General features: G+C 36.3%; 2 protein-coding genes and 1 long non-coding RNA gene across 3 annotated transcripts in view; 2 read left to right on the top strand and 1 right to left on the bottom strand.

The window, feature by feature from the left end:
* Window positions 1-34,713: 34,713 nt before the first annotated feature.
* LOC111915024 (protein kinase G11A) lies at window positions 34,714-37,188 on the bottom strand. The gene is made up of 2 exons (XM_023910728.3): window positions 36,450-37,188; window positions 34,714-35,755 (listed from the first exon to the last, which is right to left on the bottom strand). Exons 1-2 carry the CDS (start codon window positions 36,980-36,982, stop codon window positions 34,960-34,962), a joined length of 1,329 nt encoding a protein of 442 aa, XP_023766496.1. The 5' UTR covers window positions 36,983-37,188; the 3' UTR covers window positions 34,714-34,959.
* A 24,507-nt stretch (window positions 37,189-61,695) lies between these two features.
* Window positions 61,696-64,954, top strand: LOC111915023 (uncharacterized). Its single transcript, XM_023910727.3, has 4 exons — window positions 61,696-62,929; window positions 63,140-63,874; window positions 64,341-64,458; window positions 64,567-64,954. The coding sequence occupies exons 1-4, from the start codon at window positions 62,186-62,188 to the stop codon at window positions 64,788-64,790; spliced, it is 1,821 nt and encodes a 606-aa protein (XP_023766495.1). The 5' UTR covers window positions 61,696-62,185; the 3' UTR covers window positions 64,791-64,954.
* A 2,506-nt stretch (window positions 64,955-67,460) lies between these two features.
* LOC111915016 (uncharacterized) overlaps window positions 67,461-72,089 on the top strand; it is a 13,571-nt gene continuing 8,942 nt past the window's right edge. Inside the window, exons 1-3 of the long non-coding RNA XR_002858007.3 lie at window positions 67,461-67,630; window positions 67,712-68,138; window positions 69,267-69,325. This is a non-coding gene — a long non-coding RNA (uncharacterized LOC111915016). The remainder of the gene's footprint in view (window positions 67,631-67,711; window positions 68,139-69,266; window positions 69,326-72,089) is intronic.

Here is a 72,089-nt window from a genome sequence, read left to right as displayed (position 1 = left end):
CATAGTTTTTTCTATATAAAGATGAACGTATCATCATTTAAGTTTATGATTTCAACTGCTAATTTATGTAGTCAGATCACATGCCTATATTGCTGATGTTAATTGTTCTTTCCTGCAGACCACTTAGAAAAATTGGAGCGACTTTTGAATGGAATCTTTGTGCTAAAATAGTTCACACCACGTGCAATGGACTACCTACTCTTATGCGGGGAGTTCATCTCCACCAAGTACGTGGTTGGTTGATCAATTGTAATTTCCAAGTATTTCATGTATTTTGTAGTCATTTGGTGCCTAACATCACTATAGGGACAAACTAAGAGATTTTTAATATTATGATGAGATATTCATGTATTTTCCATGCTAATGATTTGACTTTGTTTTTGTTATTTATGGCTGACGTGCATCACGTGAGATTCGAGACCACCGAGTGGTTTAATCGACTTGAGGGCTCTACTCGGAGGATGGAGTAGCGGATCGTGTCCATCAAATTTGGAGGAGGCGGTGAAGGATGGTGGTTGGAGGAGGCGATGAATAAGATGGAAGAAGAGAATCAATATGAGGGTGGTTTGGAAAAGGTTAGAATGGAGCTGGGGAAGAGGAAAGTTACATGTATGCTTCGCTCCTAACTTCCTTTTCCTTTTTTTTGCTACCTATAAAGTGTTCAACGAAATGCTTCTGTGGTGTTTCTATTTCGGGATACTTTAATAATGAGATCTTGTTCCTGACTTTATCCCAGTCTCCGGATGTACAACTAAGGCATGATATTTGGGGGTTTCTTTCAAGAAGCAAATTCAATGGGAGTTCTGAGACTCGGATTGATTATGGTCTCAATGAAATTCCAAAGGATGTGGCGATTGCTTATTGTTTCAATGAAATTCCAAAGAGGAAACCTTCATCCATAAAGCTTCGCCTTTGAATCAGTTCTCCGACCTTGTCAGAATGGAGGTACATATGTATACTGTGTATGGTTGTAAGAAAATTGATGATATATTTAATAATTAAAATGTTTTTTGGAATTTAGATTGCACTGAGTGGTTATTCTGAGGTGCTAACATGGATTCTATGCTCATACAATGAAAATTTTGCTATGTTAAACCGTAAAGTTGACAAATCAACCGCAGTTATTTTTGGTAATCTTCACTCTGCAGATTTTGAGGTTTCTTTGCCTTGTATCATTATGTCTCAAACTTGTATTGTTGTTCTATTAAATAATAATAATAATAAACTTGTCAATTGTGGGTTCAAGCGCAGCTAAAGATCCTAAATCACCATGGATGCCATTTTCTATGTTGTTTGAAGTAGTTTCTGCTAAAGTTGAACCTAATCATGTGAGATTGGTGCATATTTTGTATGAATCTTTTAGGGTATGTTTTGTATTTCTGTGTTTTTTAAACTTTGTATACAAACGAAAGTGTTTAAAATCTTTTTTGGTGATATATTTAGGAGAAAAAAATGAGTCGAGAAGAGTTTATTAAGAAGTTGAGATCGGTTGTTGGGGATCAAATATTGAGGTCAACAATATCCAACCTCCAATGCAAGGTTTGATTGAGTATAGTCCTTTTGGTTTCTAATATTATCTTTATGTCATTCTTGGTGACTTTGCCTAAATAGAACTGATCAGTGATGCCTATATTCCCTTCTCCCCACTTTTGTTTTCTTCAAATTCTAAATGTGTTCTTAATCCTAATTTTAAGAGGTTATTTGCAGTTGTGAACCATTCATAACGATTTCCAACATTACAACAATATTGCCTTACAAAAATTGTTTCTTACAGCAATATTGCCTTACAACAATTGTCTTATACAAATTTTTCCTTACAGCAATATTGTGTTACTGTGTTATAGCAAATTTGCATATCCACTTTTCTCTTTGCGCTGCATTTCTTACAAGGGACATGACTGTGGACTGGACAAGCTTTCATGACTGACAGAATTAATTTCATGTGATATTGCGTTATTGTGTTATAGCAAAAGTTACCTTCCTTCTTGTATGCGAATCTTGAAAAACTTCTATGCAACAATCCCTATAATGTAATCATTCACCAAAAACAGGGTTAAAACCAACATATCTACATGTAGATCTTGAAAATATTCTAAAATTAGCAAAACAAATATATGCTATCTAGGGATAATTACAAAACTGACCAATATGGGTAATAGGTGGGATGCATTTTTAGCAAAATGACCACCATTTTGCAAATTGTGAAATTGTTTTTTGACCATAAAAAAATTCGAAGAAAAATAATGCAGTATTTCACAATATATCTTTTTTTTTGTGGTGTAGACCATTAAAAAAACAATTTTTGTAATTTCTAAGGAGGCTCATTGTGAAATGGGTGGTCACTTTGTGATAAGCCCCATTTGTTTAATAACTCCTACCCATTTTGGTCATGATTTTCTTATTTATATAATTAGACATACACATAACACATGACCCTATTACTTTGGAGAGCCTTTCTTTATGATAATTCACCAAGATGAAACTTTAGGTCATGTCAAACTTCGCATTCAAAAGAAATTGCAGGTTCCTGATGATGACTTTTCCAATGTACTTACTTACTTATATTAATTAATTCAAAATTCGAATTAATAAAGTTTGTGCCATTCTATCCTACTTATTATTTTCCTATTCTGGAAAACCTCAATGCTTCTTCTGCTTTAGCATTGTGCATTATTCAGGATGAATCATTACTGAAAGCAATGGAGGTAGGTATTTTTACATTATCCTACTAAAAGTTCAAAAATTTTGCACACTTGTCACCATTAATAATAATAATTGGTTTCAGGTTTATGTAGTGGTGGCACCATTTTTGGGACACGTGTCACCATCAATAATTGGTTCAGGTTTATGTAGTGGTGGCACCATTTTTAGTTGGCAGTGTAAATTTCAGATTTCACTTACGATAGGTTTCCATTCTTTTGATAGATGAAAAGGTATGTAAAACTGTTTTCTCATTTTCAAAACCATTAACTCATGTTTATTTAATCTGTGATTTTAGTTATCTAGTGGAGCTCCAATGGTCCTCTACTAGAGATTCTTATGTGAATCTTGTTGTTTCATGGTATCATAACTGCAAATGTGATGGAAAGATCGGTTGATAGTGAGCTTCAAGTGAACTACAATAACAAAGTGAACTACAATAACATTCATAAGGTGAAGTAATTTTTCTAGCAATTTATGCAATGATGAATTGATGATAACTTATTTTGATTATACTCTCCAGGTATTATGGGAGCCTTTCCTTGAACCTTGGAAGTTCCAAGTAAGCTTAAGAAGAGAGCAAGGAAAAAGTGCCTTTCAAAACAGCCCAGTCATGACAGATGTTCATCTCGAGTCAAAAATGAATCTCAATATCAATGTTACAGAATCCTTGATTGAGGTTGTTTTCAGAACACTTGTAATGGTTTCTAGCTATTTCCTCTAAAAAGATTCTATTTTGATGCCAGGTCATACTCACAAATGCAACAGCAATGCCATTTGAAGTCAGATTCGATATCCCATTTGGTGTATCTCCCAAGATTTTGGACCCTGTACATCCAGGACACGAGTTTCCTCTTCCTCTAAATTTAGCAGAATTAGGTCAGATAAGATGGCGTCCATTAGGGAACACTTACCTATGGGCTGAAGCTTATAGCATTTCCAATATTCTTTCTAATGAAATTAAGATTGGACATTTGTGGTCATTTGTCGGCTACCCTAATCTAATCATATAAAATCTTGTCCTTTGATCTTACTGGAATATTATTTCCTATAGGGTCTAGAAATGGGATTATTACTAATAACAATAGATAATTACTTTGCTCTTCATGGGATTTTCAGGTATTATGTTACTTGGCTTCACTATTTCCAAAAAACATAAACTTGTTTTGGCAAGATGAGGCACCAAGTTATGTAGTCAATAATCTTTATTTATTTTTATTTTTTTATGTGTTTGGAATTGGATTAGTTATGATGCTTTGACCTAACTCTAACTTATATATTGTTTTGGTAAGCTCTAGATTCCAAAAATTAAAGCTGTCAGTGACACTAAAGACCTTAAAGAAGACCTTAATTATCAAGAAATGTAGGATGATATGACAATCAATGTATGTGTTATAATTCATATGGATAGTGATTTTACTTTTCATGTCATTATTATTTATTTCTTTTTTTGTTTGTAGTTTCTTGCAGAAACTTTGGATGTTGTTCAAGACATTGATTGGGTCATTTCTCTTGGAAATGCTTTTGCAAAGCAGTATGAACTTTATACATATGATGATGAGCATTCTGCACTACTTCACAGGTATGAACACATTATCATTATCATTACATTTTTTTAATTAAATTATCTTATTGAGAGTATTCTTCTCCTACAAATGTGTTGGTATACTTCTTCAGAAAGTTGATAACATGACTTATGTTCGTGATAAAATCGTCTGGATGTACAAACAAGCAAATAATCAAGATTTCAAGTATTCCAGCACCTTGATAATTATTACATTGCTATGTTTCACATTTAACCCTGTTTTCTAATATTGTTTTGGTTGAACATGTTATTCCTCAAATTTTAACAGATTCTTGAATTGTGACTCACCCATGCAGCTTTCTAAATGCAGGCTTATTTTGGTGTTGGATTAAGTGGGAGTTCTGGCTTGGTGTGTGCGAGTGGGAAGGAACCAACCCAATGCCCCCGGAGTTCTGGCACCATCCATCTTTACTTCCTATGTATCCAGGTTAATCTACTCGTATTAATTCATGTCTCAAAGTGTGTATTCCAATATCAGGTATCATGATTTGTGTATGTATAAAATTTTGAAATAGGGTCTTGTTCAATGCTTTAGCTGTGTTTGCTCTAAGGGAGATCAACTTATCAAAAGTAAGTTACTTTTTCACCCTTTTATTTAATATTTTTGTGATTGAATGAAAGTCTTAATGAAAGTAATTGACAACCCTTTTCTGTAAATGATGTTGTGATTGTGGGAGAGGTGTTGTGTTTTTCTCTGTTGCTAGGTAACCTTTTCAACAACAACATTCTACTTAAGCAGGTGAGTAATCAAGATTAAGGGAGACTTGTAATCATGTTTGGCATTGCTTTCCAGTAAGAAACAGAGTTGTATGATTATTTGTTAGTTTTATAGGAATGTATAACCCATGTTAGCAATGTATTATTTTTGTTTAACATTTGAATGATTCTTTGTATGACATTATAATTTGTGCAATTTATTTTATTTTTTGAGTATGAAATTTTATTTTATATTATGCAATGAATTGTATTTTTTGTATATGGTATTTTATTTCTATTATGAGAAATTAAATGCAAATTTAATTTAAAAATTAATAAATATATAAATTTATTTTTTTTAAACATTTAAATTTATGATACGCAAAAATGTGTGTCATCTTCATTTATGACATGACCTTTCTTGACAGGGGCTTTCTTGATACACATTGCGTGTCATTAACACGCGCGTCGTAAGGTTACGACACACAAATGCGTGTCCTCTTCCTTTATGACAGGGCCTTCCTTGATACGCATTGCGTGTCGTAAACGCGCGTCGTAAATGAGCGTCGTAAATGCGCATCGTCTCTGTTTATGACAGGGCCTTCCTTGACGCGCATTTGCGCGTCGTCTGAGCCTTTTACGACACGCAATGAGCGTCGTAAAATGCTGTTTTTCTAGTAGTGATTTGTCCATGTCTTGTAAAAATCAAAGAAACATCATTGGACATCAATTTAGGTTGAGACCAATGCCTAGAGTTTTGTATTGGAGTCTACTATTTTTCATCCTTTTTAAATAAAAATAAGAAATGCCTAACTAGGTTAAAATCGACCATTTACCCAGATTGGTCCGAAATGAGCTATTTTGCAAGGTAGTTTTGTAAAATTCACCATAAAATGTATTAAATTTGTATGGAAGCGTATAAGTACTAATTTTAAAGCCAAGGAGCTAATCTACCTACACAATAAATAGTTTTGAAAAATAAAGAGTTTAAGGAGGTAAAAACAGGTCTCGAACATACCATAACGTTCATGTAAATCTAGAAATTTGACCCATGAGCCATTTGTATTTTGGGTTATCAAATAACCATAAATTAACTATAATTGCCTATTATTAGGAAGCATGAAGGTTGAACTGGTGTAACAGGGTGTTTTTGGCTACTTTGATGGGTGCTTGGCTATTAGAGGTGAGTTCCTCACTTAATAACCTTAGGGTATTATATGTCTCCTGTTAGGTTGATTGAGACTAGTAACTATATGATTGATAGTTAATGTGATACTTATGGTATGAATTATGTTTGATGTTCTTATTTGTTATGTGGACGGTATATACATGATATGTTTGGGGTCAAAGGTTGAAAGGCCGATCCGATTGATTGGAGGCCTTGTGTCGATTCAGACTGGCTGAAGGCCATCGTGCTGAGTCAAGAGGACCGAAGACGAAAATGCTGAGTCTGTGGACCAAAGGTAGTAAGGTCTGGTCCTTATTTAGGTGTTATTCAAGATGTGTTTGGTAGATGACAATTTATGCATCTTTTAGGGAAATTTTTATTAGCATTTAGCATCATATTTTACACATTTGCATGTCATTAGTTCAAATAATGTTCAGATCATGCCTTTTGTCAAGAGTAATTTGAGTGGAGCAATACTTTGGGAGCAACTGGATGCATATTTGGAGCCTAAATGGAGTTGGAACCGAAGAAGGATGTTGAGAAATGACTTGGAATGCCTAAGCTGAAGCATCGCGTCCAAAATGTACCAAAAAGTCAAATCTACAATCGCATTTTTGGACATCTACGTTCACATTTGTTGATTGAGGATTTGCAAGGTCGAAAAAGTCATTAGGAAGAAAATTCACAAAATCTACATGTAACGTACCGAAAATTGTAAGGTAAAAATTTCATTTTTAATTCAAACATAAACACCATTTAACATATTCAATCATTCAAACGTATAACAAAGTAAAAACAGTTATCATAGTACAATCCCAAAATCATAAATTTGCGGAAACATGGGTGGATGTACTGTAGTCACATCGACCCCTTCCCTTTTGTACCGAAAGTACCTACAACCATAAACAAAAAACTGTAAGTATAAAGCTTAGTAAGTTCCCTAAAGTAACACATACCATACATAAAATAGAGAATGTTATGTGCCAACCATAGTCTTGCCATTACGCCATGAGCCGCATCATGGTCTTTCCTCGCCAGGTTGGGGGCCAAAACCCTAGGTCTTATAGACAAGTGCCACGAGCCACTTCCTGGTCTTCCATGCAAGTATCATAAAGACAACTAGCATACTATATATATATATATATATATATATATATATATATATATATATATATATATATATATAACTATCTACTTATATGTCAGGTTTCGATCCCTAATCTTGCATACAATTTTCCACGAGCCACCTTCGGGTCTTTCATATAAATGGACAGGGCCACCCCTGGTCTTCCTATATAATATAAGCCAATGGGCCGACATTGGTGCCCTCTACCCATAATATAGTAAGGAAACTCACCTGAATCACAAATCCGACTTCAGCTAACTGCTCTCATGCCAAAAGACGGGTGCTCAGAACCGCCTATCAATCCACACAAGGTAAAGCCTAAGTCTACCTACCAAAAATATAATCTTGACCCAAAATTCAAACCAAATAAAAAGTCAAAGACCAAAGTCAACAGTCAACATACCAACAGTTGACCCTCACGTCGTGACCAGTCCTTGGTCACGTCATGAGAATACACTCAGACATATTCCAGATCGAACTCACACCACTCAGCAACTCGGCCAAAACGACTCAAAAGTAGTCCTCATGACGTGAGCCTTACTTGGTCACATCGTGAGCTTCAAATGATTATGTTTCTACGGGGAAAAACCATTATCACGTCGTGAGACTCCATGTGTCACGTCGTAAGCATAGTCTGATGTTATATCCTAATCTTATGAGTCCTTAATCCATTGAGTCTTCGACCCCAACTCTTTCAAAAGCTAAAGAGGGCTCCAAAGGTCAATAAAAATAATTACTTGATGGACATGCATGTCGTATGCATGTCGTAAACCCACCTTAGATCAAAATGACAATAGATGCCCCCAAACTCATGCAGGATTCATAAATCACAACTAAACTTCAGATCCATAACATATGATGCTCAAGATACCCTTAGAGGCCATACCCTTAGGGATCTCCTACATACCCTTAGGGATCTCCTACATGCAAACTTCCACAATCATGAAGGAAAAGGGACAAGAACCTAGATCTAGTAACTTACACTCATAAAGGTTGAATCTTAGACACTTACAAAGGTCCAAAATGTGTACAAGATGATGATGATGATGAAGCCTCCTTGTTGGACCAACACTCTAGAACGTCTTCTTCTTCTTCTAGCCAATAAAACACCAAGATTGATGCAAAACCACCAAAAGGGATTAGGGTTAGGGTTTTCTGAGTTGGAGGGAGGTGGAGGATGAGAAATGAACCCTAAAACCGAGTTAAGGGAGCTTAAATACGTGGGAAACCCTAAAAGTTTGTGGGCTTGGGCTATAGCGATCCTCATGTTCTGAGTTCTTATTGCTCACGTTATGAGCTCAGTGTACATACAATTTCTTCATTAATTTCTCCTCATGACATAACCCTTCTATGGCTTACGTTGTGAGCCTTGGTTTTACCCAAAAACCATGCCTTTGACTCCTTGAAACCCTGATTCAACTCTTCAAGGAAAACGGGTGTTACGACTCTCCCCCACTTAAATTAGATTTCATCCTCGAAATCACTCCTTACTACCTTCCAGAAACGCCAGACAGTCTGGACACTTCTTCAAAAATCTCGATACGAACAAATGAACTAACTCAAGCATACAAGAGCATTCCAAAACTGTAACCAAACCCAGCCTTAGTAGGGCTCTCAAATCTTAACGATAAACGGATCCTTACTCCACTAGTGTTCACCCCTGAAGAATAACGATTACTACTCTGTCCGAAATCTGAAATCCTAAAACCATGTCTGCCTCCCTGACAGACAGACCACTCTGAATCACTAACAATATAACTCCACTTCGTATTCCAAACTGATCATAACTCTTCCAACCCTTGATTTTCCTGTAGTTTCCATCGGGAAATAGAATCATTGTCCATTCATTGCTTCCGAAAACCTTTCACTTGATAAAAGGCTTTGATAATCCTTCGAGTAAAAGACTCTTCCCTACAACGGTTAGACTCAGATGAGAGCTACGTAGTAGGGTCAAATCAATTACTTTGAGATTATTTAGCCCATGCAACAAGTGACTTAACATATCCATTTAATCACAAGGCGACTCCTAACATGAGTCCCAAACACTAGCACCACCTCAGGCTCATCTTGATGTCCCATAATTACATTTCTTTTGCAGTTGAGGCCTCACTGGTCTCATACTTACCTACCAAATGACCGATATATCGAATTTCCAACCGGTTGCTGAGGTTAATACCCTCACACAATCGCACCATGCAACCTCTGAACCAGGGTCTTACATGGCAAGCGTTATCCTAGCTTACTTGCCATCATGGCCCCAACAGCCCTCTAGATCCAACCGAACATAACTAACCATAAAACCTGATGCAACCAAATCCACTTGCTAATACTGAATTTTACATGCCCAACTGTAGTCTTATATTTCAACCGGCCTCATATGGCTCACAGCCTTCCTTAATTCCACGAATGATGTGGATTTCCCACATTCTCATGACCTGACCTACCATGGTCAAATCCCACCTAGAGTAACTATGGGTCAATCGTAGACATACCAAGCCCTCATAGCTGCTCAAGAACCAAGTGAATGTTGCGGGCCGCCACACAGTTTTACAACACTACCACACTACCTGCCAACCTAGTGAATGTTATGGCCACCCGTGTAGTCTTACAACACTGCTATACTATCTGCTAATCTAGTGAATGCTACGGTCACCTGCAATCTTACAACACTTCCATAATGCCTGCCAATCTAGTGAATGCTACAGTCACCCTGTAGTCTTACAGCACTCCTATATTGTCATGGTCACCACCCATGGTCTTGCCGCTCATCTACCATAATCATCCTAAGTCGAACCTGCACTTGACTATATCCCAACCAACTATTCGGGTTATGCTTCGAACCCCAAATCCTTAATCAGACAAGAACATGCGGAGAGGCTCTAACACAACCCTCAACCCGGATCCATCCACATACCCACCATGTGTCACTATAGATGCGAAATGAAACCTTAACATCCATTATTGTGCAATCCCTTAGACCAAAGAATTATCCCCCACTTGGATTTGAATGCGCTCTTCCAATCCACAAGGTTTGATGGATTTCCAATCCATCTCGGATCCTTATAATTCACATTGTCGGCAACCTGAATGTGACATCCCCATTTTCACGGCCAAAAGAAAGACCGATTTTGTTTATGCTTTATAAAAATCAGAGTAACTCTTTTAATAAAAATGTTGCCGAATTTGTTCCCAGTAAAACATGATAAATATGTTATCAAATCATTTCCGAAGAAAAGTATTTTTATTCTTTCTAAAACATTTGGGATGTCATCGTCAATACAGAAACATAAGCATAAAAAGAACTTACATTCATTATCACTAGTGATTTATATCTCTTTAATCTCTCAGTGTAATGTGACTTCATATCAACACTTGTGATATAAATAAAGTGAGTCGTCAGGTTGGGAAACCTGGTGAGTACATAGGGTTTTCAACCCACAATAATATAATTATTATGTTTAATCATTAAACAGTTAACCCAATTACCCATCCTCATTATCTTCCTTACTCTTAAGGATCTATCCTAAGAATCAGCTATTTCTCATTCATTCATTCCTAAGGATTATCCTAAGGAATAGGTATGAAGTCCATCGTTGTCAATGACATAGCTGTCAAGCACAACTACTAGCTCTATCACTTAGGCGCAGCTGCCAGAATTAGAACATTCTATGTGAGGCGCAGCTGCCAGTATTGTCCTTCGAGCACAGCTGCTAGGGTTATCTCGTTTATTGACAGTATCGTTTTCGAGAGTCCACTCACAATACATGTCAATGGGTTTTTAGAGTACACCAGTGAACACATCGTTCACAACACCTACAGGTTCCGAGCCTGCTAGTGTTCCACTGGACTGTCTAGAATTGTCTGTGGTTGTCATCCATACCCTGCTAAATGATGGGGCCAACATTTGGGAACAAGACTTCTCACATCGTCCACCTCTCACCCTTACCTCATGGTCTATATCACCTCTCAACTCATCATCCAACTCATATTTCATCTACCCATTTTTTACCCAACATATTACATAGATATAAATACATATACAGTTTAAATCATATAAAACTTGTATGAAATCATTCATCCAGCATAGATAGCAAATATACAGATAATATGCAGACATAACACGTAGTTTATATAGAATACTTCATATCTATGTGTAAGATGAAAGGGACCATGCACTCACTTGAAAAGGTGGTGTCTGAACTCAGACAGCGCTTCGCTTCTTAAAAATAATTTCCTTCGACGAAACCTAGTATTATTACCACTAGAGTTTTATCTATTATTCGCCGAGACTAATTAATAGTCTAGCTATTATTATTATTATATAAGCGTTAAACAATACTTATATAACCCATAATAATAGCCCAAGTACTTATTATAAGTTCCTAATAACGTTACTATAATTAAATAAAAGTTATATTAAAAATAGCATAGGCGTAGCTCACTTACAACGGGTTTCATAGAAAACCGGGCTTTGCTTGGAGCAGTGTTCCCGAGCCGAAAAGCTCTTCTTCTCGGAACCGTCGAGCACTCTGGGGCTTCCGCCTCGTGCTAGGGAGGTTCCCTAGGCTTTTCGGGAGGTTTCGGGCCTAGAGAGTGGTTCTAGAGAGAGTAAAGAGAAGAAAGAATGGGAAAGGTGTGAAAAAAATGAGGGTGGGAGAGGTTTTATTTATAGGGTGAAATATGGTTGAACATGGTGCCACATGTCACCATCTGGTGGCAAGACTTGGGGAGAAAGCAATGGCCAAGATATTGTCATATCACCTATTTTCGCACAACACACTTCCGACTTCTAAAATCCATAACTTTCACATACGAGCTCCATTTTTTACGTTATTTATATCCACGCGTAGGTAAAAACAAGATATACAACTTTCATTTTGACTCCGTCAGCTAATTCTCGACGGATCCTAAATTTAACAATACGAGAAGATTATACTGTTAAATGTCCGCATAAAATTCATAACTTCTACATATGGACTCTGTTTTCGTTTATCTTTTAACCGTTGAGTTCCTATTAATGAGATCTTCAATTCTCATTTAGGTCGCGTAGGCCAAAAACCGCTCGATCTAAAATTCGAGTGTCGGGCTATGCACTGCTAAGCCAAATATTAGAAAATTCATAACTTCCTCATACGAAGTCAGATTTGGGAGTTCTTTTTTTGTACGTTCTCGGTTTAACGTATACTAAAAATTTTGTTTAGATTTCTAAGGATAAAAAGTCCTCCATCGTAGATTCACTATTTACGTCTCCCGGTGTCGTGCCGGTTTTGCCGTAAAACTTCGACGGACCACAACTTTTTCGTTATAACTCGGATTTCGGTGTTCTTTATATGTACGAAACCCTTGAGACGTATTCTACAACTTGGTTAAGATTATTTATTCTACATAATCTTTTGTCGAAAAGTCACTTTCGACCCCTGTTATCTCTAAATTGACTAGCCCGGATCTACGGGCGTTACACTGAACTTACAAGAACTAGCATTTCATTACTAGCCAATCTTAGCGAGCACACACATTCCAAAGTTATATGAATACTTCCCGAAAGCTCAACGAGCTCAATAACTCCAAGTACTTTCCACTGAGTCCACTACAAGTCCTTGACGACTTATCGGATGACGAAGAACAACATCACAAATATCGAAGCGGGTACCCAATTGATTCCACGGCCCATTTGCACTTAGAGCAATTCCCGAAAAACCTGCAACTGACCACAATACGAACGCATGAACTTGACAACTATCGCTCTCACACCCACGATCAGATCCATTCCTTATTGCCTTGCAACCACAGAGAACCCCTACAAACCATGCATTCAAACCCAACATGTCCACCTCGCGAATTTCTTGAATCCTTACTAAAACTACCGAAGATTAAATCGACTGCATATATTTTCTCACTTCATGCTTGTTCCGATGATAACTGATGCCTCCCACATCACAATACAAATATGGCTCACCCAAACATCCCCTAAACATGAATCTTGGCATGCAAAATGGAATATGAAGATTCTTAGGATAAAACATCTAGACCATCATGAAGAAAAACTATAATCCCGGACGGATACATGGATAAACCACACATAGCATCTCATACATAAACATAAAATCATGAATATAATTAATAAGAACATGAAGGAAAGAATGCAATGCACACCTGTGATATCAACGGATAGAACTCGGATCCCCTTGACCTGTGACTATAATGCTCGACTCCTCACCACAGGAACCTCCACCATGCTCTCACGTCCATCAGTAACCCTCAAAGTGGATGGAACATGTTCCCTCACCAATCCTCTCATTAACTCTGGATAGTCGGCTTCTTGTGGCCCACTTGGTTGCAGTGAAAACATAATGAGCTCGTCTCTTAGGGAGAATCTCTTCTGACATGAGCAATCCTGCCACACTTGTAGTAACCCATAACCCTAGATCGACAAACCACATTGTGTTGCTTCCCGCACGTGTTGCACTGACCCCGACCCTACTGGACCCTCAACCGCTGGTATGAAGTCTTAGGTCTCTTCAAAGGATCCCCATCTGCCAGCACTTGCTCTGGCTTCCTCTTCCACAGGTTCTCCAAACCAATCTCCCATTCCTGGGCTCTAGCAATCATATCATTCAGGGTTATTCACCCTGACATACTTACAAAATCCCTGATGTCATCTCAACATATCATGATACCTTACATTTTTCATCTCCTCGTCAGCTAAATACTACGGAACCAACAAAGCTCTCTCCCGGAACTTGGCAGTGATCTCTGCCACAGTCCCAGTAGTCTGACAAAGGTCCTGAAACTCCCTCACCAACTATTGTACCTCAATATATGGTGTAAACTCGACCCTAAATCGGGTCACAAACTCATCCCAAGTCATCGTCTCGAAGGCCTCGCCTCCCAAAGCAACGTCTACCTCCTCCTACCAATCTCGAGCTCTGTGACAACCCGAAATTTTTTTGCTTCAAAAGCCAGTCCAATCAACCTTAAGTCAGACTCACTCCTGCTAACATTTGGCATTGGTTAGAGCCTGTTTGAGTGTTCTGAGCCCAATACACTCAATGAATGAGTGCTAGGAAGTACCAACTAGAACCACTGAACAATGGTCAAGCCTAAATCACCAACACCATGAGTTCACGACCACCACATTGGATTTTATGGCCGTTAACTCCATGTGGGCCATAAAATCACCCTATATATTCAAAGTGTTGGCCGTTTCTCTCATTTCTTTCTTTCATTGGCCGATTTTCCTCCATTCTCTCTCAAGTATCATCAATTTTCCATCCTTAGATCATCAAAAGTGTAAGTATTCTATCCCTTGATTAGTTGATACACCTTATTAACTAGCTCCATTCATTGATTTCATCCATGAAAATCATGTTTGTTTAGATCTTCAAGAAACACCAAGAACACACACTAGTGTTCTTGACCAAAATCAACCCTTTCAAGCTTCTATATCACAAGTAAACTATCCTTAGCTTGTTGTCTTCATGATTCAATTAGTTTAGACCTTGAAAACACCAAGAACACAAGAAGAACTTGAGTTTACGGCCCAAGATCTCCCTTGGCTGTAAACTGAATGTTAATGTCTATTTTAGGCATTTAACCCTTCTTATGATCAAGCTTAGGACCCTGGACCTTCATAGGATGTTGTAGGATCTTGAAAACATACATTTGTACATTTGACCATGATTTTACGGCCGTAAACTCCCTTGGCCGTAAACCCTTGGTCGTAAACACTTTTCATGGTGATTTCTCTTGCCTTTGTTGAATCACATGTGATTCAACACTTCATGTCAATACCCTTTGGCCCAATAGATTGTTTTCCATATTCTAGGGTGTTTTACTTGCTTAATTAGTTGTTTAAATACTAATTATATGCATACATATATCAATATATGTTAAATAGGATTCGTGTGTTGTGTTCAAGTCTTCACTTGGCACTTAGCATCCTACCGATCACTTTCCTCCAAACCACTCACTACAGGTGAGTTCATACCCCCTTAATCAACCTTTTAAATGCTTTTATGGGGGGGAGGGGATACAAGTTGAATCATTATAGTTATTATATCAATCAAATGTGATTAATAACTATCAAATTGTGGATTTACTACACTTTTAGCCGTTTTACCAAGCAAACTACTTCAAGATGTTTTCTCAAACGTTTCTACATGTTAAACTCTTTATGAAACTTGTTTTATATACTAAACCTTTCCTTTTAAATTCTGTTAGAACTATGTTTCAAACAAAGGATTTCATGTCTTCAAACTATGTTTCAGACAAGGGATTTCTTATACTTTAAATTGTTTATATCAAACAAACTGCTTTTAAATCGTTTTATAAATTGACATCAAGTCATCAATATTTATTATTAAACTCTTCAAATGCTTTACAAAAATTCTCTTAGACTTTTATATATATTGTGAAATGCATGCCTATATATGTATAGTTATGTAAGTAATGTTTAAAGGACTTAGGACTGCTAACTCGCTTTAATTCCTTTTCCTTGTTTGGATGTGGCCTTAGGGTATCGGTTATTTTTCCGAATGTCGTCTAAATATTAGTTATATATTATGTATACATATGTAGACATAAAATCTCTATCAGTCAGTTTAGTACCTTTGGGTAGCAGAGGCATACTTTAATTCATTTGTATACATACATTACTAGTAAGCTATAATAGGTATAGTTTAGGAGATACTATTTACTATTCCTAGTACAAGGAATCACATAAGAGTCAGTTCATTCATGAGTCTATACAAATATACTACATACTATATGAAGAGATGCTATTACATATTATATGAAGAGATACTACTACATACTATACAAAGGGAATTACTACATACTATACTGTATACTATACAAGGAGAATTACTACATACTCTACAGGACTGACCCTCCTACACCTGGCTGCTAGCTACAGCGGGACCTGTTCATCGACGGATGTTCTTGGTTGTACTGTTTCGGCGAGTTACCACGTCGTGTTTATCCTAAGACGAAAGGATACGATTTCAATGATTATATAATTTTCCCTATTACTTTTATCTTGTGACACATTCACATAAACGATGAGGTAGACTATATTAATAATAGCTATACATGGGAAAAACCTTCATTCATAAAGAGAAGCAAACCTTTAAAGCAGTCGGGTCTTGGTTGAAGACTACATTTTATACTAGTAGGAAATATGGGATTTTCTAGGGTTTTCATACTTATACAAACTTTTTCATCAAACATTTACAACTCTTTTCTTTACAGTTTTAATAATCAATGACACTAAAATACTTATGAATTCACCAGCTTAAATGTTGATCTACGCTTTCAAAATAACTTGTATTCTTAGGTCACAAGTAGACAAGTACGATGACCAGGTTTTCAGAAGACGGAGCAGTCAAGACTCGTCTTTTATTTTAATTACTTATTTTCATGTCTTATTCTATAAAAGAACACACATGTATTAAAATTTTTACTATTAATGCAATGGATGATGTTGTTGCTTGTTTACTACTTTGCACTGTTATGATACTTTACATGACGTCCTCCGCCCCAGAATGTTTCCGTCGTTCTTAGTTTTGGGGTGTGACAAGCTCTGTCTTTTAAAAAACAGGAAGAAAATTTGACCTTCAATCCCTCAGGGTAGAAACTCGTCTGAAAAGTGCTCACCATGTCCGCTAACCACCTCCTACTAGCAATGGTTTCCTTCTCCCCAATAAACTTAGAAGCTCCACAAGCACGGAACTCGCGGAAGGAAAGAGTCCAAGCTCCCACAATCGCCATAACCTCAGTGTGGAACGTGCCTAGACGCTCGTCTAAAATCTCCAAAATCCCCTCAATAACCATACCGAAGATCACATAAGTCAGCTCCAAAATACCACAGGTGATCTCCGACGAGATAAACTCCCGCATCCGTTCATCGATAGGCGCACCTGATTCTGAACCAGAACCTAAACCTCCTCTTGGTGTGCTAATCACCATTCTAAAAAACAATCATACAACTGATCAGAACATACCCAAGAATCCTCATCCAACAGGCTTCCTAGACTCTCAGTGACTCTCCTCGATTCGAGTATGGATCTTGACATCTTGTGCTTTCAGTAGTATGCGCCTAATACTACCATCCACACCTATCCATAATATCCTAAAGAATCATCCTGAATCCTCTAAGTCAACTTCTCAAACTGGTACTCCAAGTACCTGCTAAAGAACGCATCTGAACCTGCTAAAACACTTCCTAGGCTCTCCTAGGTTCCTCATCCTCACCAAGCCATCAGCTGCTGAAGAACTCCTACCAACTTCAGCTAACTACTTCATGAGTAGAATCACATGCAACAAATTTTAGATAATCCTTCGAGTTAAATACTCATCCCTACAATGGTTAGACTCAGACAAGAGCTATGCAATATGGTCATATCCATCACTCTGAGATTATTTAACATTTGCAACATGCAACTTAGCATATTCATGAAATACTCAACTCACATCAATATGATTCCACAAGGCACAAAGCAAGCATCATTTGGGCATTGAAAAGTCTAACCAACATACTAACTAATCAAGCCATTATGTCCAATTGTCTAAAATCCATACTAGCATGCAATTCTAAAGCTCAAACAATAGGCATACGGAATCATCACTCCTAACATAAAATCCGGAGCAGATCCTTAGCCCTAATCTAGTATGCAAATCTCATAACACATAATATAACAAACATGTATAGGTAGATTGGGAATCATTTACTCGAGCTCGGTTGATTGCATGCACCACCTGTAACGCCCGCATTTTTAGGATAAACATTATTGTTGATGTAATAGTCTAGGTTAACCCTTGTAACTCTTTTTCAAGTATTAATGATGAAATATTTGAGTATTATGTGAATTATGTGTTTATTTTCTTAATTATTATAATTTAATGAATTAAGAATAATATAAGCATCAAAATTAAAGTGTGAGATAAGCCTGATATCTTTGCATTAAGATGTAGTGGTTGAAACAAGGATTCCGAAGATATAAAGAATGCCGAAATCCGAGTTACAACGAAGAAGTTATGACCTGTCGAAGTTTCGCGAAAGAACCGACAACATTGAATGACGTAAAAAGTGAAATTTACATTAGAGAGATATTTAGCCTTAGTGATCTAAACGAAAGGTGTAGAGTTCGTTAAACCGAGAGCGTACATAAAAAGATCGTCCAAATCTGACTTCGTATGAGGACGTTATGATTTTCTGAAGTTTCGACTTAGTAGTATGCAGCCCGAATACTCGATTTGAGATCGAACGCTTTTTAGCCGAAACAATCTAAACGAGAATCGAAGATCTCGTTAATAGTAGTGAAACAATAAAAAGACAGGCGAAAACGGACGTCAGATGAAGAAGTTATGAATTTATAACGGAGTTTTCTTGTTCTTGCCTACTAAAAATAAATAATAAAAATAAAATCAAAATTAGCCGACGGAGTCTAAATGAAAGTTGTAGAGTATAGTCTCACCTACGCGGAGATATAAAGAACGTTGAAAACGGAGTTCGTATGAGAAAGATATGAATTTCTGAAGTTTATTAAATAATTAAAATATTAAATTTAATTATAAATTCCGATATTATCCAAAGGGGGAGTCAGCGATCTTATCCGAGTTACGTCCAGCGTAACTAGGATTTACGCCCAATGTAAATCGAGGATCCAACCCCCTATAAAAGGGAGTCGAGGCTGCCGAGTTTCTTTGCTCAATTCCTCTTCTCTCTCTCTCTCTCTCTCTCTCTCTCTCTCCTGTTTTACCTCGTTTTTCGTGCAAGAATTATCCCGAAGCCCCAGTATCATTCCCGAGTCCCGAAGCAAGTCCCGAAGCCCTGAAGATCCCGAGAAGTAAAATTTTCGAGCCGAAGCTCTGCCCCCGAGGAGCCCGGTTTTTGTGAAGATCTTCTAGATCTACCAAAGAATACTACTTCTACAAGCCGTAGTGCTGTCCGCTCATCTTCTAATCAAGTGAGTGTGTAGTCACTTTCTTCTAACGCATAATTATGAAGTATTTTATACGAAATACGTGTTATGTGTATATTTTGTGGTTATATGTGTGAATGTATATTCACTTTCTTCTATCTCATAGGTATGATTTATTCTCTATGAAATACGTGTTATGTGTATGTGTCTCATCTGTTGTTTGGAATATGTATTGAATGAGAATGCTATATAGGTTTTAAACTATGTATAAAAATATATATTTTTATCTACTAATATGTTGGGTAGAACATGGGTAGATAGTTGATGTGTGATAAACAGATGAAAGGCCTCGATGTTGTTTTTGATTCAGTCATCTAGCGGAGTTTAGATGACGACCACAAACTTTTCTAGACAGTCCTGTGGAACTCTAGCTGGCTCGCCACCTGTAGGTGTTAATAAACTTGGGTGTTCATTCGCTGTACTCCATCCCCCTCATGGTTGCCTTATTTGACATATATTGTTGGGAAACCCCCGAATGCATGTGTTGTCGCCCCGATGAAATATTCTTAGACTAGGTCCCTTATGTTAGTTGTCTTAGGGACGTAATGTGAGAATAACGGGAATGGGTAATTGGGTTATTGTTGGTTGGTGGAATTAAATATAATTATTTATTGTGGGTTGAAAACCCTATATGCTCACCAGGCACCCAAGCCTGACCCACTCAGTTTTCTTTGTATTATAGGTAGTGGCGCCATAGCATAAGTTGGATGACTTGTCAATTTATTTTTGGATTATAGACCTGTTGTTGTAAGGTCTGTATTGAAATGTTTATGCTTTTGGTCTGTTTATCGGAACATGACATCACGAGTATTGTAATATAATGAAAAATACATTTCTTTAAGAAATGCTTTAGTAAATCTTATTTTTATCATATTTGGTTTTGGGAACAAATTCCAAAACTCTTTTAATCAAAGGATTACTCTGAAATCATTTTAAAAGCATAAATTAAACCGGTCTTTTCTGGCCGTGATTTTGGGGATGTCACACCACCCTTTTCCTTTATCAGAAAATCCTTTATTAAGACATTTATTTTATGAAAAATCTACCAAACCCTCAGTTTGAGTTCAGACACACCCGAGAGTATATATGAATCCCTCTAACCAAGGCTTGGATACCAGCTTGTAACATCCCAAAAATTGTAAGGTTAAAATTTCTTTTTCAATTCAACCATAAACACTGTTTAACATATCCAATCATTCAAAAGTGTAACAAGTTAAATACAATTATCAGAGTACAATCCCAAAATCATAAAGTTGCAGAAACGTGGGTGGATGCACTGCAGTCACACCAGGTCCTTCCCTTTTGTACTAGAAATACTTGAAACTATATATAATAAATCGTAAGCAGAAAGCTTAGCGAGTTCCTAAAAATATGACATACCATACATACAATAGATAATGTTATGTGTCAACCACAATCTTTCCATTATGCCATGAGTCGCATCATGGTCTTTCCTTTCCAGGTCAGGGGCAAAACCCATGGGTCTTATAGACAAGTTCCAAGCCACCTCCTGGTCTTCCATGCAAGTATCACAAAGACAACTAGTATACTATCTATATATATATATATATATACAACTATCTACTTATCTTCTAGGTTCTGATCCCTGGTCTTTCATACAATTTGCCAAGAGCCACCTTTGGGTATTTCATATAAATGCCAAGGGCCACCCCTGGTCTTCCTATATAACATAAACCAATGGGTCGGCATTGGTGCCTTTGATCCATAATATAGTGAGGAGACTCACCTGAATCACAAAGCCGACTTCAGCTAACTACTATCCTGCCAAAAGACGGGTGCTCGACACCTTTTATCAATCCACAAAAGGTAAACCCTAAGTCTACCTTATAAAAATAGAGTCTTGACCCAAAAGTCAAACCAAGTCAAAATTCAACGGCCAAAGTCAACGTCGACGGTCAACATACCAACAGTTGACCCTCACGTTGTGACCAGTCCTTGGTCACATCGTGAGACTACACTCAGACATATTCCATCTCGAACTTACACCACTCAGCAACTCGGCCAAAACGACTCAAAAGTTGTCCTCGCGACGTGAGCCTTTCTTGGTCACGTCATGAGCTTCAAATGATTATGTTTCTGAGGGGAAAAACCATTCTCACGTCGTGACACTCCCTGTGTTACGTCGTGAGCACAGTCTGATGCCATATCCTAATGTTTTGAGTCCATAATCCACTAAGTCTTCAACCCCAACTCTTTTAGGAGCTAAAGAGGGCTCCAAAGGTCAATAAAAATAATTACTTGATATTCATTCATGCCCCATGCATATCCTAAACCCACCTTAGATCAAAGTGACAAGAAATGGCCCCAAACTCATGCAAGATTCATTAATCACAACTAAACTTTAGATCCATAAGATATGATGATCAAGGGACACTTAGAGGCCATAAATTTGCCAACTTTATGGATCTCCTCCATGAAAACTTACACAATCATGAAGGAAAAGGGACACGACCCTATATCTAGTAACTTAAACTCATAAAGGTTGAATCTTGGACACTTACAAAGGTCCACAATGTGCATAAGATGATGATGATGATGAAGCCTCCTTGTTGGACCAACACTCTAGAACCTCTTCTTCTTTTTATCCTTCTAGCCACTAAAACACCTAGATGGATCCAAAACCACCAAAAGGGATGAGGGTTAGGGTTTTCTGAGATGGAGGGAGGTGGAGGCTGATAAATGAACCCTAAAACTGAGTTAAGGGGGCTTAAATACATGGGCATCATTTCCAGCCTCCATCACCCCCAAGAAACTTAAAGCAAACCTTAATACCCTTTCCTCCATATTTGAGCTTACTTTTGGTGATTTGGTGTATTGGAAGGAAGAAGAAGACCTTTGTGGTATAGAGAACCTCTTGGCAAGCTTAGAGATTTCTTGTGATCAACTTCTGGGCCTTTGTGAGTTTCCTTTTTCTGATCTTGTTGGTTAGCCTCTTCTAGATCTAGGTTTAAATGCTTATGGTACATGTTCATGATGTTTTTAGTGGATAAATTCAATAAAATTCGCAATTTTATTGGTCATTAAGGTCTCTATATGGTTAGATATTCCATATCTGAAGAGTTGTGTAGTCCTGAGTTCATGTATGGGGTTTTTGACCCTATTTCTACCATTTTTGGCCTAGATGAGAGAGAGAGAGAGAGACATGCATGTCCATAAATTTTGGATTTTTATGAACCTTTGGAGTCCCTAAAAGCTTTCTAGAAAGTTAGAGTTGAAGGCTTAATGGATTAAGGAGTCAATCTATTAAGTTGTTCTAAGCTAGTAGTCACGATGTGGCATGAAGGGTGCCACGATGTGGGGATCGAATTTTTAGCGTTTGAGTTGTTGGATCGGTATTGAGTTTGTTAGCCACGACGTGACCATGGACTGGCCATGATGTGGAGGTCAACTGATGATGATTTTGGCTTTTTGACTTTGATTTTGATCGTTGACTTTTGTCTTGGTTGACTTTTGAGTCAACTAGCTAGTTTTGGAAGGTAAACTAAGAGTGTACCCTATGTGGTTTATTAGGAGGTGCATGTCACCCATTCATTTGGATGTGAGAGTTGTTAGTTGTTGACAGCGTCTGCCAGATGAGTCTTCTCACTATATTATGTAGGATGTCAGTTTCCTTTGGGATACTTACATGGAAGACCAGGATATGGCCCCTCGCATATGTATGAAAGACCAGGATCTGGCTCATGCAAATTGTATGTAAGACAAGGGTATGGCCCCGACATTTATATGTGGTTTTCTTTGTGATGCTTGAATGGAAGACCTGGATGTGGCTCTAGAAATTTGTATGTAAGACCAGGTTTTGGCTCCCAGTGTTGCAAGGAAACACCTTGATTTGGCTTATGGCTGATAGTGACAGTGAAACGACCCAAAAATATGACCCAAAAATTTCAATTTTTATTATAACAAAACCATGAAACCAAGTATCACATAATAAAACCATGCGTTGTGTGTTTTAAAAACCATGATAAAATACTGTGAGAAAAACTATATCACAACTATATCCAAACATATCAAGAAACTGAATCAACTCCCAGGACAAAAACTGAAGTTGTGGTGTGTGCGATGTCATCATCCCGAGCTCTTCCCTTTACTTGCGGAAGTACTTGAAACCAAAACTAAAACTGTAAGCACGAAGCTTAGTGAGCTCCCCCAAGCTACCACATACCAAACAATACATATAAAGCACATACTGGGTCTTGCCCACTGCATCGGACCGAAGTCCGGAACTGAATGCATCGGACCGAAGTCCGGAACTAACTGCATCGGACCGAAGTCCGGAACTGACTGCATCGGACCGAAGTCCGGAACTGACTGCATCAGACCAAAGTCCGGAACTAACTGCATCGGACCGAAGTCCGGAACTGACTGCATCGGACCGAAGTCCGGAACTAACTGCATCGGACCGAAGTCCGGAACTGTCTAGGACCTTGTCCCCTGCATCGGACCGAAGTCTGGAACTGACTGATCATAGCATAGCATAACACATATCAACTAATATAGACACATATACTGCATACTGCATCGGACAAAAGTCCGGAACATATAACACATAAACATGCTTGAATCACATAGACATCAAGCATACTGAACTATTGCTTCGGACTGAAGTCCGGAACTACTGCTAACTAAACGGGCCGGCATGTGGCCGTAGACCCGTTCCTACTGGAAGGAAACTCACCTCGTGAACTGGCCGCTGAGTGTATGGCTCTGGAAGCTAACTGCTGCTGCTCCGGTATCTCCCCGGCTACAATTCCATAAACACACTCAATCAAATGCTAATCACTGCATTGGGGTAAAATGACTCTTTTACCCCTGGTCAAAGTCAACTCTCCCGGTCAAAGTCAACCTACAGTTGACCTGACTCGCCGAGTTGGGCCGTCAACTTGCCGAGTCCCTATTCTCACTTCTTAACCCTACTCGTGGCTACTCGTCGAGTATGGCATCGACTCGACGAGTACCCTCTCGATTCAAGAACTTAGGCAATCTGCATCCGACTTGCCGAGTCATATGAACAACTCGACGAGTTGTTCTTGAGCTAAGAAGATTTTCTTGGACTCGCCGAGTTGTATGAACAACTCTTCGAGTCCCTCCATCACTGAGTATGCCCTCCAACTCACTGAGTCCACTCTACTACTCACAGGCTCCCACTCGACATCACTCAAAAAGGGGGAAAAATCGGGACTCGCGACTTGACTCGCCGAGTCGTTCTTCCGACTCGCTGAGTCACATCCATGCAGCTACTCTAAACTCGATTCTGCTTGAATCCAGCGTCTAAAACTTATAGATCTGGGCTTCCTTAGTTCGATTAACACGTAAAGATTCTATCTTTACGTGTCCAAAAGCATCCAAGAAGATTATAAGGCTCAAAAAGCATGATAAAGCTAGATCTAGGGTTCTCATGCAAAGCAACTTCAAAAAGGCAATAGATACGGGCTCTACAACTCCTAAATGAACAAATCTAGGGATATCTCGACCTATTTAGGCATCCATACAACTATAAGGTTGGAAAAATACATCAAACTAGCCCTAGAAATGATCTAATGGGGGTTTTAAGCATAAAACAGGAGGATTCCGAGAAATACCTCAATGAACTCTGATTTTGACCTTGGATCTTTGCTCTACACCTCTTCTCTTTGTTCCTTTCTTCTTCTTCTTCTTCAAGCCTTCAAGAATCCACACAAAAACACTTAAATCAATCAAGGGATGGGTTTAGGGTTTCTCACAGCTCTCTGAGGGTGAAGGAGGCGAGTTTGGGGCACATAATAGTGCTTAAATAGGGAGCAACCCGGGGATTTAGGGTTTCTTCCTGGCAGGTAGACTCGCCGAGTCCCGAATATGGACTCGCCGAGTCGCCGACTAGCACGTGCTCGAAATCCCACCCCTACTCGACGAGTCGGGCTATAGACTTGCCGAGTCCCTCTTGAAAACTTCTAAATAAATGCCACGGAAGCAACATACCAGAGACGGGGAGTTACAATTCTCCCCCACTTGTCTCAGACTTCGTCCTCGAAGTCTGCTACGGCTGAATCTGCAAATAACTCCGGGTAGTGCTCTCTCATTTCCTCCTCAGCCTCCCACGTCCACTCGGACCCCTTCCGGTGCTACCACTGCACCTTCACTAACTGAATTGCCTTGTTCTTCAAGGTCTTTGTCTTCCGGTCCAGAATCGCGACCGGCCTCTCAATATAATTCAGGCTGCTATCAACCTGAATATCCTCTAGGGGAACAACTGCTGACTCATCCACCAAACACTTCCTCAACTGAGACACATGGAAAGTGTTGTGGATCTGGCTAAGCTCTACTGGAAGATCCAACCGATAAGCAACCCGACCCACTCGGGCCAAAACCCTGAAAGGACCAATGAACCTAGGGCCCAGCTTGCCCCTCTTCCGAAACCTGATGACACCCTTCCAGGGTGGGACCTTCAGAAGGAGCATATCGCCTACCTGGAACTCCAAGTCTGAACGCCTCCTGTCGGCGTAGCTCTTCTGCCGACTCTGCGCAGTCTGCAGTCTACTACGAGCCTGCTGAATCAACTTGGTCGTCTTGAGCACCACCTCTGTGCTCCCAACGACTCGCTGACTGACCTCGCCCCAACAAATCGGGGTCCTACACTTCCTCCCATAAAGCATCTCAAAGGGAGGTCGATCAATGCTTGCATGATAACTGTTGTTATACGAAAATTCCGTTAACGGAAGATACGTATCCCAACTGCCACCGAAGTCTAGAACACATGCCCTGAGCATGTCCTCGAGAGTCTGAATCGTCCTCTCGCTCTGCCCGTCCGTCTGAGGGTGGAAAGCGGTGTTGAAATGAAGATGAGTACCCATCTCGTCGTGAAACCGCTTCCAGAATCTGGATGTAAAACGAACATCTCGGTCTGACACCACCGATATCGGCACTCCATGACGTGCCACGATCTCACACACATAGATATCGGCTAACTTTTCTGCCGATATACTCTCCTGGATCGGGATAAAATGAGCACTCTTCGTCAACCGATCCACTACTACCCATATCGAATCTACCCCTCGTGCAGTCCTGGGAAGCTTGGTGATAAAATCCATGGTGATGTCCTCCCATTTCCACACGGGAATGTCTAACGGCTGCATCTTGCCGTGAGGCCTCTGGTGCTCCACCTTGACCTTCCTGTAGGTCAGGCATCTCTCAACATACCAAGCGACATCCTGCTTCATGCAGGGCCACCAATAATCGGGTCGAAGATCACTATACATCTTCGTCGCCCCTGGGTGGATAGAAAATCGAGACTTATGAGCCTCGTCCATCAACACCTGCCGTACCCCACCCCAGTATGGTACCCACACTCTCCCATGAAGTGTCAGCAATACCCGACGGTCATAGTCAAATGAAGCTAAAGCTACTCGGCCCACTATCCTCTCACACTTTTGCCTCTCCTCCTTGAGGCCCTCAACCTGAGCCTCCCTGATCCGTTCCAACAACGGAGTAATCACTGTCATCCTCAAACACAAATCTCTAATAGGGGCTGACGATACCTTGCGGCTTAGGGCGTCGGCCACCACGTTGGCCTTCCCTGGATGGTAAAGGATCTCACAATCATAATCCTTCAGCACATCCAACCACCTCCTCTGCCTCATGTTCAGACTCGGCTGATCCATAAGGTACCTCAAACTCTTGTGGTCCGTGTAGATAGTACAACAGACCCCATAAAGATAATGTCTCCAAATCTTGAGGGCAAACACAACCGCCCCTAGCTCTAAATCATGGGTAGGATAATTGGCCTCGTGAGGCTTCAGCTGCCTCGAGGCGTAAGCTATCACATGGCCTCGCTGCATCAACACTGCTCCCATACCTGTGATTGAGGCATCACAGTAGACTACAAAGTCCTCTACTCCCTCTGGCAAGGTAAGGATCGGAGCCTTGCACAATCTCTGTCTGAGGGTCTCGAACGCTGCCTGTTGCTCAGACCCCCAACGAAATACCACCGACTTCTTGGTCAGTCGGGTGAGCGGCACTGCTATCTTGGAGAAATCCTGAATGAACCTCCGGTAATACCCTGCCAACCCTAGGAAGCTCCGAATCTCAGATGGAGACTTCGGGACCTCCCACTGCATCACGGCCTCTATCTTGGCCGGATCCACCAAAATACCCTTCTAGCTGACGAGATGACCAAGGAACTGCACCTCGCGCAACCAGAACTCGCACTTGGAGAACTTTGTGAAAAGTCTCTCCCTCCTCAAAACTTCCAGCACCTCCCTCAGGTGCTCCTCGTGCTGCTCCTACGTCTTGGAATACACCAAGATATCATCTATGAATACTATCACTGACCGATCCAGCATCGGCCTGCACACGCGATTCATGAGATCCATGAACGCAGCTGGAGCATTGGTGAGCCCAAATGGCATCACCACAAACTCATAATGACCATACCTAGTCCTGAAAGCAGTCTTCTGTACATCCTCATCCCTAACCCGCATCTGATGATACCCGGAGCGTAGATCGATCTTGGAGAACCAAGACGCTCCCTGAAGCTGATCAAACAAATCATCTATCCTTGGAAGTGGGTAACGGTTCTTCACCGTTACCTTATTCAACTCCCGGTAATCTATACACATACGATGCGACCCATCCTTCTTCCTCACAAACAGGATCGGCGCTCCCCAAGGCGAACTGCTCGGCCGAATGAAACCCTTGTCTAGCAGCTCCTGCAGCTGCGTAGACAACTCCTGCATCTCAGGGGGAGCTAGACGGTACGGTGCCTTGGCTATCGGAACCGCACCAGGAATCAGTTCGATCCTAAACTCAACCTGCCTCTCTGGAGGTATTCCCGGTAAATCCTTGGGAAATACATCCGGGAAGTCTCGCACTGTCGGAACATCATCAACTGTCGTCTTGCCCTTCTCACGGGCATCCAAGACATAAGCTACATAACCCGCGCAACCCTGCTGAAAATAGCGTCTCGCTCTCGCGGCGGAACAAAAGGTTGGTCCGCGCTGTGGTCTCTCGCCCTGAATCACTAACTCTCCCCCACTGGGAGTGCGAACCCTCACTAGCTGCAGCTCACAATCAATCACCGCCCCATTGGGGCTCAGCCAATCCATGCCTACTATAACCTTATTCCCTCGCAGGGGAATAGGAACCAGGTCCACCGAAAACTGCTCGTCGAACAACTGAAGAGAACACCCTCTATGCACTATGGCGACCCTCACGGTCCTTTCATCTGCTATCTCAACCTCTAGTGGACAATCCAGCTCCCCTGGAGCTCTACTAAATCTCTTGCTAAGCGCAAGCGATACAAATGATCGGGTAGCCCCCAAATCGAATAATACCATAGCAGAAATGTCGTTCACAGAGAACGACCCTATATAAAACATATAATCATAAGCAATAATCAATCAATAATAATATAGAGATGAAGGGAAGATACATATTCATCACCACATCAGGAGTCGCTCGCGCCTCCTCTGCTGTCATCTGAAACGCCCTACTCTTTGCCACTGGCGCCTCGGCTCGTCCCTGCCGGCCATCTGTAATCCTCAAAATAGCAGGGGCAGGTGCAGCCACCTTCCCTACTGCAGCTAAACTCGGACACTGGGACTTTTTATGTCCCCTCTGATTGCACTGAAAGCAAATCAGATCTGATGCTGCAATGGCAGTAGCAGGGGCCGTACAATCCCTGCTCAAATGCCCAGTCCGACCGCACTTGTAGCAGCTGGAACTCCCTGCCTTGCACACCCCATCGTGTAATCTCCCACACTTGCCACATCAACCGTGGCTCTGTTGACTCCTGGATCTGTGATCAGAAACCTTGGGCTTTTTGCCCGAACTGCCTGTACCCGAAACCGCCTCCGGTTTCCTCTTCTTCTCCATCTCGAGATCAATCTCCCTCTCCCGAGCCCTAGCAATCATGTCATCCAGCGTTTTACAGTTGGACCGGCTCACAAACTGGCGGATATCGCTCCGCAACATCTCATGATAACGGGCCTTCTTCATCTCCTCATCGGCTGCATATTGAGGAACAAGAAGAGCCCTCTCCCTGAACTTGGCGGTGATCTTCGCCACGGTCTCTGTAGTCTGGGTGAGGTCCTGAAACTCTTTGGCTAACTTCTGCACCTCAATAACTGGTGCAAACTCCGCCCTAAACCTGGTAGAGAAATCAGCCCAGGTCATGGCATCCAACGCTGCATCATCTCCAATGGTATGTCCGACCTCCTCCCACCAATCCCGTGCCCTGTCCTTCAGAAGACAGGACGCCAATCTAACCTTGTCCCCCTCGGGACACCTGCTTGTTCGGAACGTGTTGGCCACATCCACCAACCATCTAGTACTCGCTATGGGGTCCCGTGCCCCGTGATAGTCTGGAGCTCCGCATGCCCTGAACTCCCTGAACGTAAGTGTGTGCGACCCCATCATGGCCGCCACCTTGGCACGGAAGGTGCCCAACCTCTCATCCATCAGCTCTAGGATACCCTCCTTGATCGAATCGAAGATCACACGAGTCTGCTCTAAAATGATACGAGTAATCTCTGAAGAAAGAAACTCTTTGGTCTGCTCATCCATGCGCTCGTCCCCCGAGCCTGATCCTGATCCCTCCCCGGCACCTCCACTGTCGGCTGCTGGCCTCGAACGCAAAACCACCATTCTGAAACACATCATAGCAACATCAGAAAACTGAAATATCTCAAGGGATCATTGATACTACTACCAGCTTCCTGGTCTTGTCTCGGCCTTCCTTGATTCGAGTACGGATCCTCTGCTTTCAGTAGTACGGGCCCATACTACCTTCCACATCTATCCGTACTTTCCTCAAGAACTGCCTTGACTCCACCAAGTCACTTCTACTACTACTGATCTCTAATACTCTCATCCTAGGCTTGCCCTAGGGAAATCTCTGACTGCACTCAAACCAGTCCTCAGCTGCTGAAGGCCTCCTTGTAATGCTAATTAGCCATCATCTGAATACCATCGCATGTGATGAGGCTCGAATAATCCTTCGAGTAAAAGGCTCGTCCCTACAACAGTTAGACTCAAACAAGAGCTGCGCAATAGGGCCAAATCCAATACTCTAAGATTATTCAACCCTGATCACATGTGACGTGGCGTATTCATCTAACGGCTAACTCTCATCACCAAGAGTTCTACAAAGCACGAAGCAAGCAGCATTCGGACACCGGAAACTACTCAAACAAATCTACTCTCATAACGAGAAACTGCACTAGCATACAATGCTAAGCTCGCGCTACCAGGCATAACCTAAACAGGCTATCCTACTGCTGTCTACTCAATACTAGCATGCAATTCTCATAAAGTTGAAACACATATAGCAGACACATAAGGCATCCTCCTAGATCCTTAGTCCTATACTAGCATGCTGCTCTACTGAAACTAGAACAATTAATCATAATAAAACTTGTATGAGTAATTTGGGAGTACTTACTTGAGCTCGGCTGATCGCATGCACCACACCCTTATCTTGTTTAAAAATTCTTTTCTTTCTAAGTGCTTTTCAAAATTTCATTCGAAAACATTTTTCCTTTTTGAAAATCTTTTTATCTTTCCCTTAGTTTGAGTTCAGATACACCCGGAGGTGTATCCGAATCCCTCAAACCAAAGCTCTGATACCAACTTGAAACAACCCAAAAATACGACCTAAAAATTTCAATTTTTATTATAACAAAACCATGAAACCAAGTATCACATAATAAAACCATACGTTGTGTGTTTCAAAAACCATGATAAAATACTGTGAGAAAAACTGTATCATAACTGTATCCAAACATATCAAGAAACTGAATCAACTCCCAGGACAAAAACTGAAGTTGTGGTGTGTGCGATGTCATCATCCCGAGCTCTTCCCTTTGCTTGCGGAAGTACTTGAAACCAAAACTGAAACTGTAAGCACGAAGCTTAGTGAGCTCCCCCAAGCTACCACATACCAAACAATACATATAAAGCACATACTGGGCCTTGCCCACTGCATCGGACCGAAGTCCGGAACTAGCTGCATCGGACCGAAGTCCGGAACTGACTGCATCGGACCGAAGTCCGGAACTGTCTGGGACCTTGTCCCCTGCATCGGACCGAAGTCCGGAACTGACTGATCATAGTATAGCATAACACATATAAACTAATATAGACACATATACTGCATACTGCATCGGACTAAAGTCCGGAACATATAACACATAAACATGCTTGAATCACATAGACATCAAGCATACTGAACTATTGCTTCGGACTGAAGTCCGGAACTACTGCTAACTAAACGGGCCGGCATTGTGGCCGTAGACCCGTTCCTACTGGAAGGAAACTCACCTCGTGAACTGGCTGCTGAGTGTATGGCTCTGGAAGCTAACTGCTGCTGCTCCGGTATCTCCCCGGCTATAATTCCATAAACACACTCAATCAAATGTTAATCACTGCATTGGGGTAAAATGACTCTTTTACCCCTGGTCAAAGTCAACTCTCCCGATCAAAGTCAACCTACAGTTGACCTGACTCGCCGAGTTGGGCCGTCAACTCGCCGAGTCCTTATTCTCACTTCTCAACCCTACTCGTGGCTACTCGTCGAGTATGGCATCGACTCGACGAGTACCCTCTCGATTCAAGAACTTAGGCAATCTGCATCCGACTCGCCGAGTCATATGAACAACTCGACGAGTTGTTCTTGAGCTAAGAAGATTGTCTTGGACTCGCCGAGTTGTATGAACAACTCTTCGAGTCCCTCCATCACTAAGTCTGCCCTCCAACTCACTGAGTCCACTCTACTACTCACAGACTCCCACTCGACATCACTCAAAAAGGGGGAAAAATCGGGACTCGCGACTTGACTCGCCGAGTCGTTCTTCCGACTCGCCGAGTCACATCCATGCAGCTACTCTAAACTCGATTCTGCTTGAATCCAGCGTCTAAAACTTATAGATCTGGGCTTCCTTAGTTCGATTAACACGTAAAGATTCTATCTTTACGTGTCCAAAAGCATCCAAGAAGATTATAAGGCTCAAAAAGCATGATAAAGCTAGATCTAGGGTTCTCATGCAAAGCAACTTCAAAAAGGCAATAGATCCGGGCTCTACAACTCCTAAATGAACAGATTTAGGGATATCTCGACCTATTAAGGCATCCATACAACTATAAGGTTGGAAAAATACATCAAACTAGCCCTATAAATGATCTAATGGGGGTTTTAAGCATAAAACAGGAGGATTCCGAGAAATACCTCAATGAACTCTGATTTTGACCTTGGATCTTTGCTCTACACCTCTTCTCTTTGTTCCTTTCTTCTTCTTCTTCTTCAAGCCTTCAAGAATCCACACAAAAACACTTAAATCAATCAAGGGATGGGTTTAGGGTTTCTCACAGCTCTCTGAGGGTGAAGGAGGCGAGTTTGGGGCACATAACAGTGCTTAAATAGGGAGCAACCCGGGGATTTAGGGTTTCTTCCTGGCAGGCAGACTCGCCGAGTCCCAAATATGGACTCGCCGAGTCGCCGGCTAACACGTGCTCGAAATCCCGCCCCTACTCGACGAGTCGGGCTATAGACTCGCCGAGTCCCTCTTGAAAACTTCTAAATAAATGTCACGGAAGCAACATACCAGAGACGGGGCGTTACAGACAGAAGACTATGGAAAGGCCCATAGCATTCCTTATCCTATGTAGGGTATGTGGTATTTTAGGGAACTCACTAAGCTTTATGCTTATGGCTTTGTGGTTTAAATATTTTTAGGTACTTCCAGTCCAAAGGGAAGGGCCCGGCTTAACTGCACAACATCCTTTGATGACTTTTTCCACATTAATTATTATTGTTTTACTCTGATGTTTGAGGGATACATTTTACTATGATTAGTTTTGAAATGTTTGTATGGATTTGATGGTTTAGAAATGAAATATTTTGTTGGTATTTTAGGACATTACAGACTATGGACGCGACTTCATGAAATGATGTGATTTAGCACTTCACATAGTTGATGGGAGCTGAGAAGCTTTTATTTTATCGATTCATTGGAAGGATATGGAAACTTCTACACTTAGCACTGCACACGGTCACTCAAGTCGGTTGGACCGACATGGAAACTTCTAAACTTCACACGGCCGTTGGGAGAAGAGATACTTTTAATTTTTTATCGATTCGATTGGACCAAAATGGAAGATTGCTTAGAGTAGGAGTTCTAGACTCCCAATGGATCGAGTTGTGCTTTGTGATTTGAAATTATGTGTTTTCAGAGGTGCCTGACCGATTTGTGTGGGATTTAGATGTGCATGGCATTTTCTCAATGTCTTCTACTAGGAGGCTTCTTGATTCTTTCTTTTTGGATAGTTCTAGTATTGGCACTAGATGGAATACTTTAATTCCCATAAATGTTAATGATGATCTAATTTGGAGAATCATGAGGGACAGAATTCCTACCCGTTTAAACCTAAGGGCCGGATAAAGGAATTGATCTAGACTCTTCGCAATGTGGTATTTGTTTTCAAATAGGTGAATCCACAAAGCACATTTTTTTCATCTTGTAGCCTTTTGTTGCCGATTTGGAGTAAGATTTCTATATGGTGGAATGTAAATATCCCTCTTGATCTATCTATTTCTTCCTTTTTGAGTTAGGTTGATTCTCTAGCTCTAGACAAGAAGAACAAGATGAGATTTGATGTGGTTGTTGCTACTACGTTTTGGCTAGATATGGGGTTTTCGCAATAAACTCTTATTTGGAACGGTCAAGCCTAGAAAAGATGAGATTTTTGTTGATATATGCTATTTTTCCTATTTTTGGATTTCTAATAGATGTAGGAAAAATATTTTTTTGGGATAGTTGATTTTCACTGGTACGACTTGAACTTTTTGTATTTTTTGTTCTAGTTTCTTGTTAGATAGTTTTTAATTCCATTGTCGTTCCAAAAAAAAGTTGTTGCAAATAGATATCGACTTGATATGATAAGGTCGTCCTCGTTACAAATTCGGATTTTTTAGAGTATCTAAGGTTTTTGCGACTATAAATACAACTCTCCTAGGAGTTGTATACCACACCAAAATTTGCAGCCTTCATTTGCTATCCTCTCTTCCTCTATGATTTTGTAAATGCAAATTCCGGTTTTCTTTCGCTTTCCGATTAATCGCTTTGCATTTATCGTTTCTTCATAGCAATTGGAATGAAAGATATTTTGCATCAAATTATGAGTTTTATATTGAAGCTTACAACCTTAGGTAATGTAAAAATCTTTAGGATAAGAGCTTCTTTTGTGCAATATTTACCTATCAAGATCAGAAAACTCAAGGTTAGTTTTAATTTATGTTCTGTTTTTAATTCATTCTATAACAACACAATCTTCGTCTACTTTTCTTAATGAGATCTTATCATGAAGGATCAATATAGTTTTATGGACTAAACTTGATAATTAATAATAATTAATTCAACATTATAATTCCCCCTACAGACATATTATGTCTATTTGAAGTTGAAACTCGTCGTAACAATTTTTTCTCTCATTTATCCATAAAACACTTTGCTTTCTCCTTACTATGCTCTCCGTCATATAAGAACCTGAATACACTTACCCGTGATTACCGGTGATTTACCAATTTGAAAATATCTATCTACACCATCACAATGCGATTTTCATGAATTCGTACACTTAAGAGTAAAATAACTAATTAACTATAAAGCCAAAAAAATTAAAAAGAACAGCCACAAATCATGGTAATGTTTCATGACTAATAATAGTCTATATGATCATCACAATGATCATTTTGTGCAACAAAATCTCGGAAAGAGACAGGTCGAGGAACGTAGGGAGGTGAAGCGCCGCGTAGAAGTGCCCAATTTACTCCACTGAAGAATGGATGGTTCTTGATGGAAGGTGCACCTTTCATGGACCCCATTCGCTTTGTAGGTTCCTTGATCAGGAGCTTCGTGATCAAATCCTTCATAGCCGACGATGATGCAGGCTCTTTAGGGAATTGAAGCCCTCTAGCTAAAATGCTGGTAAGAGTAAACTCATTGTCACCTCCCCTAAACGGTGTCACTCCATAGAACAACTCATAAATAAATATCCCTAAAGTCCACCAATCTACTGCATTACCGTGGCCTTCACCGGAAACAACCTCTGGTGCTAAGTACTCGTGAGTGCCAACAAAGGACATTGATCGAGCCTCAACTGGCTCAGCCATGATGTCGAAGGGTGGTCGATGGTTACTGGGTTGTGGTCTCCGTTTCTGCTTGGGGTGAAAACACGAGAGTACTTTTGGCATGCTACAACGAGGAAGGATGAATGGGGATAATGATCCCTTGGTGCACAGGGTCGTTGATGGGCTACTTATGGATAGCTGGTCTTGACCTTGAACAAGTTTAGGGGTGGTGGAATCTTGGCATTTTAGGCATAAATCGAAGTCAGTCAGCATTATGTGACCATCTGATCTTACGAGAACGTTTTCAGGCTTTAGATCTCGATAGATTATGCCCATCATGTGAAGGTATTCTAGGGCAACCACAATTTCTGATGCATAAAACCTGCATGCATGCGTCAACTTTTACTTCAATATGGTTTTAAACTATTATCACATATATAATATTAAATAAAAATGTTTCGTGTTTTGAAATATGCATTTTACATGATTTGTGGAGTGTTTTAAAATATGGATGTTACATGATTTTTGCATTGTGTATTGAGACGACGTTTGGCATGAAGATCAAACTGATTAATTTTAAGAGTAATATATTAGATATGATTATAAACCTGTATTAAAATATTATATAATATTTTATAATAAAACAATTTAATAGATTATATAGGCTTATATAATTACATAGTGAATGACTTTGTCTTTTAATTCATGTTCGATGCATTCGATGTAACGCAATTACCATTTTTAGATGAATGATTGAAATTCAGATCTCTAAATTTATTTAACATTCTGTTCAAAGTAAAAATCTCAGGAAAAAAAAAAAACAAAATTTACAATAATTCTCATCTGATGATGCTTATATAGTTGTAAATTTGTTTAGTGGTGAAATTTTAAACTAAAACTACATAATCTTATCAGATTGATACAAAACTTAAATTTATAATTGTTTTGATCATTTGAAAGAGATAATATATAACATGTAATTAATGGATTATATTTTGTATGTTTTATAATTATAGGTGTTTGTTTATTAAGTCGAGATGAGTGGGAATGGAGAACGTTGATTTATATATACTCACCGGACGGCGGCTTCATCAAATCTCCTGTCGGGTTGTCGTTGACGGAGAATATGCAGATCGCCACCGGGACAGAATTCGGTCAACAAGCAAGACCACCGATCAACTTCCAAACTGGCATACAGTGATGGCAAAAATGGGTGATCCAACATTTGCAGTATTTCCAATTCTATCCTTGCCCTACCCTCTTTCTCCCTGCTCATCAACTCTTCCTTATCCATCACCTTCGCCGCCAACATGCATCCCTCGGCGCACTTTAGCTCCACCAAGTACACACTCCCGATATCGCCACTCCCTAGCCTTTGTACGAATCTCATTTCATCAAGACTGAGAGTATCACCATTGGCCTTTACCAGCCGGCGTATGGTATCCTTGGTGGTGGTGGATGGTAGTGGGGTATGGCGGGAGGAAGAAGAGCAGCTCAAGTTGGCGATCGGAGATTCGCTTCTTGAGCTTGTGCTCAGCTTCAAGAGATCGGTGGTGGTGGAGAAGGAGCCAAGACTACGAGCACTAGGGCTGTTGTCATCTATAGGCATTTGCAAAAGCAGCAACCACGGTGGTGGTGGTGGTGGTGGTGGTGATGGAGATTTTGAGGGTGGTTGTGAAGACCAAGAAAGTTGAATTTATGAAGGGTGGTGGTGAGATGGATCATCGACGTCGGCCGGCAGATGAGGGCCATGTCAAAGGTCCGGCTATTTACAAGAACCAAAGGATCCAGACACTCACTTATGGCCCAAAGAGCTGGATACCGTTGTATTATTAAATTTCACGTAATTCTTTTATCCAGAGTTTAGATTACTAAGTCTAGAACGACACTTTTATCACGACTTACAAATTATTCAATGAGAAATGTAAGTTATCTTGTCCTTAGCAATTTTGATTCTGTGAGACCCATAAATATTAAAGAAACTTGGTTTTCGTTTTATTAAAGTGGTCTTATTCCTACTTGAATCTATCAACATACATTCAGTCAGAGAAAACTTTATTTGTTAAAATGATAATATGTCCCCGTAACAACGACGGACGAAAGATACAAGATAAACTTAAAATCTGAATTTAATTTTTAAACACCCAATTTTGGTATTGTAAGTTAATATGAGTTGGTATAAAGACAAAAGAGTATAGTATATATCACTAAATAATACCAATCATTTTCAAGACTATTAATTGAATCATTGGTGTAACTTATTGTGATTATTGTCATCTTGAAAGAAAAGAATAAACATATAAAATAATAAAATATTATTAAAGTTACTATGATGTGATGCAATATATAATTAAAAAAACGAAATAATTAACGGGTCAGTCCATTGGGTTTTGAAAGCCTCGTATAAAATTAAAATAATTAAAATAGACTATTTACATATTATAAGCAAAATTCGTTCATAAATACTACAATATGAGTAAACATCTAATAAATTGCCGCTAATTATACAAGTCACTAGAATAAAACAAATGTTCATTTAGAAATAATCATTAACGGTAATTAGCAACGAAACCTTATAAGAAGTTCCATGATTCTAACAGATTAGCATCGAATTTCGAATAGAAATTTTTGTTTCCAATATTCAGACGGAAAGCTCATATATACATGTTATCTATTTTGGTTGTGTATGGTATTTCGGAGAACTCTCTAAGTTTTGGCTTACAATTTAAGTTTTATGTTTTAGGTACTTTAAATGATCGCGAAAAAATAAAAACGTGATTGTAGACATCCTTGATGATATGTTTTGGAGATGTTATGATACATTGACTTTGGAAACATTTTTATTTGATTTTGGATTCTTATGAGTTGGGTTTGATTGATAACAATGATTTCTTTATATATATATATATATATATATATATATATATATATATATATATATATATATATATATATATATATATATATATATATAGTCAAGATCAAATAAGAAGGAAATATTGGGTCTTTGCTCACACATATTATGTGTAAGTAAAAGCATCATATGTGATGATATTCATTATTATCTACACATACATTAAGTGTAACTACGTGTAGGCTCATGCTTGTTGATACAGATCATTACCGACACATAATTTATGTGTAGATATAATATAATCTATACCTACACATATATGGCTAAAAGTAGTAAATATGTGTAGGTAGAGGTATTTTGATTTGTTTGGGATGTCGATGACATGGCTGATGATGTGGCTGCTGACGTGGTCAATGATCTGGACTATACATGTCATAAAAATATGTGTGGGTAAGAGTATTTTTATGTGTAGGCATTGATTTTGATATGTGTTGGTAAAAATATATTTATATGTGGGTATTAAAAATGATATGTGTAGGTAATACAAAATAAATGCAGACATTTGTATAAATAGAAACATATGCATTCAAAATAACATTATAAATTGAAAATTGTCTAACATAATATTTCAAACCAAAAAAATTACAAGTCTCAAAACTTGAAATACTTAAACTACCAAAAGATCAACTAGTCATGGGTAGCTACTTGAAAATACTAAAAATTATAGAATGGTCATTGCATATCATCATATATATATCAATATTTTCATCATGAGACTGTCCTGATTGAGTGTGGTTAGATGTACCACACTCGAATGTATCACCATGTGATCTTCCTGATGATGTGCTAAGAGGATGAGGCATGATGTTTTTCTCAATCAATATTTGCTTCGTAACTTCATGTTCTCTTTTCATTGTTTCCAATTCATCCACCTATTCATCATAACTAGGATGCTTAGATTTCTCAGTAGAACCTGTGATGTTACTAGCGACAACAGGATCACGTCCCCACCCGAACAAAAGAACAAAGCTTCGTCCAAGTACCTTCTCTATAATCAACTTGTCACTTATTTATTCCAAGGAATGCTCATTTCTCATCTTTTTCATTTCTTCCTATTAGCATATAAAAATAAGACGAGTATATTAAAAAAATTATTTACCAAATAATATATATTCAACGGTAGAAATGAGCAACTACACTTACATATTTTGCAGTCATATCAGTGGATTTCCAACCTTTTTCTTCATCCCAATGTGTAAGCCGCCAAGTCTCAATATGACGCGATGAAGAATCCACATCATGTCCAAGCTCAACATGATAGCGTATTGTACTCTTCGACCCATTTCTTGTCTCCATTTTTCGCTTTCCGCGAGCAACAACCTTCTTTTTTGCCATTTCCTTCAAGGACATACAACCGAATAAAACTAACAAATATTATACCGAATTCAACAATAATAATTAATTCAATAGCTCAAATATTTTCAAAACATTACCATGTATTTTGGCTCACACCACATGTCACATAGATACTCCCAGTCTTCTTTGTTACGAATATTTGAAGGGGGTTTAGTCTTTGCCTTTATTGGGTCTTCTGGTCCTCCAATCTCTTTAAAGTATTTATGCAACTCAGCTTGGTAATTTCTCCATGACCTTGCCATGTAGCTATTGATAACTTTGCAAACATTCTCATTTTCCACATCAATATCAAAAAGCGTCTTCAAGTAACAAACATAATTAACTAGTTAGTAATGAAAATGTTAAAGTCATACTAAAAAAACTTACAGTTAGCTTGTGGTGTAATGTAAACTTTTCTTCCTTCGGTACAAGCCTCCACTCTTTGTGTTGTAAGGTACAGTTCTTACGTAAGATATAGCCACACTCATATGTGAAAGTTGATTCATTGTTACATATTACTCGTCTTGCAACAAAATTAAATTCTACAGGCAACTTCTTCTTAGACGCTTTCATTGCCTTACGAGCACCCTTGCCACAAGTAATGCCACGCTTTGCAATTGTAGCATCACTATCATTTTCTTGCTCGGTCTCAAAAACTATGTCTATAAGCAAGTACAAGTAGATTTACATTAACAATATCACATACTACAATATATTAATAAATAATTTAAACATACTAACCCGATTGTTGCTCTCTTTGATATTGTTCTGCATTAGTAAGTACGTTTGTTGTAGATGGGTCTGTTTAAAAAAACTGAAAATGTAGTAAGGATCAACACCAATGACATCAGAGTAAGGATCATAATATTAAGAGAAACGAAAAAAAAAAAATCTTACTTGTGCCTGAGATTGGAGAGATTGGATCTGGCCGATTGTTTAAGATTAAGGGGATTGTATTTGCTGATAGTGGTAATCAAAGTAATTAATAGAAAGGAATTTTATACAGTTAGGAACAATTTTGAAGGATATTATAAGGTGGTTTCTTATGTAATTTTTGGCAGGTGGAAATTTGTGTTGAATATGGATGATTTTACCCTTTCTTATTCTTTGTCTTCTAACTGTTGGACTTTTGTTTATTGATGTACCCAAGTTGTTGTTTGTGTCTTATGATAATGTTTGAGGATTATTACTAGATGATAAAATTATAACTAGTTAAATTAGTTTAAAACTCAAATAAATATTTAAAGTAAGATGAAGTGATTTTTGAAGTTGGCTTCTTGCTTACTACATATAATCAAGTCATACGATACTACTACTATCGTATAGAGTCCTGATGATGAGGATATTTAGGAGTGGTGAAAATCAAAATATTAAAATTAAAACGTCAAAACTATGAAGTAATTTAAGGATATTAGGAAATCAGATGCTTAAAACATAATCTTATAATTAATACATAATTTGTGTGTATTGTGTCAAACAGTTCCACTACATGATCAAAGCCCATTATAATTTATTAGGGTAATAACTTATAACTATACTAGTGCATAATTTTTTATAAAAATATAAATATGAAATTATAAAACATATATTAATTGAGTAATGTTATACTAATAAAATAAACAAAAATATATATTAAATTTAAAAGGGTTAACGGGTTGAAAATAGGTCGATAAGTTTTACTCAACCCAACCTATTTAATTAAATGGGTTAGGCGGGTTGACTCAATTAACTTAAATGAGTTGAAAATCTAAACCCAACCCGTTAATTTTGGGTTAGGTTGATGGGTTGGGTCACTTTTTGCCGGCTCTAGTTTTGTCACCTGTTTGAGTTTTGTCCCTCATTTACGGAAAGCGGATTTTAGTTCTTGGTATGAATAATATGTAGTTGTAAATTTCCTGATGATTTTTCAGTGTGTTTTTATAAAGTGTGTTTTTATAAAGACAGGAGTTGCAATTATCTTATAATTTTTATGTTTCTTATAATTATATTTTTTTGTAACTAACTAGTAGAAAACCACCCAATTATGAGAACAACACTAGGAACTGAAAGGGGTAAAATTGTCTGAGCCAAACACACCAAAAGAAAATGGCTAACCAAAGAACAACATTGACCAACAGTAAATAGAAACCAACTTCCAAAATTTCAACCAACCAAAATAAATTATCAGCAATAGCAAGTATAAAGATATAAGGAGGAACAATAGAAATCCTAAAAGCATTCAATTCAGCAACACCAAGTAGATGATGTTTTTTTTTGTTATTTTTCACACTTTCGGTCATATATGAGCTATTTATGTAAAATGTTGGCTTTCTTTATATGCCATCTTTTTTTTTAGTTTATTTTTAAGTTTAATTTTAGTTTACTTGATGTTTTGGCATATTGTTCATCTTATTAAACATCTAGTGAAAACTATTGTTTGGCTGGTGATTTTTTTATGCTACTGGTAAGAAAGTATACCTCATAAGGTTTGTATATTTAAGAGGTAATCAAAGAAAATAAATTGCATGGTTCTTTCCAAGCCAATGCAGCAATGAAATCAAAGAATTATATGCAGTAAACAAGATCATATGGAAAAAAATGGGAAACAAGAAAGTAAGGATAAGAACCTGAACAGGTTGGACTATGGAGCAAAAATCGATGATTAATTGAGAAGGAAGACGAGGGCGACGATGCAGGATATGAAACAACTAGTAATTAATTAGTTTTCTGGAGTATTTGATTACATCAATACAAGATACAACAATCAATTTGTACATGAAGCCTTTGTTGCACCTTGATCCGTCGATGCTTCCCCTGCGTATTAGGGTTTTGCCGATCTTTTGTGGAACAATTTCAACATAACAACATACGATTTCAAAGCTTCCGATTGGTATGAAGATACGTGATTGATTCCATCCTAGTATGCAATTTTGTATTATTTTAATGTTATTTTTTTCTATTTTGTTTTTCTTTTAATTTTTTTACCACATGGAACTTTTCATTAATTAATTTCTTTTTACTTTTTATTTTTTTTATAATTTTGGTATTTTGTAGTTAAAATTTAACTTTTGTTCCGTATGCTCATATTGCTTTCCCATATCCATTTATATTTTGGATTTTCAATTACTTGATTTATAATTTTTTGTTTCAAAGTTATTTAAAAAAAATTTATTTCCAATAAATGTTAGTGATATATATATATATATATATATATATATATATATATATATATATATATATATATATATATATATATATATATATACACTTTACCTTTTCTTTTACAATACATGTGGTTGTAGCAATCAACAATTTTGGAGGGAAATTACCTTCAAAAAACATAAAAATTTGTTGCTAAACAATTTTACCTTTAATTTTTGATTTATGTAAAAACGTTATTAAGAAATATCAATACATATAGAAAATATTTGTAGGTATTTGACTTGTCTAATATATTTACCTACACATAAAATGTCTATAGGTATTTTATTTGCTAATTATTTATGAAATAATAATAATAACAATTTTCTATTATATTTACCTACATATAAAATATGTGTATATATTTGATTTTCCACGTCATTTATGAAATAATAATAACAATTGTCTAATATATTTACCTACACATAAAATATGTGTAGGTATTTGATTTGTCATGTCATTTATGAAATAATAATAATAACAATTGTCTAACATATTTACCTACACATAAATATATTGATGTTATGTGTTGATATTTACTTTGCCACGTCATTTATTTAAATATTAATTATTATTATTAGTTAATTTAGTTATCTACATATGTGTGAAATAAAATTATGTGTTGGTAATATCAAATGAATCACCTATATATCGAATTAATCTATATATATATATATATATATATATATATATATATATATATATATATATATATATATATATATATATGTGTGTGTGTGTGTGTGTGTGTGTGTGTGAGGCATATTACCTACACATGGAAAGTTTTTAATATGTGTGGGTAATTTCACATTCTATAAATCACAAATTTTGGAGGGAAACTTTTCCCACCAATTTAAATGTTAATATTGGTGATTCTCTACACATATTAAGTGTCATTCGATATGAAAATTTATATGTTTAGTTACCCACACATATGCAAAATATGTGTAGATATTTGCTTACACATAACATATGTAGGTAATTTATGTGTAGGTAAAGACCTTAATTTATTGTAATGTGTGTGTGTGTATATATATATATATATATATATATATATATATATATATATATATATATATAGATTTTGGGATGTTACAGGTCGATATTAGATCCATGGTTTGAGAGAATTGGATGATCATTCATGTGAATCTAGACTCAAACTAAGGATTTGTTAGAATTTTTCAATAATGGTTTTCAAAAAGATTGTTTTCAAAAGTAACCAAAGAAAGATGAGATGTGTGCGATCAGCCGGAGCAGGAAAGTATACCCCAAGTTTACCCATACTGTTATTTGTTTATGATGATTATGATAGAACTACATGTTGGTGATATGCTAGGGATCTTCAAGAATTGCATGATAGAATTGTCTGGTCTATGATACCTGATAGCCTAAGAGAACTTATATTTTAGATGATATTGACATCATTATTGTAGTTGTTTAGTGTGTGCATCATAATTGTGCATAACTAAGATTTTATAGCCTGAGAATGTTTGGTTTAGCCTTAATTTGTGTCTATGGGATCCAACGTTATGTATGATTAGCATTTTACGAGCAAGAACAGGGTTGGTGGAAGTTTCATGAGTGAGTATGGGAGAAGCATGTTAGTTGAGGAATGATTAGCCACTCTCGAGAGAGTGAATGTAGGATGAATGTGTATCCTAGTTATAGGTTGGTTTTAGGGTAGTTTGTGATGATCCATTGAGACAAATACATGTAGGTGTGGAAGGTAGTGTGGGCCTGTACTACTGGAAACACAAAACTCGTACATGTAGCAAGGAAGTCACAACCCCCAAGGGTTTATCCCCTATGTGATGGTTGTAATAGTATAATTGTGGCCTTTTTGATATATTTTTGGTTCATTTTCAGTATGGTGTTCATGAGAGGTTCTAGTTATGGAGCTGGTGGCCAGGATTGGCAGATGATGACATTTATGAGTTTATCGCTACTGAGGTGGTTCTTGTTATCTGGGGTGCCATCCCCGAGGTTTTTGTGTCTATCAAGACCGCTATGACCGAGTTGTTTGATGAGCGGTACGTCCCTATGTCTGAGGCTGCTTCTGCTGCTGCTACCGCAGTTGTTGTTGCTGCAAGGATTCATTTAACGCCTCGTGTTGAATCGTTTCCTAATGCGGGGCAGTGAGCCGAAGATCGGGTATCATCAGGCTTATAGACTTTGGGGAAAGAGAGATTTAGACACATTTGGGTATGAGTAATGTAATTTAGATGATCCGGGAGTTCGGTTTGTGTTTTGAAGCCAAAGGGTATATCAGTAAAGTGTCAATCCGGGCTTTTATGGAAATTGGATTTTAGTTCGGGAAGTTTTAAGGCAAGTATGAGTTGATATAAGCGTAGAGATTCTCGTTACCTTTTCGTGGATATAAAGATCGTCAGAATCGAACTTATAATTGAGAAGCTATGGCCTTCGGAAGTTTGGTGAATTTAGGGTTGACCAAGTACACGGGGCGTACACAAGTGTTCGTATGGCGTACTAGTGTAAAGGCCAGTATGCGGGGCATACATTAGTGTACGTTGGGCGTACTAAGGAAATGATCACGGACCCTTAAGGGGGTACGATGGGCGTACTCCTGCTAGACCCAAACCCTAATTTAGGGTCTCAGACCCTATTTAAGCTCCTTAACTCACCACAAAAACCTTATTATCTTCAGCCTCCATCTCTCTAAACCATCGAAACAAAACCCTAGCCCCATTTGAGTGGTTTTAGAGCTTTTGGTGGTATTTCATGCATTTTGGTGATCTTTGAAGAAGAATGGGCTTCTTGGAAAAGTGTGGGATTGCTTGGAGCTTTTAGATCCAGCCTTTGTGCACCTTGATCTATCTTCTAGAGGTATAAAGTTTCTTTCTTGATGACTTTAAGTGTTAGATCTAATTTAAGGAGTATTTTGGGTTCATTTTGGTCCTTAGAGTCATCCTTGTGAGTATGGGCTACTCCAAGAGCTTTGTATGTTGGATCTTGACATTTGGGAGGTCCCTTGTTCATAAAAATGTCATCTTGATGAGTATGGGCTACTCCAAGAGCTTTGTATGTTGGATCTTGACATTTGGGAGGTCCCTTGTTTATAAAAATGTCATCTTGATGAGTTATGTTGGACCATGTATGAGTTTGGGTGCTTATTGTGGTGTGTATTGAGGTTTTGGTCCCATTAAGCCATGAAAAGTGAGTAAAGTTGCCAACTTTACGTGTTAAGACATCTCATTAGGGTCATATCTGAGTTTGGAAGTCATTGTCTTAACCATTAAGAGCTTATTTTGGATTTTTGGGTACTCGATGAGTAAGTTGGGCGTACGTAAGTGTACACTCAGCGTAATGCTAATTTTATGCATAATGGACTTGTACTTTATGCTTTAAGGGTGTGTACGTGGGGCGTACCCCAGCAAGTTGATTTTGGGCCTTTTAAGCTTTACGCCTTGTTGGGCTATTGTACTTTTAACTTTGGGCCATAGATAGTTTGTGGGCTTTCTTAGTATTGGTCCCATGATGGTTTTGGGTCCCAATTAGGAAGTTGGGCCATATTGGGCTTTAGGTTGCCATTTAGAGATTTGGGTTTTTTGTGATAATGGGTTGGATCATGGTTTTAGGCCTAGTAAGAAAAGGGGTAAAATGGTATTTTACCCTTTAAGAAACTGGATTATGGATTGGGCCTCAGAGATTGAGTTATTGGGTTAATTATTAAGGTTGTATATATTGTTAATTAGTGCGAGGTTATCCGGCTCATCGACCCGAGCAGTTAGTGGATTATCAGTGGTTTGAGGTAAGTCTTCCTTCGCAGTAGTCGTGGGTCGAAGTCACCAAGGTCGCCCCACTATTTTATGTTATAGTGTGATGATTATCTTTGTGATATTTGTCAATTATGCCTGTATATGCTTGATGACTCTATGATTGTTGTTATGATATTATGTGGTAGTAGTAGAGGGTGAAATAGACCCAACATCTGGTTGAAATAGAACGAAGAGGCAGGCCAACACCCATATATGCTTGGCAGTATCCGATTAAAATAATCCGAAGGGGTAGGCCATCACTGAGATATGTCTGGCAGTATCCGGTTGAAATAGACCGAAGGGGTAGGCCGGCACCCAGATATGCTTGGCAGTATGTTTGTTTAGTGTGTGGTATTTTGGGGAACTCACTAAGCTTTGTGCTTATGGTTTTAATGTAACATCCATAAAATTTCAGTAAAATTTAAACTTTCCAAAACAATCCTTTTTTCTATAGAAGTGTTTACAAAACCGTTGTTTCCAAAACATTTATTTAAAACCGGAATCATTTACACATAGTTTTCAAAACATTCACATTATCAGAGTTTCCCATAAACCAGAAGTCCAAAACGCGAGGATGTGTATGGTCACGCCTTCGCCTTGCCAAAACGTCTAAAGCACCTGAAACAATAAACTGAAACTGTAAGCACAAAGCTTAGTGAGTTCCCCCAAAGTACCAACACACAAACAGTAGCGCATACATAAATAACAACACGCATACAGAGTCTTCAGCATGACTGGACCGCCTCACCGGGTCGTCAACCTATCTGGACCACTCTCAAAGCCTTCAGCATGTCTGGACCGCCTCGCCGAGCCTTCAGTCTATTCGGGCCGCCCTGGGTATGTTAGCATTCAGCACACAGCAGGCCCGCCTCAACCCAACCACACACACAAGCCATGTCGACATATAACAAATAAGCATACATAATGTACCGATATAAACATTACTGGGTTTGTTGACTGGCAGCACAAAGCAGTACAGTCTCAACCCAACTATACAACATTAACACTAGCTACTGGAGAACATATAACATGCAGATTTAACTGATCTCTAAGCATAATATCATCCTATCTACTAGGATACCGATCTAACAGGTCACCACAACATACAAAGCATACGATAAACCAAGATAACAATCCAAAAGGGTTGGCATTGGTGCCTTCGACCCTGTTAGTACAGTGAGGAAAACAGACCTCGCGCTGCTGAAACACGCAGACAATCCCTAACCATTGACTAACAGATCTCGAACCAACATCATCAAGACAACACCCCAACAATAGCTGATTCCATGAATAGTCTCTAACTGCAGATTCGCTAGCTAATAACAAAATGACAATCATCAACATCTAGTCATCGACTCAAATAATGAGTCCAAATCAGGGTAAATGTGCCATCCCCATTTTTCATGGCCAGAAAAAACCGATTTTGTTTATGTTTGGTTTGACATCCCCATCAGAGTAACATTTTAAATAAAAGTGTTGCGGAATTTGTTCCCAAAATAAAATATGATAAAGATTTATCAAAGCATTTCCAAAGAAATGTATTGCATTAAAACCCTCGGGATGTCATGTTCAATACATATCAAAAGCATAAACAGTACAATATAAGTCTTACTACATTTATGCATATCTATAGGCCTATATCCGTAATCTCTCATCCCAAAACATCATATCTATGCTCGTACGCCACTACCTGTAATACAAGAAACTGAGTGGGTCAGGATTGGGAGCCTGGTGAGCACATAGGGTGTTCAACCCACAATAAATAAGTTTATTATTTTCATCAACCAAACAAGCCCGATTACTCGTTCCCGTTATCCTCACTTTATGTCCCTAAACCATCTAACACAAGGGACCTAGCCTAAGGATTTTCATCGGAAACGCTAGCAATCGAGTTTGTTTGGTTGTGCAACCTGTTGGTGAGCACACAGTTCAAATAAACACCTACAGGTTGCGAGCTTGCTAGCGTTCCACTAGACTGTCTAGAATAGTTTGTGGTCGTCATCTATACTTCGCTAGATGACTGGATCATCAATAAAATCGAGGTCTCTCATTATTTTATTTTATCACACAACAACTAATACATCTACCCATGTTTTACCCAACATATTTTGTAGATATAAAATACATATACATTTTAAATCATTTAAAACATGTATAAAATCGTTCCTCCAGCATAGATAGCAAGTATACAGACAATATGTGTAAGTCCCTAAATTCGCCTGTGTATCAGTCAGATCCGTTTGATGGTGCGGAATCCCGATCAAACGGATGATGCAAAATAAAATAGAAGAGAAGAAGAAGAAGAATATGATGAATCTTGATTGAATTAATGATATGAATAAAATTCCTTACACAAGATTCACACACAAATAAAACTCCCGTTTCTCTTTGGCCGTAAACTCTCTAGTTCATCAATTTCATCAATCTTTACTCCTCACCCTAACACCTCTATTTATACAAGAATATGGGCCGGACACACAAATGGGTCGTAAATGAGTTTACGGCCGTAAGGTGTTTACGGCCGTAAACTCAGCCGTAAACTAGGCCATAAATTCGTAAACTATTACACAAAAATATAATTGCCCAGAAAAGTAAAGTATAAACCATATTTTGACCCAACAATCTCCCCCTTGGTTTATAGCTTTCTTTTCTTAATTGACCCAACAAGCTCCCCCTAAAAAGTAGCTGGCTCTTCTTGTCAATCTTCAATGAGAGCTTGGTTTCAGCTTTAACCTTCGATTTCTTCACAGCATCAAGATGAACATATGAATCTTCAATAATTGACTTCATCTTGAGCGGTTGGGTTTTTCTTCAGAATTTGGCATTAAACACACATTGGGTGAGGAGGCTTCTTGTACTGATTCTTGAAAGATGGCGCTTTCAGCTTGAGAATCTTCAGAGAGAACATCAGAGAGAACAAATCTTCTAGATCACTTCAACAAGTTCATAGATAGCAGCAGACTGATTGAGGAGGCTTCAATGCAATCCGTCACATATTCTTCAATTGCAGCTTCACCTTGCTTCTGGGGTTGAAGGATTGAATGTTGAAAGAATGATCTTCATTTCTTGCTCCTTCGAATGCGAATTCTTCGATGCACACGGACGAGGCTTTGGCTAAGAAATCTTCAACACAAACTCCATGAGTTTTATCTATACCTGAAATCACTATTCAAGACAAAAACAAAACTAAAAGAAAACTTAGCACACAAATTAAAACAGAAACAAAAATATTTTTGGATTTTTGATTTTTCTGAACAAGAAATAAAACAGAAATAACACTATTTTTGGATTTTTTATTTTATTTTATTTTTTTTTGATTTTTTTTTTGTTTTTTTTTAATTTTTAATTCTCCTCTAATATTTACATTAGAAGAAACTATGACAAATTTAAAAAAAATAAAATGATATCTAACTTTAAGAGAGATTTGGGATCAAAGTTTTTAGACAGCCTTTATCCACTTGTCGGTACCTTCCATATTCACATCTTTGTCTGGTCGATCGTCGGTATTGTTGTCCACTTAAACACGAAAATTTTGTGACTTATTTAGGATATACTATTTGATACACGACAAGGTGAACTTAAGTTCCTAAAAATTATATCTGATCCTAATTCCTTAGATACTATATCTTAAGGACCATTCATCTGATGACGACCAGGGATATTGTTGTCCACCTAAATTGAGCAGCGATATCTATAGACAATCTGTATGTGTTCAATTTTTAAGTGTACTAGAACGTGTTTCCCGCTTCCTGATATGCCCCAGCCATCAAGAACTTCCAGAGTACTCCTTACACCGGGTGAGCAGACAATCATTCAGAGAGAGAAGAGATACAGAATTCTATTGCTAACTACTTCAGAGGGGTTGAGAAGAAGAAGGTTGCATATGCTGTGTACCAGGTCAGATTAGAAGTCGCGCAAAGGAGACAACATATGGCTAACAGATGAGAAGTATTTCACACATATATTTCACACACATATATATCCTGCAGAGAAATAGAGTTGCATATGTTGTGTACCAGGTCGGATTAGAGGTCACGCAAAGGAGACAACATATGACTAACAGAAAGAAAGAAAGAAAACGATTTTCTACAGACCTAATTTATCGGAATTTACCAGTCGCCCCATCCAACCGGAATTAAGGACATAATCCGCACATCAAGGAAAAGTTAAGCCACAGTTCCAAGTACGGGTTCAATTAATGTGACGAGTAGATTCCCATATATATCTCCCTGCTCAACCTATCCGAGCGTCGTATTGTCAGGCTGAACGTATCTAACTAGGTCAAGATTTGTCAAGTCTATAAATTTCCTAAATTCAAATCTCCCTAGTCAAGTCCATTTAAAATTTTTCGTGTCTATCGACGCATCAAGTCAGAGCATAGACCCTTCAACTTCGGGTACGTTACGCAGACTCAGGTTGCCTGTTATCACTTGATAATATCACTTCCCAGAACATCTCCCTCAAGCACATTTCATAACCAACATTTTCTTTTTCTGATTTTCTAATGTTTTTGGATTTTTTTTTGGATTTTTTTTAAATTTTCTAATTTTTGTTTTGTTTTTATTTCTCCCCCTAAATTTGTGCATAGGAGAGAAACGAAAGTAAATGCGCAAACTTAAACTATCCTAAAACAAAAATTAGTCTTTAAAGTGAATCAGCTTCAGAAAAACTCAGGAGTATAGAGAAGAAAACGCAAACCGTAAGTCACCGATTGAATTTGCATCCAAAAGGTCTGAGAACAACACACGTAATCTCAGAACAGATCCGAAAATTCTTCATGTCGTTAAGCACTAACCCCATGTGATCCCTTCTTTTCTTCCTTTCCCGCAAAAGGACACATACTCTCAAACAAAGGTCTGAATGTTGTACAGTTGAGAGATGTCCCCAATCATATGCCAGGAGCAGCCATTACCAACAAACCGAAGTCTGATGATATGCCTCCATAGCTGCTCCGACACAAAGCGGGATCAGTTGGTCTTTGGAACCCAGTCCATTTTGAAACTGGGTCGACCTTTGTCATCCTTGCACGATACTCTCTCCCATGACATGTCCTGCTTATCACAAACAGAAGATGTAGAAACGTTAGAAGCATTAGGAGATTTGGGAGTTTGAGCCTTCGAAACCCATTTATAGTTGGGTTTAACCCATTTCTTTTTCGATCCGATGGGTGCCTTGGCACTTGATTTGGCACTTGAAGCCGATCTTCGAGATGACTTTGACTTAGTCGGTCTTGGTTTTGTTGGGGCATCTCTTGGATTGGACTTCTTGGTCGGCATTCCCTCTTCACCCTTGGGATTCGGATTCTTGGCCTTGGGAGTTGAATTCTTGGCCTTCTTGGCATTCCAGTCATCAATGTCTGAGTGTGACCTTGAGGGGTTTCTTTTGGAGTATCTCCCTCTTAGCGTGTTCTGCCATCCTTGTGCGTAGTAGGGAACATACGTGCGATTAGGACAATTTTTGGCAATGTGTCCAGGTGTTCCACAGTGAAAACATGTCCTTTTCTTCACTGGGGAGTTGTCTCTTCCTGCCCCTGGTGGCATATCCTTGCCTTGTCTCTTACTTTTCCCACACGCACAGTTGCAACAGGCACTCTGTTTAGCTTGAAATGGTGGCCTATATTTACCAATGGGAGGTTGATTAGAAGCAACAGATTCAGAGTTCAGGGGGTCGTTTGTTTGTTTAGAAGAACTCTCCTTGTTCTCATCCCCTGCTACTTTACCTGCACATGTAACAGAAGCATCAATATTTTCAACATTAATAACTCCTCCTGACACAAATCCAGCTGGTTTTCCGTATTTAAGATGTGCCTCCCTGTCAATTTCTTCTTGTTTCATAGGGATGGATGTGTAGTTATGATTGTAAGGAGGAGGTACACTATCATACCCTAGACCCTTGTGTTGATTCCTTTTAAACTGCATGCTTTGGTCTATCATATTTGCAACCACCTCACTTGAGAAATCATATTTTCTAACATCAAGTTTGGCAGTTTCAAACTTTCCTTTCAAAGATTCAACTTCAACCACTAGCTCAGCATTTTGTTTGACTACATAATCATAGTTTTCACATTTGTTACTGTAGTCTTCCTGAAGTTTCCTAAAGTCCTTGGTTTTAGCTTCTAATTCAGCCTTCAGGGGTTTCTGTCCTTTCCTGAGTTGATATCCTTCATATCTCAAGTCCTCAACTTCTCTTTTAAATACATCAATTTGTTCTCGAAGAAATTTAATCGTATCTTCACATGACTGAGAAGATGAAACTTCACTTGAATGAGAACATGACATTTCATTGACCGGAAGGTTTACAGAACTCTTTAAAGCGTCAAGCTCTTCAATTACTTCAACAATACTAAGACGATTGAGATCTTTTGTCTTCTTGATGATAGCCACGTTCATATCCCACGATTTCGGAAGTGAATTTAGCAACTTTTTGTTTATCTCGGACTTAGTCAAGAAGATCCCGGCTATATTCATCTCAGTAGTAAGTGTAGTAAATCGCTGCAACTGAGCTTCCAAGGTTTCTCCAGGGATAAAATCGAAAAAGTTGAAATTTTGTCTTAACATATCCTGACGACTTTCTTTCATGTTTTCAAACGCCTTGTAGACTTTAAAATCAATTAATTAAAAAAACAACTAGAAGCAAACGTCAAATTTAAAATGCCTCTTTTTTTTTTTTTTTTTTTAAGTCAACCTTAAAAGTCAAATTTTAAAAATTAAACTCAAAAGTCTAAACTTGAAAAGTCAAACCGAAAAGTTTAATTTGAAATTTTAAAGGTTAAACGAAAAAAGTCAAGTTTTAAAATCAAAGGTCAAACTTGAAAGTCAAAATCAAAATTTAAAATAAAAAGTCAAAAATAAAAACAATTTATTATTATTATTATTATTATTATTTATTAATTAATTTTTTTTTATATGAAAGAGGAATTTAAAATTAAACGAAATTGAGTTTTGGGGTAAAAAGGGTTAAAAATGTGAAATTGGTACCGAGAAAAACGGGTTATATTTTAATTTTCGGAGGAATGAAACAAGCAATCAGTTGGTCGACTTGGTTAAGTGGCTGCCTTGTGAACCAGAGGTCCCGGGTTCGAACCCCTGCAACCCCCAAAACCCTTTCGATTTTTAAGGCGCTAACGCGAGCTGCTGAGCTGAGCCCTCTTCTACCGAGCCGAGCTACCGAGCCGCGATTCACCAAGCCGAGATCCGTAAGCCGCCTAGTCGCAAGCCGCTGCCGAGCCGAGCTGAGCCGCAGACAAGCCGACCGCAAACCCTGAGCCGCAAGCTCGGAAACCCTAGCCGCAAACACCAATGCCGCCGCCAACAGTTTCCGGCCGTAAGCTCCGGCCGTAAACAGTTTCCGGTTACGTGAAAATCCGACTTTGAAGCTCCAAAACTCGATCAAAAACCTCTTTTTATGAAAAACACAAAGAACAAACCCCCCTTATTTTTGCGAGATCTATCCAAAAACGCAAAAATATTTCGAAAATAAGATCAAATAATGCCCCAAATAGAGTTTACGGCCCAAGAACTCGGTGTTTACGGCCGTAAGCTTGGACCGTAAACACAGAATATTCGATTCCAAACAAAATAAAACCTTTTTACTGATACAACTTGGCTCTGATACCAATTGTAAGTCCCTAAATTCGCCTGTGTATCAGTCAGATCCGTTTGATGGTGCGGAATCCCGATCAAACGGATGATGCAAAATAAAATAGAAGAGAAGAAGAAGAAGAATATGATGAATCTTGATTGAATTAATGATATGAATAAAATTCCTTACACAAGATTCACACACAAATAAAACTCCAGTTTCTCTCTGGCCGTAAACTCTCTAGTTCATCAATTTCATCAATCTTTACTCCTCACCCTAACACCTCTATTTATACAAGAATATGGGCCGGACACACAAATGGGTCGTAAATGAGTTTACGGCCGTAAGGTGTTTACGGCCGTAAACTAGACCATAAATTCGTAAATTATTACACAAAAATATAATTGCCCAGAAAAGTAAAGTATAAACCATATTTTGACCCAACAAAATATGCACACATAGCACGTAATTTATATAAAATACTTCATATCTATGTGTAAGATGAAAATAACTATGCACTCACCTGGTAAGGTGGTGATTCCGAACTCAAACAGTGCTTCGTTACTCTTAAAAAAATTCCTTCGATAAAACCTAGTATCATTACCACTGGGGTTTAGTCTAATATTCACCGAGACTAATTAATAGTCTAGTTATTATTATTATTATATCAGCGTTAAACAATACTCTTCACTCACTATGTACAGACAGGGGCCAGACATAAAATACCGGAGGGCACGACCATTTTGGCATATAACACTTCTGAAATCCAACAACCATATGTGGCCCTTTAAACCAAATTCCCCGTACCGCGAGTGGTTAAAAAGATATTATAACGACACTTATATAACTCAAAATAATAGCGCAGATAATTATTATAAGGTCCTAATAAGTGTAACGCCTGTTTATTTATTAATTTAATAAATAAAATAATGAATGAATAGTAGCCCTAAAATAAATAATTATGTATAAAAGGATGGCCTCGAAGAGCTAATTTTCATAATTTTAGAAGTTGGGGGTTAAAAGTGTAAGTTCTGGATTAGTTTTGTAAATATGTTTTGAAGGTAGGGGCTATATGGTAACTTCTGGGACTTCATCGAAGAGATTTTGCATATGTGTGTTGTTTACTATTTTAATGGAATAAGAAAATAGTTGTATGTATTCTGTTAGAATGAAAAAGGGTTAAGTTGTAGATTCTTTTTCATATTAAAATGTAAATACATGTGCATTCTATAAGAATATAAATATTACATAAAACATGTGTTGCTAGTAATTCTGACAGAATACATTTATACATGCTATAGTATGTTTTATGCATATACTATAAGTTGCTATTAAGTTCAAATTCTATAAGAATATTCAAAATCATTCTGGAAGAATAGTTTAATTTGTAAGAGTATTATTGTTGTGTTCTGATAAAATTGTAGTTAATTAGTTATATGTTTAATGTGCTGTTGTTACAAGTGTATCACTACAAAATATTTGGCAACGAATTTGTGATATAAATAGCTTGAAGACCTGATGGGAAAGGCTACTTGAAGAAAATCATTTTCATGCAATACAATTCTGACAGAATGCCAATCTCACAAAATGTCAATCTCATAAAATGTCAATCTCATAGAATGCTAGCATATTTTGAAGTAGCTTAGAGGTTAAAAACACACAAGTCATCAAGAAACGAAACAAGAAAGTGAATGAGGATTCTTTCAAGGATGCCGATATATTTTTTTTTTGCAAGAGATTTCAAAAATGAATATAGTTTATGTTCATAGTTCTATTCATTAAGAATGAATGTAATTACTTATTCTAAATTATTAAACTTCGTCTTCTATAAAATGTGTATTCATTAAAAATTATTGGTCTTGATAATATGTGTTTATAATATTATGTTCATAGTTGTATACCATTCTGACAAAATTACAGAATATCATTATAATAAAATAACATTCTGATATATGTTTACAAATTACGTTTGAAATTGAATTAATTAGAAAAAAAAAATCAGATTTTTTAAATTAGAATCATTAATTATCCCATAAATCTCGATTTTTCCTTTTCTAAATTTGTCTCAATTGACTAAAATGCCCTTATGCTGAAATTTATGTGATTATATGGTACATGTTACCCTATTGTATTATCATAGACCCTTAGATCATGACATTTGATTCTATTCCATCCGATGGTCCAGATCTGTGCATTCTGTCACACAATAGTTACTGAAAATAAAATAACCTAACCCTATATATATATATATATATATATATATATATATATATATATATATATATATATATATATATATATATATAAGGATAATGTATTCAAATTAAAAATATGATTAGAATTAAGGGATACAATTAGGAATAATATCTCATGTAATTAATGCACATTATTAACGAAAAAAGAAAATTACTAATATACTCTTATCAACTATTTTTGAATTAATCTGTCTAGAATGATTCATACATCCATATAATAGATGTGCATTTATATTTGAACCCTCTCTCTCTCTCTCTCTCTCTATATATATATATATATATATATATATATATATATATATATATATATATATATATACTAGGTGAATGTCCGCGCGTTGCGCAGAAGCATCTATATAACCGAAATCTTTACATGTTTTTTTTTTTTTTTTTTTTTTTTTTTTTTTTTTTTTTTTAACATAACAATAATGTTATTGTTAAATTTGATATAATAATTCTTATACTAAGGAGATATAATATATTGATTATTTTGAAGAGTAAATTACACGAATGGTCCCTATGGTTTGGGGTGATTTGCGCGCTTGGTCCTTAACTTATTTTTTTAACTCAGAAGGTCCTTACTATTTGTTTTTGTTACGTGTTTTGTCCCTACCGTTTGTTTTTGTTACGCGTTTGGTCTCTATCTTACCTAAAAAAACTATTATTTAAATAGGGAAAATTTGTGGGGTAGGTAAGGTAAGGTGAATGGGTGGGGTTGGGGTGTGTTTATTTAAATAAATTAGAAAATCAAGAGAAAAATAGTCTTTTTAGGTAAGACATGGACCAAGTGCATAACAAAAACAAATAATAGGGACATTCCAAGTTAAAAAAATAAGTCAGGGACCAAACACGCAAAATACTCTAAACCATATGGACCATTCATGTAATTTACTCTATTTTGAATTATATGATAATATATATATATATATATATATATATATATATATATATATATATATATATATATATATATATATATATATATATATTAAAACTGCATAATCTCAATCTTTTGAATGACCTCTACCCGCAGGTTACTTATCAATAAAATAAAATATAATATATAATTTAATGGTATTTGAAGTTATAGTTATTATTAATTAATTTTTTAAAGTTTATTTGGTGAACGTTTTAATTTCTATCATTGTAATTATTTAAAACATCAAACAAATTTTTTGATTTTAAAGATAACAATATAATCATTTATATAAAGTTATTTTTAACTATTGTTATTGTAAGTTATTTTAAGCTAATTATTTTAAAACTTTTAACGATTATAAAAATATTTTTAGGAAATATTTTAGTTAAATTGATATTACAATTTAGTTTTTGCATTTAGCACTATAATTTATCATTTTTAACTATGCACAAAATATTCTTTAGGGTTTTTGAGTGGAACTGAAATTTATATTGAAGTTGACCCTGTAATGTTATATTTAAATTAACAATTTAAGTATTTTATCCAATCTGTTTAAAAGTTGTAGCTTTAAATTGATAATGATTTACATACAACAATATATTAAATCTAATAAATTAAGTAGTGTTAAAAGTTAAAGACATAACTTTATAAGTAAAAGTAAAAATATTTTTTTTAATATTGAAATTTAGTTTATTTATGATTACACTTTAGATTTGATACTTATTTTACCTTATTAACCAACTTATAATCATTATTAGAAAGACACTACAATTTATCATTTTTAACTATTTACAAAATATTCTTTAGGTTGTTTAAGTTGAACTAAAATTTATATTTAAGTTGATTTTGTAAGGTTATATTTAAATTAACAATTTAAGTATTTTATACAAATTGTTCAAAAGTTGTAGTTTTAAAATGATAATGGTTTACATACAACAACATATTACACCTAATCAAATAAGTATAATATGTTAAAAGTTAAAAACATAAGTTTATAAGTAGAAGACAATATATTCTTTTAATATTGAAATTTAGTTTATATATGATTACACTTTAGGTTTTATATTTATTTAACCTTATTAACCAACTTATAATCATTATTAGAAAAAAATTGAAAAGTCATGGGAGTTTCAAATGAATGAGGTGAAAGGAAAAATGAATGAGAGTTTCAAATGAATGTGGTGAAATAAAAAATGCTACCTTTATAAGTATACTAGGTGAATCCTCGCGCATTGCGCAGTGAAATAATTATGTAGTTTAATATGGATGTATATATTATGGTAAAAAGAATAGTTAACATTATTTTTAAGCCTATGGTCAATTAAGAAGTTATGATTTTAAAAGAAATAAGATCTTAACATAATGTAATTAATTGATATGGTTTAATCTATTGTGAATAAGCCATACATAAAGGTTGTATGTGATTAAATATCATGTATATTTTTTGATTTAGAGATAATTTATAATAATAAATAACGAAAAATTTACTATTAGTTTAAAATTTTAAATGTAATTTTTATGTACACATTACTACCTAATGTAATTAATGGATAGTTGATTAAATATGAATTCTCATTTGTGGTCGATGTTGAACCTCATAAAAATACATATTTAATGACTTTTGTCAGTTTTACTCTTGAATAGAAAGATAGGTATTTTAAGTAAATATGAAAAATCTCATTCTCAATCTATTTAAAGATAGCGACATATTTTAAGTTAATATAAGAAAATCATATTCTAAAACTAATGAAAAAGCAAAATCCAAGCCAAAAATTTGAACTATAAGAAACTTGATTCCAATTACCAAGTGCTTAATAGAAGATAATATCATTCAATAAACATCATAAAATATTACGTTATATTTAAATTATGGACATCATTTTTGTAAGAGTCATTCAAAATATACGAAACTATAGTGCCTAATACAACAACGTAGTAACCAAACGACCCTAACGTATTTTAAATGAAATATAATTATAATATATTATCTATGTAACTAAATTTTTGCACAACATGTGAGATTCGTCAAATATATGAGATTCGTCTAATATTATATTATAGTAAAAACATTATATTTGAAAAACCACTTTGAGTTATATTGTAGTTTATAACATCAAATTTGTGAGGAGCTGTATTTGACACATAATAACACTTTGTAGGGTCTATATGAAACTTTACATGTATTGAATCACTTATTTTTAAAAAAAATTATTGAAACGTGAAACGTAGGTGGGTAGTCAAACCTACAACGTCAAACCTACAACACATTCTTTCCAACCTACCCTTCAAATACCATATACTCCCCACCGTCGCTCTTCCAATTTCATGAAACTTTTCACTGCCCTTCAATAATATATTCTCTCCAAAGTTGTATGGTTGTAGGCCTAAGAACCCTAAAAAGAATCTTGAGATGACTGCAATAAGGTATGGTTACGGATAATTGAAATCGTTGAATAAGATCCAGATACGGGTGGAGGGGGGGGGGGGGGGGTTTAAATGCATGAGGTTTTAGCAAATTATTGTGGAGTGGCTTAAATTTTTAATGTGATTATCATTATCCCATATGAATTATCATTGATTATGTATGATTAATTATTTAGAAGGTGAAAATGTGTGGCGTTTCAAATGCACAACAATCAAAAGAAAATGCAAGCTTTATAAGTATAGAAGATAATGATAATGATAATGATGATAATGATAATGAAATGATATATATATATATATATATATATATATATATATATATATATATATATATATATATATATATATAGGGTTAGGTTATTTTGTTTTCATTATCTATTGTGTGCATGTATGATTGATTCCGGACCAAATCATTTTAGTTATTTTAAGAAAGTAATTAATGCATATTACATGTTGAAGATATATAATGAGTATTAATTACATCTTCAGCATTTAATATGCATTAATTAGTTTTTTAAAATAACTAAAATGATTGGTCCAGAATCAATCATACATGCACACAATAGATAGTGAAAACATTTGAACCTAACTCTCTCTCTCTCTCTCTCTATATATATATATATATATATATATATATATATATATATATATATATATATATATATATATATATAAAACCTATAATGTAGGTATAAAGGGTTTACATGAACCACTATATTCTTGATTTTTGTTTTCAATTTTAACATCTAAAAAAAATATTATCAAAAGGTAATAAACTATTTTAAATGTTCAAAAAACATCATGCTTACTTCCGATAATTATATAACATGTTTAACATGTCAATGTTTTGGTAACATACTATTTAAATTATTCAAAAACCACATGTGAGCTATAAAAATGTTATGAAAATGTGACAAAAATTTTAAGTCATTAAAAATACCATTGTGATCTCTTATATCTAGTTTAATAGGTTAAGTTTTTCAAATATAAAACTTGTGTTCAAAACTATCCCAAACCTGGATATAACCTCGTAAGTGTCTATCAATTAAGTATTAATTTGAGTGTCATTTAATTGGTTTTTATTTATTTATTATTATTTTTTATATTAATTTGAGTGTGACGATTTATTTATTTATTTATTTTTTTAATTTGCAAAGGGAAAGTTTAACAAATGCTCCTTGTAAAAAAAAGGGTATGTTAACTTTTTCACAAAAACTTAACCAATAACGTTAAAAAACCAAAGTTAAGGGACCATTTGTACCAGAAAAGTTTCATCAAAATATTTGTAAAGGATATTTTAAAAACATAAGAACCATTGGAGAATTTAGTCAAACAAACATAAAATATTGTTTGTTTGTTAATAAATATAAGCGAAAACATTTTAACAAACGGTTCACTTTTTATTTATTTGTCGAACGTTTTATTTTTTTTATAGCTCTAAATGTATATGAAATTTTAAAAATTCATATTTTAATAAAAGAATAAGTTTATTCTCCTTTTATTATGTGTTATCTTATTAGATGTCTTAATTAATATCATGCCGTTTCTCAATTTTTTAAATATCAATTTCAAAAATTTTAAATTTTCTTAACTATTTACGTTAAATTCAATAACATTAATACTGATTATAAGATGATATAGTTTCACATATTTATTTAAATTAATGATTATAATTTTATATTATTAAATAATTAATATTTTAATTAAAATAATTGATTAATAGTTTTATATATTTAATATGAAAATTTAATTAATTTTATAAATATAATTCTTACATATTATAAACATATTATAAACTAGTCTTTTTAATAATTTTAAATTAACTTAACGCTTCACTTAAATAACTACGAACTACAGGGACCATTTATGTAACATGAAAGTACGCTATAACGCACCATAGTGGGCTTATCCTAAGGTTTGCAAGATCCAACGGCTCCCACCTCTTCCCCTTCCTCTCTCTTCCATCCACCGCCATATACACCTTTTTGTTTTCCCGCCCAAGGCCTTTCCCCGCCCGATTCTTCAGTTTTCACGACCCCATCTCTCTGTCCCTATTTCTCTCCGATCTTCGTTCTTGAAACCCGAGAGGTACGCGCATTAAATTTTCTATCAGAAATCCAGAGCTCGTATAAACATCGCCAAGACTCGGAATTTCGCTAAGAATCCACCGGTTTTGATAACACCCAGGTTTATCTTTTCAAGAATCTTATTATGTCTTTTAAAATTCCAGTTTTCGTGTTTATTTAGACATATAGTCATAATTCTGAGTTGGGTTGTGGAAGATTTTATTGTGGGTGTTCTGTGGTTGGATGCTCTGAGTACTTAAAAAAAGTATTTGTGTCGTCGTGGGTGGGGAGGAGGAGGTATACTAGGGACAGATTTCCAGGGCTAGTGCTAGCGAAGGCTTACTAATTTTTGAAGGGTAGCCATGGGATCAGCTGGGATGAAGAGGAGTGCTAGGGTTTCCGGCGATACGATTTTAAGGTCAGGGAGACGATTAGTTTCTAAGCGCATAAGGTTAACGTCCATGGCTATTGTAGATACCCAAGAAAACAAGGTTGAGCTTATCGATCATGAAAAACATGAAAGAGAAATCAAGTTGGGTGAATCCAAGAAACACATAAATGGTACTTATCAGGTTAAGGGAACTGATCACGAAGAACCAAGAGAAATCAAAGAGAATGGACATAGAACCGATGAACAAGACGATGAGATCAAATTGGGGGAATCAAAGAAAACGAGTTTGGTTGATGATAATCTTGATGGGGGTGATAAAGTGAGTCGCACTAAGCAATTTGGAGCTGTTTATACCAGGAAACGAAAGAGGACAATACCCGGTGACTCAAGTTTAAAAAACAATAGTTTGGAGGAAAAGTGTGGTTCGGATAAGATGTTTAAAAATAAGTACTTTAAAAAGAGGGTTAGAACTAATTTAGTATCTGGGATTTTCAATTCAAATTTAGGTTTTAATGGGAAAGATGTTTTATCCAAAGGGCCTGTTATTTTCTTTGGCACTTGTAGTGACAGAAGTAATGGGTTTTCTTGTTCTGTTAGTTCAGTTTTAAGATACATGAGGAAGGTCAAAGTGTTCTCATGGAGACAGTTTTCTTCTTTCTTGTTATCAGAGCTCACCCTTAGTATTTACTCATCCATTGGCATTCGGTCTTCTCAGGTATGTTATGCTATATATATTTTCATGTTTAAGTCAATGATCTATCATATTCTATATCTGTTTTTTGGATTGATGTTATGTTTGGACTACACTCTTGATAATTGCCAAGATTCTAAATATTTTTCGTGTGATTGATGGAAATATTCTCAAAAGGCAAGAAATTTATTTCTGCATAATATCTTATCTGTCTCATTTTCTGCTATCTTTCAGGACACTACCTGCAGAATGGGCCATGGATTCTTAAAAGTGTTTGGCTCAGTTCTTTCTATACCACTCTTTACTGTCGACTTCATTTCACTTCCATTCTGCTTCTTGTATATGCATTCAAGCTTACTTTTGAAATTTGCATTCCTATCCTATGCATTGATCTCACATCCAGTTGTTGAAAATGCTATGGATGATGATATCAAAGTGCCATCTGTTGTCACTGAACTCCACCATTTTAGTAAATATATGTTAGTCACAAAGCCTAGATCTTCCAGAAAAAGGGTACCAAGGGTATCACTTTTTAAAAAATGGCAAACCCATGTAGATAATAATATAGTGCCAGTGCCTGGTGTTAGGGAAGTAGCAGGATATGAACAGGAGGAATATGTACCCTTTAGGCTACCGGATATTTATATTAGTTCAAAAAGTGATGAAGTTTCTAGAACTTTGCAAAAGAGTTATCCGATTTATGATATGGAGTCTGCTGATGAGGAGTGGTTAAAGAAGTTTAATAAAGAGCAGTTTGGGGCTAATGATTGTGTTTTGGAAGATACTTTTGAGAAAGTAATTGATGCTTTTGAGAGAGGAAGTTATTGTAGTTCAATTGATTATTCTAATGCCACATCAGCGATTAATCGGTGTGTAGGGTTGGCATCAAAGGATGTTTTAGAGGCTTTGTATAGGTATTGGATGACTAAGCGGAAGAAGAAACGTTCGCCTCTAGTTAGAGTTTTTCAGGTGAAATGCAATTTAAAAAGGATTAATTGCATAAAAGCTGCAACATTTTTACTTTTTTTTTTCCGGATAAAACTTTTTTTTTGTTTACATTCTAAACTAAAAAACTGTCCCCAACTTTTCGGTTTTGCTTTTTTACCTGGTTTACTAATTTCCATCTGCTAAAAAGTGATCTAAATGTTGTGTTTTTATGGTTGTTTGCATAAAAGACAATATTTGACCATTTTTTTTTGGAAGAAAAAACCTAATATCTTTTTTTTACCGGATGGAAACTTGTAAATCCGGTAAAAAGGTAAAAACGAAAAGTTAGGTTAGTCTTTTGGTTTATAGATTGTAAAACTTTCTCTTAGGACTTATCAGAAAAATGGTAAAAAATGTGTCTTTTATGCAACTAACCATTTTGAAAAAATGTGTGTATATACAAAATATAAAATTTGGGATTTTTTTAACATGAGGACTTTGATGGCAGTGTTACCCGCGTAAAAGAGTTAGAAAACATGCTACAAATATTGTTCTTCGCAAAAAACGGTCACTTAGAAGACGGAAGAGCCAACTTCATGCAGGAAAACATGTTGGTTTCTTGAAAGGTGAGTATCTTCTTCGGACATTCTTTAAGTAAAACAGAAGCATTCATTTATAATCCAACAGATGCCATTGTACAAATTGTTAAATGCTTGATTTTGATATCTGAACAGCGATGCTGATGATGAATGAACAAAAAACACTGGAAGAGGCTGCAAACGCGTATATGAAAGTGCATGAAACGCAAGAAGATGTAAGGAGGTCAGAAATGGCAGCCATTGTTAAACGACAAGAAGCTCAAGCTCTTATGGAGACTGCTGACTTGGCAACTTACAGAGCGACCATGGCACTTAGAATTGCAGAAGCTCGAGCAGCAACCACTGGGTTTTCTTTGTGAGCGAGCCAATAGATCCTTCTTTTTTCCCAGTAAATAGAGGGAAGTATATTGTTGTAGAGCGTATTATTTTGTGTAATGCTATGTTTTTTGATGATAAAACCACACAACAGGTTTTAGTTTCTGCCAAAATATGGAAAAAATAAATAAGATGCAGGTTTTATGAAGGGTGCATAAACAGGATAGTTTTGGAAGCTGGGAATTTTTTTTGTTATGTTGAAGAACTAAATAATTGTGTTTTGTTTTTTGGTTTACATTGAAGTCTAAAATTATTTTTAAAATTTGCATTAGGTTAATATGCAGGTCTCTCTCAAGTTCTTAGGGTGCATGGAGTTGTTCTTAGAGTGTATGCGGTTGAAGGGAAGTATTGCCGGTGAGCGGTACCAGAAAAACCGTGGATGTGGCTTCCCCGTCCCCAAGAGCCCACCATCTCTCTCTCTCAAAAGTTATATTTATATTTTATATTTTTTTCTTTTCCATTTCCCTCTCTTTCTCCCAAAGTTATATACTCCTTCCGTCCCAATATTATTGTCTACAGACAAAAAACATACAGATTAATAAAAGCATTAATTACCACTAACTTTATATAATAAAATGATATTTTTGTTCTTACTTTGTATTTAATGTTCCATTAAATGCTTAGTTGATTAAGTAATAATGAGGGAGTATTTTGGTAAAAATATTATTTATTTTTAAAAGTGGACTATTATTTTGGGGCAAACCAAAAAGAAAATATGGACTATAATTTCGGGACAGAGGGAGTTTAATATTATTGGAGTTAATTAAAAAAAAATAAAATACAAACGTCTAAATAGTTAAAAACTTTGGATTTATAAGAAAATAAAAAAAATAATAAATTATTAAAAATGATTTTTTTAAAATTTAAATAAATAAACAAAATAAACTAAAAAGTTTTAATTTAGGATTATAAAATAAAAAGGTAAGTACATTAATTAAATTGATATTTATTTATTACTATATTTATTGTAATTATTACATTAAAGTATTATGTGAAATTTATTAAAATAGAAAAACCCATTAAATGATATGTGGAAAACAAATAAATTCAAAATAATTACAAAATGACATTTGATAAATTGAATGAGAGTGTAATATGTGACAAAAAAACCTTTATTTATTAGAGTACTAGGTCTAAGACCCATATGTTACATGAGTTAAATAAAAAAAATTAAATATAAAAGTCTAAATACTTAAAAAATTTGGATTTATAAAAAATAAGAAAAATAATCAATTATTAAAATTGATTTTTTTATCTTTTAAATCTAAATAAATAAATAAAATAAACTAAAAAGTTTTAATTTGAGAATTTTGAAATAAGAAGATAACTCCATTAATAAAATTGATATTCATTTATTACTATATTTATTATAATTATTACATTAAAGTATTATGTGAAACTTATTAAAATAGAAAAACTCATAAAATGACATGTGGAAAAAAGTTAATTCAAAATAACCATAAAATGACATTTAGCAAATTGAATGAAAATGTAACATTTGGCAAAAAAAAAAAAACTTTCATTTATTAGAGTACTAGTTTATAACCCGTGGAAACCACGGTTATAAAATTAATTAAATTTTTATAGTAAAAATTTAGAATTATTAATCAATTATTTTAACTAAATTATTAATTAAGAGATATTTTTATTAGTTATGTGAAATTATAATCGTTGATTTAAATAAATATCTAAAATTAATTTTTAATATATGTTAGACATTTTTTATTTGTGAATTAACGAAAAGAATAATATAAAATTGAAAATTTAAATTTAAATTTAAAATAGAGAATAAATATATTGACAAAAAACATCACATTAATGAGGATGTCTAATACATTTAAAATGGAGAATTAATAGATTGACAAGTGGTAACATATTAATTAAGATGTCTAGTATGATGACACATGGCAAAAGAACTACTCTTTTATTAGTATATATATATATATATATATATATATATATATATATATATATATATATATATATATATATATATATATATACTAGTTGTGAAACCCGTATATTATACGAGTTAATTAAAACATAATGTTAAACAGGAGAGATTAAATGAAAAGTTTATTTGAATTTGAAATATGAAATAAGTGAAAATTATGAAAAAAAAAACATGCAAAAAATAAATTAATTAAAATTATGTGTTTAATTGTTAGACCCGTGTACTAAACGATTTATTATAATAAAATGTTAAATACAAATGTTTAAAGTGTAAATTTATTTGAAATTGAAATTGAAATTTGAAATTAATAGTTATTATAGTAGGTTTAATTTATGGAAACTAAATTAATGATATAGTGGAAATGAATAATGAAGTAATTGACAAGTGGAAAATAAATATATTTCAAAATTATGACAAAATGACATGTGGCCAAATAAATGAGAGAATATATATATATATATATATATATATATATATACATACATATATATATATATATATATATATATATATATATATATATATATATATATATATATATAGAGAGAGAGAGAGAGAGAGAGAGAGTTATGTTCAAATAAAACATTTACTAATTTGAGAACGAATGAGAACAAATATTGACCACTAATTAATCCTTATTTATTGGGTATGTAAACGTCTCACACACTCTTTCTTTCTCAAACACACTCTATTACTCTCTCTCTCTCTCTTTCTTTCTTTCTTTCTCTCTCTCATTCTCTCTCTCTCTCTCTCTCTCTCTCTCTCTCTCTCTTTCTTTCATGTTGAAGATACATCTGGACCACCATCAAGATCGTCCGTATCAGGTTTACATCCCCACCTCCACCATCAAAATACAATCGTCGGTATCAGGTTTACATTTATTTTATTGAGATTCCCTTTATATTTTGCCCACTCCTCCTTACAAATATTTCTTCCAATCTATAATTTCAGTTATTTGTGAAGATAAGGAGCTTCAAGTCTACTGACAGAAGTAGTTTTAACTAAGCTTAATCTTGATAAGGATATGAAGTCGTTGCTTGATTGAAAAGAAAAAGGTCGTGTTGCTGATAAATCTAAAGGAAAGTTTACTGTTCATAATGTTGTTACAGGTGCATCTTTCCAAAAAACCGATCAGGTTATGTTTTCTTATTTATTAGCTTATGAAATTCCCCTTTTTGTTATGTTGTTTTGATATGAGAACCATTTTTGGAGTTACTGTTATAAATTTTGCAAATTAATGAGTTTCTTGCTCTAGCTTTCTGGATTTTATGAACTTGCTTATGTTTTGTGGTTACTTGTTGAGTAGATTTTTTTATGAAGACCAAGTGTTCGATGAAATGCCTCAATGAAAAAAATCCACAAATAAATCAAGAACAAGGTGGTGTATTTATTGTTGCAGTTTGTAGGTGCTTGTTGACTATTTTTTTTTTATTTTTTTTTTGCTGAAATAGCATCATTTTTATGTCTCTGTTTAATTTGCCTCTGTTTTTTTGACTGACCTTTATTTCCCCAAACATATTCAACAACTTGAATGTTCAGTTGTCGAGATTATAAATTGGATTTTATATTCTTGCATAGTTTCCCCAAACATATTTTGATATCTTTGTTTAATTTGCCTCTATGTAGGACTCAAAAGAGGTGACTTAAAGAGCTTAATGAGTTAAGTTGGCAACTTAACCCTAATAAGTATGAAAGTGACATTTTATTTGAAAATCCTTAACTTTGAACCCTCATTAAGCCAAACAGTAAGACCCTTAGGTTAAATTGAATTTCACATCTGTATAGTCTAATAACCAACAATCATGTTAAAAGTGATAAACTTAAGGCTTGACCATTAATTCCTTAATAGAACACCAAAAATGATTTAGAAGATATTATGATCAATTTTCCCAAATCTGTCCTCCAACTTCTAAAATCTGTGCAAGTCAATACGAACGTCTAAAAATGATGAGACTTAGTTTTCTGGAAATCTTAGTGTGTCTAATTTCTTCTAACTTTGAATCACATTTCGAAATTCCAACTCCTTGAGGGGTAAAATTGACAATCTTCTCAGGCTGGTCCATGCTGTCACAGATTTCATGCACTGTCTTCAAAAAATCATAATAAATTCATAAGAACTCCAAATGCCAAAATTCCAAAGCCTAGAGTTAGATATAGATGTATAGTTTCCAACATATATAGGGACTTATGTAATTCTTAGTAGATTGATACAGTTTATTCCAAGAGTGTTGAGTGGTCCAGAAAGTGACGCTAAAAGTTACAAACTTGTAAATTTAATATAAAATAAGCCAAAAATCATTAGAATGAGATCTTTATATTTCTGAAAAGATAAAAGGGGGAACTTTACCAATATAATTTTATCAAAATTTAATAATGGGTTGAAAGGTAAGAAAACATATCCCAAACAGCGGACTAAAATCAAAGAGAAAATAAAGAAGTATGTACATATGTTTTATAAGATTAATACAACAAACACAAGCTAAATAATGTTATAATTTTTGTGTAGGTTCTAGGAAAGGAAAGGATCCATCTTCCTCATGCTAGCTAATTTTCAAGATCAAGGAGGTGAGTACTAACTCTTATATTATGTAGGCATTACTTTTTTATGTTATTGTTAACAGATACTCTAATAACATGTGATTATGTGTTTCTAATCACATACGATTTATGTGGCTAAGATTCTTTTTCGCGTTCTCGATTCAATAATTGTTTTTTCCACTTTAATCATATATGATTAAATACATTTAATCATATGTGATTATACTTTTCTAATCACATATGATTTTATTTGGAAAAAACAAATCTTGTCTATTAGATAGTATTTTTTGATATATATTTGTTCTAATTCTTACATTGATAGGTCTTGTTTATGAAGAAATCATTTAATATGAAATATCAAACAAACAAATTAATTAATATTAGAAAAAATAGAAACACGAAAAATATTAATGCTTCTGCATATTACTATTATAATAAATAGTTTTTTTCTTATTTGAATCGACAAAATCAGTATTTCATTTATGTCTTTTATTTATACAAAACATATGTTCATAATTATATCCATATTTAAATACTTATTATTATAATAAATATTTTTATAAGGAGACCTAGTAGGGTTCATTTCATGAAAGTTCATTGTTTCAAATTATCAGAACCCTCATTTAGTTGTATTTGTTAATTTCGGTAAAATAGGGTTCGTAGTAATCATACCAAGGTTAGTTCATCGTCCTAGTAATCATTTCTTCTTCCAATTAACATAATATCTGATTCATCAAGAAGTTCCGAAATCATCATCCGACATGGTTTGGCTTGGTCCTTACAATAAAAATTTATGTGCTGTGTAAAAAGAACTCTTCCCTTAATCAACCGTCAGATGAAATTCTTCTGATCCATAACGCAAACCCTCATATCATCTCTCACTTCCGAACTTCAGAAGTACCCATGCGAGGGGTACCACGCCAATCTAGCGTACCCAATAGTTAATAGACTTGAAGCGAAAAACACCAAAGAAGTCTCAAAAGTCAGTAACCACCCGTAGTATACCCAATAGATCTCCGAGAAAGACCACTCGTACCGCAGGCCAAGTTCAAGAATAGAGACTAAGAACTCATTAGGTTAATCAATCGCTACTAAGTGTATACGTAAGAGTGGTATATAATTTAGACTCAACAAGATTTTGGATGTGTGATTCCACCCTATCTCATGTTCCTTGTCTAGTTGTGGACTTGGGGCAGAGCCACCCATCCGAACGTTTTGTCAATCTAAATTATATACGAATTGTATACACGAGGTGATGGTGGATGACCTAAGTATGAGTCTTATCATGAACTTCAGAGCAAAATCCCGCAGGTGTAACATCCCGAGTTCAGGAGTGCAAGTGCAGGGTTCAAAGTGTAAATGTGAAAGGGAAACTCGGCGAGTCCATGGGTGGACTCGGCGAGTAGGGTCGCGATTCTGATCGGGTGTTAAGTGGCCAACTCGGCGAGTCGTCGGCTGGACTCGGCGAGTTGGTTCTGCGTGGAGAAAACCCTAATTTCGGAGGATGAGCCCTATATAAAGGACATTATACCCTCTCCCCAGCCTCTTTACCCTCTCTTGAAGTCCAGAAAACCCTAAGGCGCGTGGTGAGTGATTTGAGGGCATTTGAACCTTGGAGAAGAGATTTTGGAAGAGATCTTGGAGAGTTAAGAGGCTTGGAGCAAGGGGCTTTGCAAGGATTCAGATTTCTCTTCTGTTGGAGCTTTCCTTTGAGGTATTATTTCGTTGCTTGGGCTGTTATTCATCTAGATTCATCATTTTGGAGTATTTGGAAAGAATAGCTTGTGATGTTTTGAGTTTGGAGGTTAGATCTGAGGTTGCTACCTCAGATCTGGAATGGAGAAGGTCTAGAGTGCATTAAAGTCCCTGTTCTTGAGTGATTGGTGAAGCCATCTTGCCCCAAACCCTAACCCTAGAGTGTTATATGCTTAGATCTCTTTGGATTCACGTAAAGTTTGCCACTTTATGTGATGGATGGGTTGTAGAAGGGTAGATCTATGGTTTGGATCATCTGCATGGCCTGGAAAGCTTCTGTATAGATTAAGATCTAGGGGTACTCAGCGAGTCACAAGGGTGTACTCGGCGAGTTGCATGAAGGCGGGCAGGAACTCGACGAGTTGGAAGAACAACTCGGCGAGTTGGTTGAAGATAGCCTTGGACTTGGCGAGTCTGTTCTTGGACTTGACGAGTCTGGTCGTGAGGTCCTAACTTTCTTTTGGTTGAGCCGTGATTCGGTGAGTCAAGGGAGGACTCGGTGAGTTGAGTGCGAGGGGACTCAGAGTTGTTGGAATCGGCGAGTCTCGGGGTGACTCAACGACTTGAGTCGCGGATTTGGGAAGTTCTGAGCATGGGGAATCGATGAGTCATCAGGTTGACTCGGCGAGTAGAGTCAGTCAGGAGGTTGACTTTGACTTTGACTTTGACCAAGGGTTGACCGGTTGACTTCCAGGGGCATTTTGGTAATTGTTGGCATTTGTTTTGAGTTCAGTGATCGGAGCATCTCGGTCTTATCTTTTCAGTCGGCAGTTGCGATGTGAGTTATCCTCACTATATCGACAGGGTCTACGGCACCAAGGCCGACCCTTTATCGGATTGTGATCCGGGTATCGTTGTTATCTTATTGTTTTGCTATGTTTGCATCCTGGTAGTTAGGATGGTATATGTTAGAGACCTGGTTAAGGTCGGTATCCTGGTTAGGATGATGTTATGCTATGTGATCTGCTAGATCGGTTTGATTGGATGTGAATTGTTATATGATTGAATGTTTATGTGCACATGGTTGTTGGACTGG

The sequence above is a fragment of the Lactuca sativa genome, chromosome 2 (genome assembly GCF_002870075.4).
Source record: "Lactuca sativa cultivar Salinas chromosome 2, Lsat_Salinas_v11, whole genome shotgun sequence".
NCBI classification, from domain to species: Eukaryota; Viridiplantae; Streptophyta; class Magnoliopsida; order Asterales; family Asteraceae; genus Lactuca; species Lactuca sativa.
Note: the sequence above shows the minus strand (reverse complement) of the source record. Positions and strands in the feature narration are given on the sequence as shown.

Bases quoted from the DNA above. Each gene is read 5' to 3' on its own strand.
- LOC111915024 (XM_023910728.3), bottom strand. From the start codon at position 36,982: ATGCCTATAGATGACAACAGCCCTAGTGCTCGTAGTCTTGGCTCCTTC. The intron at 35,756-36,449 runs GTGAGTATATAT...GCATGCATGCAG, and splicing joins TTTGATGAAGCCGCCGTCCG to GTTTTATGCATCAGAAATTG.
- LOC111915023 (XM_023910727.3), top strand. From the start codon at position 62,186: ATGGGATCAGCTGGGATGAAGAGGAGTGCTAGGGTTTCCGGCGATACG. The intron at 63,875-64,340 runs GTGAAATGCAAT...CTTTGATGGCAG, and splicing joins CTCTAGTTAGAGTTTTTCAG to TGTTACCCGCGTAAAAGAGT. The intron at 64,459-64,566 runs GTGAGTATCTTC...ATATCTGAACAG, and splicing joins ACATGTTGGTTTCTTGAAAG to CGATGCTGATGATGAATGAA.